This window comes from Prosopis cineraria, unplaced genomic scaffold, assembly GCF_029017545.1.
Source record: "Prosopis cineraria cultivar Desert tree isolate PC_DT_omini unplaced genomic scaffold, ASM2901754v1 PC6, whole genome shotgun sequence".
Classification (NCBI taxonomy): Eukaryota; Viridiplantae; Streptophyta; class Magnoliopsida; order Fabales; family Fabaceae; genus Prosopis; species Prosopis cineraria.
In genome coordinates, this window is record NW_026555337.1 from 7,880,514 (window position 1) to 7,952,602 (window position 72,089).

Below are 72,089 nucleotides of genomic sequence, written 5' to 3' on the forward strand. Positions count from 1 at the left end.
TTTTTAAATAACTTTAATAAATAAATTACTTTATATTTATTTTTAAGCGAAAATTATATTGAATAATGGTAAATATAAAAAGATATTATTATTTTGAATATAGTTAACTAATTTATTAAAAAAATTTAATTAAAAATATCTTATATTTTTTAATAAAAAATATTTTATTAATTATTGATAAAAATATTGTGTTATTAAAACATAACATTTATTATTTAATAAGGATAAAATTATAAATGAATTAAATTTTAAAAATTTTCTTATGGGCAGGGCAAATTATCCCTGATTATTGCTTATTTAAGAAATACTTAAATAAATTAAGTGTATCATGTCATTTATAATTTTTTTAATTAAAATTACTTAAAATATTTTAATTGAATATTATATGATGCACATGATTTTTCTAACTATTTTTCTCACTATCTTACCGAAGCGAAGGAGCTTGACAGGGTTATCAGCGCAGGATGGCGCCACCTTTAGAATCAATGAATCTCATCAAAAAAGAATCAAGCCAAAAGAATTAGAACACGGCTGGATGGCTGAGGTATGTGGGTGTTTTATTTTTGATTTGATGACTTTGCCAGCGGAAACATCGTGCTCGTGAGGTGATGATAACGATATTAATTATTAGGCGACACTGGGTTTGGACATACAGGGGACTATTCCTTATTGTAAACTGACTCTAACTTGACGCAATGACGTTGTAGTCCGTTGGAGCAAGTTAACACTTAACAGTAGCGCCGCAGAAGACTCTCCGAAGCTTCCAGGTCTCCCCAGAGTCCAAGTTCTTGTGTTTGCTTCTCCGCGTTTTTTGATGGGCCTAGGCCCATACCCCAATATGGAAGCCCATTTCTCTGTACTGTTTCCCTATTGGTAATTACAATGAAGCTATGATATCTTTGAAACAAAGTTTCCATAAAATACAATTGACTTGAAATTTCAAAATGATTTTAATCTCATCTAAATATTAGAATGGGGTCTATTTAGTAGCTAAACGGCTTATCAGGTTCGTTTTCATCAAAACTCTACTATTTGAAATAAATCCTAATACATTAAAAAAATGTCTTTGAATCAATGGGCCATTCAGCCCAATACTGATACCATCTTGTTTTTTGATCTTTATCCGAAAAAATTAGTAGATAGATGGAGTGATCATATCGACAAATAGTATTAGTTCATTATAAAACTGAAAAAAAAAAACAACCAAAAATAGTAAATTCGTTTTCATCAAAACTCTACTACTTGAAATAAATCCTATTACATTAAAAAAAAAAGACGTGTTTAAATCAATGGGCCTTTCAGCCCAAGAGTGACACCATCTTTTTTGATCTTTATCCAAAAAAAAAACATAGATAGATGGATTGATCGATAATCGACAAATAGCATTAATTCATTACAAAAATGATAAAAAAACATACAAAAATAATAAATTCGGTGATCATTGGCGCCGAGTAATTAATCACAACATTGGCCCAAAAACTGAGAATGGGGCTGAGTCGTTTTCGAGCCAACCGATCGCGCATGGGCCATAGGAGTTATTGGCACAGATAGATTTGAAGGGAATAAATTAATTTAAATTAAATCTTAATTAATTTTAAAATGTTAAATTTCAAAAACTTTGCAATTCAACTTTTAATAATGAATTTTTAATTCTTTTTGTTAAAATTTAAAAATAAATTACAAATTTATTACTCCCTCTGTCCTAATTAATAGGACACTTTTAAAAAAAATTTTTGTCTCAAAATATAAACACTTTAAATATATTAAGGTTTCATTAAATATATTAATTTTAATATTATCTTTTTTCTTTCTATAATTAATTTATATTCTTTTTCTTTTTAATATATTAAATTATGAATATTTTTAAAAATTTATATTTTTATTTTAAAAAATAAAATTATTAAATATATTTAATAAGACTTATTGATTAATAAAATTTTAACTAAAAATATTTTATAATTTAAAATGGGGGAGTATAATAAAAATATAAATTGAAAGTCAAAATTCTTAAAGTTTACCTCTTCCGATTCTATTTATAAGTCATTTTTACTAATCTCATCAATACCAATATAATAAAAATATAAAGAATAAAAATAAGTAAAATTTTAAACATATTACTTTATAATAAATCTAACAAGTAATGTTTTATTATCTTTTCTCTTTCATAAAGAATAATTTTAAAAATATTTTTTAAATATTATTTAAAATAATATATCATGATTTATAAATAAAATTAAATAAATTTTTTAAAATGTTACTTATAAACCGAAAGGAGTACACTTCTAAATGATCGAGAACTAATCTAAATCAATCAGTTTATCAGCCATTCTCCCGAACGCCGTTGCTATTACTGTCAGGGTATCGGAAGCACAAAAATCTGAACCTGACGATCCTCGTGGGTATCGGTGGCTCTTGGATGTCTCCGCCATGATGAGAGACTGCTAGCGGCGGTGAGGACTACCTTGCGGTGGCCGCCGGAGAAGATGATATTCCGGGCACCCGTTTCTTAGTAAAATGCCGGCTATTGTTCCCTGCCACCTTTGCAGTTTCGAACTCACTGTGTCAAGATCCACACGGCCATGTCTAGGTTATTCCCTTCAATAATCTTCTGTTTGGAAGCTGTAGTTTTCAACTTTTGCTTGAATCTATTAATTTTCAGCGAATAGACCCGTCTGTATCTTATCTGGACCTTTTATAAATGACATTTATGTCAAATAAGCATTGCCAGTGTTTGTTCTTGTTTCTTATCATCTTAATACCCATATGTTCATTGGAGGGGACTTACTTTTGAACTGAAGAAGTGTTTTTGTTATCTCCATGAGGCAGTAGATTATGGGCAGGGTGGCATGCTATTTTTTGCCCTGTGTAGAAGTGTACTTATTAATTTTCCCTCTTGTTTTTATCTGATTTAGTTTGCTTGTGAATTTTTTTCCTTCTTTCTTCTTGCGTGTCAAAGAAAGTTTGGGATTTCTGTTCTATTTCTCTCTCTCGCGATTTTGTTTGGGAGGAAATTTTTGTTTAGAATGCATTTCGTTCTTGGCCGTAACTACTTTCTTGTGTTTGTTCCCTATTCTCACTCCTGCGTTCGCTTGCATTAGTGCTTCGTATACTGATTTCAAGTTTAAGAAAAGAAATGGACTACACCAAAGATGCACTTTACGGGCAAAGGGATTTGTACAGGACAGATATTGGTAGTATATGAATCAGTAAACCTCTGTTTATGAGCTATAGTTTCCAGTTCTTGTCGAATTTATTAATTTTCAGCAAATAGCAACCCATCTAGCATATGGGGACCATTAATAAATGACTTTCTGTCAAATAGGCATGTCTGTGTTGGTTCTTGTTTCCTGATGAGTTTTCTTTTCCCCTGTTTTTCCTCTGTTTTCTTATCATCCCAACTCATAACTTCATTTGACTGGACATATTTTTGAATTTGAGATATGTTTTTGTAATCGCTATGAGGCAGTAGAGTATACACAGTGTGTCATGCTGTTTCTGGCCCATTGTTGGTAGAATTGTAATTTTTGTGGTCCTGATTTCTTCTTACATGCCAAAGAAAGTTTAGGATTTCTGGTTTATTTTTCTCACAATTTTATTTGAAGGGAAAGCTTTGCTTAGAATCCATTTCATTTGTAGCTGTAGCTGCTTTCTTGTGGTTGTTCCCTATTATTACTCTGCATGCATTGGTTTCATTGTATACTGATTATGATTTCTTTTGAAAAAGAAGAAATGGACTACATCAAAGATGTTCCTCTACAGGAAAAGGGTTTGTGTGGATATTGTTAGCATTTGAAAGGTTACATATGAATCAAGACTAGTCCAATTGTTAGCTTGAGTTTCATTAATTATGCATGCATGTACGTGTGCACTATTATGCATACAAGCTCAATGGCTATGCAATGGAACCCTTTACCTGTAAAGTCCTTGGTAGCTCATGGACAGTGCTAAAGCGTTCAGTAATTGACATTTTTTTTTTATATTGGCCACAATTTTCATTCCAGATTGAATGAATGAAGCTCTTGTATTTGATACCTCTTGCGTTCAGAGTGGATGAGTTTATGCTACTTTGCATGAGGATGGTGCTGATGGTTGGACTTTGGAGTCTTAGAGTGAAGAATAGCTAGGTTCTCCTGTTTCAGAAGTTAAACTGGACCAGTTTTGTTCTTGTATTATAGTGCTCGCCACTTAAAAATTTGCAGAAGGACTAGATAAAAAGGTTCTACAGCAACAAATGAACTTTGCAACTGAGAACTCTCATTTTGGTGAATGAAAGCTGACGTCATTATTATAAGTTTAGAACTCCTGGCTTAGTTCTTTTTACTAGTTTCAAATCTAAATTTTTGGCATTCTGAATGTCCTTCTTAATGCAGCTGTCTGTTTGAATTCATCTGTTTGCTGCTTGTTTCTGTTGTATTTTACTTTCAATTTTTCTGCATTCTTTTTCTGATTGATCACATGAAAGAAGCTTTACACAATTTAATGTGCAGATTTCTTGGTTGTGGAAATGTTAAAAGGTTTGCACATTCTCTTATCCAAAAACAGAAGACTAGTTGCTGGGAAGTGTTTAATATTGGGCCACATTGTACAGGGGGATCCCCATTCTCAGCGTACAGATCTTCTTTATACTATAGACTTATATTAAAAAAAAACTTTTTGACAAGTGGCAAAGCAAGGAACTTCTGCGCCTTTAAGGAAAATAATGTAAATAATCAGTGTGCTCAAGTTGTTTGGAGCAGGATTTCTCAAATATATTTCCATACTGTGCCAGCTCTACCACCAATAGGTCAAATTGCCCGTGCAGTAAGTCTGGCTTTGTTCCGATCAAATGTTATTGTGCCTGGTGTTGTTTTTTTCATAGCAGGAGAGCTTTCATGGACACATCAGACGTGGGCAGAAGCAGAATCCTTCCCATCAAGGGAAATTCTGTACATGCACGCACAAGATGGACAGTTATACTTGGCCACTGCTTTGTTCAATGTCCTTGAGATTTTTATCTTGTTTTTCAGGGCTATCTATTTGTTAATTTTGTTCTTACCTTGCATAGCTATATCTCCGTTTGTGGACTTTGGTGGTGTCAATTTTAGGAAAACATGGATTCATTTTGTCCGCCTTACACTGGAAAAAGCTGGCTCAGCATTCATTAAATGGGGTCAGTGGGCTGCTACAAGACCAGATCTCTTTCCTAAGGATCTTTGTTCTGAGCTGGCAAAACTTCACACGAAAGCACCATCACATGAATTTTCATATAGCAGAAAAAGCATTGAGAATGCATTTGGTCGCAAATTGCATGAAATTTTTGAGAACTTTGATGAGGACCCTGTAGCATCAGGTAGCATTGCTCAAGTTCATCGAGCTACACTTAAATACAGATACCCTGGTCAGCAAATCAAACCTGTTGTTGTTGCAGTTAAAGTCCGGCATCCAGGTGTTAGTGAAGCAATTAGAAGGGACTTTATCATCATCAATCTTCTTGCCAAGATTTCTAGGTTCCTTCCTAATTTGAAGTGGTTGAAATTAGATGAAAGCTTACAGCAGTTTGCTATTTTTATGATGTCTCAAGTTGATCTTTCAAGAGAAGCAGCTCATTTAAGTCGATTTATCTATAATTTCCGGAAATGGAAGGATGTTTCATTCCCAAAGCCGTTGTACCCTCTAGTACACCCATCTGTTTTAGTGGAAACCTATGAACATGGTGAAAATGTATCGTACTATGTTGATGAGCTTGAGGGACATGAAAAATTCAAAACTACCCTTGCTCATATTGGAACTCATGCTCTTTTAAAGATGCTTCTGGTAAAATATTTAGAATCCTGTCTTGTTTTTTTTTATTAGATTGTTCTTAACTAAAGTATTATTAAGTGATCGCTTGTCACAGAATGATAATGCGTCCTTAATCTATTTTACTTAGATTGCATGTACAGTGTGTGTATGTGTGTCATATATGTGTAAATTTCTTTGGACACGAGAAGTTGTACCAGTAGAAAATAGTCTACCCTTCACGTCATTTGTGAGGGAAGAATCATGATTTGATATTGACGATTTTCAAACTTCTGTTAATTTTCTAATTTCTTTATGAATGACATAAGGCATCATGAAGTTCCAGCATTTCCTTTCCCTCTATGGTTAGAAGTTGCAATACCTGATTATTTCTTTTTTAATGATTTATAATTAAACATTTGAGTGAAATAATTGATGGTACAGGCTTATATATTTGTCTTCCTCCAGGTGGATAACTTTATCCATGCAGATATGCATCCTGGAAATATCCTTGTCCGCAGAACACAGAGCAGATCATCACAGATGCAGCTCTTTAAATCAAGGCCTCATGTTGTTTTCCTTGACGTTGGCATGACTACTGAACTCTCCAAGAGGGAGCAACAACACTTACTGGAATTCTTTAAGGCTGTTTCAGTTTTAGATGGTCACCTTGCTGCACAGTGTACTCTTAAATTATCTAAACAACAAAGTTGTCCTGATCCAAAATCTTTCATTGAGGTATTATCATTTGAATACTGTTTCAAATTTTGCATTCCTTTTTCATTAGCAACTTACCTTCTTACTAGTTTAAGTCAGATATGGTATTGCATTTACATTCATGACATGATGTCATATTATATAATATAATCCAATGCTTGAAGCACTGCCATTTATGCAACCTACGAGTTCTGATTGGTGATTTGAACATTAGTTATCTATCGATACTTTGACCTTTTTAATATATACACTTGCATTGGTCTCAAACTAATAGTTAGGCCCAAGTTTTAGATTTATCAACGGTCAACTCTAATTTCTTGTAGAGCTTAGGTACGAATGTGACTTCAACATCAAAAAATATATGTCAATTGGATGCTCACAGTCATTGTTAGAGTGTAGTGAGTCTGTGCATCAGCAAACAGATTATACATGATCTTTGAGACAATACGGCAAGTGAAATTAGATGTTTTTTGAAAAAATATTTTGATTTTGATAAATATAATACTTGTGCTCTGATGGAAACTCAAGGGTTCCATCTTAAATGACAAGAAAAAATGGAAGATAACATATAAATCTTATCACTTTTGAGGGTTGGAGACTTCGAGTCCCTCCACAATATTCCCACCTCTCTTCTTAATTTTAATTTTCTGTTAGCTCCTGGAATTTCTCCTTAGATAGCCTTCAGGGTCCCTCTATCTCCTAGATATTTCCCAATCTGTTCCACTCATTTCTCATTTGGGAATCCCATCACGCTGTCTCTGCCTGTTATAGGGTCCATAGCTGTGTAGTTACTTTTATTGGTGTAGACCATAATTACATATACTTTATGTCATCTCCCAAGAAATTGAATTGTAAAGAACTTTTGCCTTTGACAGGATGTTGAGAAATCATTTAACCTCTGGAAGGTAGAAACCTATCACCCAGCTGACTGTATGCAGCAATTGCTTGAGCATGTTAGGCAGCATAAAGTCAATTTAGATGGCAATATATGCTCTGTGGTGGTGACCATGTTGGTTTTGGAGGTACGTTCTGCCTCTGATTATGTCAATACGACCCTCTCACCCTTTAAAGTGATGAATGCATGACGACATGTGACGTGTTCACCCACCCTAAGCAACCAGCAACTGTTATATGGTTGAAAGTTCACGCCAAGTTACTTTTGTTGTCACAACAATATTATATGGCAAATCTGAATGAACTCTTAAAATTTTAAATGACAGATAGTGAAGACCATTATAGTGCCCCATGTTAATGTTCATTGTGTGATGACTTATGAAAAATGCTGTTGCTATTAAAGATCATAAAAATCCACTTGAAGATGGAGAAACTCTTTCTCAGTTCTCATCATCTGACTTTGCCACTTTTAGATTGCCTTCTGGTTTCTGAAAATTATATCCGTGAAGATTACCCTGAAACCAAAAACTTTTATGTTCATTGATGTTTGAGCAAAAGCAGTCTGTTCATTAATTCTAGACATACGAGGTAAGGGGGAAGATGATGATTTTCTCACCTTTTTTATGGATAAAAGAAGTATCAATAGCACAATAAAAGCAGTGTGTTCATTAATTCTAGATATGTAATATGTATTGTGTTGCATTCCCGAAGGGTAACGAATTCCTCTTTGTCAAATGAAACATCCTAATCATCATCATTAAGCAATTCTTCAGTTTCATCCTCATCTTGTGAGGTTTCCATTTGGTCATCAACCTTGTCAAGAGCACTAAAGAATTGCCCTCTTATTGTGCTAGGGATACGATTTATGAAATCAAATACTAAATCATTCAATACTGATTGTGCAAAGATAAGCCGAAGGACTCTTGAACAATAGCCTTTGACAATCTCTTAGAGCTCTCGTTGCTTTCAGTTGCAAAAGGTCCTTGATATTTTTCAAGGGTCCTTATTTTCTCCCTATTTACATTTAGCATTAGTTACAGCCACACAGAGACAGCTTCTGTGGTGTGGTGCCAAAAGCCATTGTGTTTAGCTGCAAGCTACTTTGCATTATTAATAATTATGCTTTAGAGCTTTGGCCTGTTTTTCATTCTGAGCCTTTCATGAACTAATTTTGTTGCATTTTGTTCCTCTTTCCTTTGTAGGGGTGGCAGCGCAGACTTGATCCAGAATATGATGTGATGCGCACTTTGCAGACACTGCTTTTTAGATCTGATTTGGCAAAGTCACTGTCTTACACCATCGAAGGACTGATGGCTCCGTGAATGATGGTCACTTGATGGTCACTTGATGCCGCACACTCCCCCACCCCCCCCCCCATTTTTTTTTTTTTTTGAGGATGCTAGTTGAAGTAGAGTGTAAATGAAGTGTACTTAGGTTAGGAACATTGTCTACAATTTTTAAGGTTGTTAATTTGTTTCTGATAGTATGTTGAGAGCTTGGCCCCAAGCTGTTCCTAACCATTTCTTAGTCACCCCGTTAACTCATGATGTCAAGAAAAACAGCCAACCAGAATAATCCAAGAAAAGGGATGTACATCCCATGGAATGATTCTTTTTCCACTGCTTACTTTGTGTTAACGAGTGTAAGAGAGCTTGTTGAGCAACAAGTTTCACATTATGATGCGTTCCAGTCCATTTCCTCATATGAATTCATCTTGTAGTGTATGGTTAACACGTTTTGAAACTTTAATTGCCTCAATTAGAGGAACATCCTTATGAATAGTAAATAACATCTTATGCTTCTTTCCTTGATTTGAGAGATTTATTCATAGATTTGCATGGCATTGCTTGCTGACGAGTGGCTGAAGGAAAGGACAGACACTAAGATGTGAAACTGAATTAATGCAAGTTTTAAATAAAATCGAGCAAAATATTTGTATGAACGTTTACATAATTCTAATAAAATTCAGACAGGATTTATGTAAGGTAGTTCTAACATTCAGAAATGAGAGAAAATGGACTTGTTTGGAAGAAATAATTATGTGTAAGAACGAAGAGCAACTGTTTTGCAAGAAATATATAGACACTTACTTTGACCATGCATAAGACCAAAAAACAAAATGATTCTTTTCAACAAGATGTAGATTGAATAAGATTTAATCAAGCCCACCAGGGAGCATCTCCAGTTCTGAAATCAGTTTCAACCCATGGAACAAACACCACTTTGCCATCATCAACATCTGCATGTGCCAATGCCAGAGACTGTTGCCAAAAAAAAAAAAAACATACAAACAGACAAATATGTTAGTCCATCATTAAAAAACAAGCACACATATCGATTGAGATGTGTGTTTTGGGATTAAAATTAAGAATCATGAAGAGGGGATTAAGGTTGTTACCAGAGGAGCAGGGCCTCGGACAACCCTGCCTTGGTTGTTGTACTGAGAACCATGGCAGGGACAGATGAACTTGTTCTCTGCTGCGTTCCATGGCACCACACATCCTAAATGCGTACACACTGCGTTGATCCCATAAGTTGCCAGTGTTCTGTCATTCTCCACCACCAGGTACGTTGGATCTCCCTGCATTTATTTATTTATATTTCTATTACTTGAGCTTTTTGGAATTCAAATTCTCTCAAGCCTGTCAAGTTATCATACACAGAATACTATAGAACTTCACAAACTTGATAGGCTCCAGGATTATAGTTTAGTTAATATCTGTCTCCTTTACTGACAAAAAAATTGCCGTCTAATTTGATTCCTCACTTGTCATCGTATTTTGTCATCTAATTCGAGTTTTGAAATGATGTAGTTTCACTTGATTATTAATATACCTGTTTATCTCCAAGTCCCCAGGTCTTGTTCCTAACCATTCAGCATAACAAACGTTCCCCCCATTCTTATTTATAAAGTGTTCAAAACATTTTTCATGTGTTTTAGGAAAAGTTATTATGGTGTTTTTTTTTTTTAAAGAAAATCTCAGCCTCTCAATGATGCCCTTGTTAGTTAAAGAAAGACAATAAATTATCTTGTTATTTGTGCAAATGTTTTTTCAAATTAAAAGAGTGAAGTTTGAAAATCATTTCACCTTTTTATTTGACATTTTATAATTAGATAATATATTTTTTTTTCTATAAAATATTCTCTTCATCTTAAATTATAAAATACTTTAGGGAGATATTTGGCATTCCCAAATATAAAATACTTTAAGAATATTAAAATTTTATTAAATAGATTTACTTTAATATTTTCATTTATTTTGATTTAATTTCTGTCTCTTTTTCTTTTCAATATATTAAATAAAATGTATTTTTAAAATTTTATATTTTTATTTTTAAAAAATTATTAAGTATATTTAATTATGTTTATTAGTATTTAAAATTTTATTTAAAAGTATTTTATAATTTGGGAAATAGGAGTAATTCATACACAGGACCAAAGCAGCAATTACTAATTTGAAATAAGATTAGAGTGAAAAGTGCGATATTAAAATGGGATTACCTTTAAGCCTTGAGTTAAGGTTCGGTCACCAGGACCGTGGGCTTTGAGCCATTCAGCAGCAATGACATCATTTCCGAGGGCGTCCTTCGCTACGGTACCCCCACTTCCACCTCCTGACCTGCTCCACCATTACTGTCATATATTCAGACTCATACAATTTCTGAATCAAAAGAACAATTAATATCAAATGAAAAGGCAGACCCAGGTGGAGCAAAGAAGGTGGCATAAGGGATGAGCATGCCGGCGGTGGGAAGAGAAAGGGCTCCGAGCAGAAGCAGATTCATGAGCTGTCTCTTTCCCATGTCCGGCACTCTGTCGTCTGCCGGTATGCTCGTCGCCTGACACCTCACTCTCCCTCCCCTCTTCTCCTTCATTCCCACATTATTGCTTCTCCTCGCCTTCGCCATTAACGCTTGTGATGATGAACTGCACATCCCATTTTCCCTTGAACTCAGCTGAATCCAATCGTGAGAACCAAAAGAGTTTATATATATATATATATATATATAGGCATGTTAGTCGCTGTATATATGTATGCTTGCGTACCTTACAGGGGGAAGCAGAAGAGACAGTGAAGGCAGCCATGGGAATGGTTGAGAACTGAGAGATGGGAGAGAGAGTGGATTGTACTTTAAGCAAGTTTAAAAGCACGACGAAGAAGATAAGGAGAGGGCGTGCGCTTGATGACTGGAGTGCGGTGAAAGTAGAGAGCCACACGTTGGCTATCAACAAAGAGTAAGCCAATTTGAGGATACTAGTCTACATGAAATATCATATAGGGAAAATTTCATTTATAAGTCCTTAACCATACTTAATGAAAAATGAGGCTTAAAAATTCTGAAATTTCATTTTAATTCAAGGATATTATAGTTAATTAAAATGCCAAGGAAAATCACCTCATTATCTCTCATACTTGTTATAAGTCAATGGACATCTTGATGCAGGGCAATAAACAATGAAAAAATAACAATAAAATTCTTTTGAAATGTATAAATGATAATTTAATCTCTCAAAATATTATAATTTTTTTAAAATTTTTTAAAATTTTTTTATTATTAATAAATTTATATAAATTATCAAATTACTCTTTTTAAAAATAAATTATTCATAAATTTTATTTAAATAATCACAGCTTTTATTTTTATATTCGCAATAATATAATAGAAAATCACAACTTAGTATATTAAATTTTTATTTACTATTGTATTGTTGTGAATATAAGAAAAAAATTATGAATATTTAAACAAAATTTATAAATCATTTATTTTTAACAAAGATAATTTAATAATTTATATAAATTTATTAATAATAAAAAAGTTCTTAAGAACTTTAGGAGAATTATGTCATTTTGAGGATTAAATTATCATTTATATATTTTAGAAAATTTTATTATCATTTTTTCATAAACAATTCATTTTACCGTTATTACAATACAAAATAAAATCAAGATTTAGTAATGTCACAAATAACTCCTATAGATTGATGAACAATTTCATATAGAAAAATGAATAACTTATTTGTTATTACAACAAGTATGAGAGATAATTAGGGAGTTTTCTTTAACATTTTAATTTCACTTCAGCACTCTTAAATTAAAGTGAAATTTTAGAGTTTCTCGGCTCTCTTTTTAATTAAGTGTAGTCATGAACTGATAAATGAAACTTTCCCAATATCATATATCTTTGCTTAAATCACAATAAATGTGCGACACTGCCATTAAATAATTGGGTTACACACAAAAAAAACTTAATTTTAATATTGACTAAACATACATTTAATCTTTTTACTTTATACGATATTTTATTTTAATTTTTTAATTTTATAAAGTATTATTTTAGTCTTTTAATTTTAACAATGTTAGTTTTATCATAAAAAAATTTACACATTAAACTTTCAAATATCAGTTAAAAAAATTGAATGTTGACATGTGAAATTTAATTTTTTTAAATAAAAATGATTGGTACAAGGAATAATAATTTAAAATTAACATAATTGGAATTAGAAGATTTAAAATAGATTTTTTAAAATTAAAAATTAAATTGAAGCTTATAGAAAATTAGAAAACTAAAAATACACTTTAACCTAAATTTTATTATAAGGCTAAAAATGAGATTATTACGTTTTCCAGCCGCACATCTTTCAAATAAATTGAAAATTTAGAATGTTTACATTAGATTAATGGAAAAGAACTTTGTCTGATCCTGAAACTACCTCGCATCCTTCATGTTATGACACTATAAAAATCTTCAAGACGCATCGCCTGACCTAAATTCCACAACCTAAGGGATGAATCTTTTTGCACTTCTAGTTTTCTTTCTTCTTCCCAAAAACTTTTTCCTTTTAATTAATTTGTTCATTAAGCTTGAGAAAGGGACAATTTGAAATACAAATATTATTTTTTAGAAAATGCAGAAGTCACAGGATATGAAATCCACTTGACAAAATGCGAATAGGCAACTTAAAAAATAATTAAAAGAACATCAAAATCCATCAAAATAATTTGTAGGGGATGGCTCATCTTATCTATCCACAGCCCATAGTCGTTGAAGTCAAATCAGCCTGCTTCATAGGTGCGAAAATATATATTTGGAAGAAGATAATGAAGATAGAGACATTTCTTTCACCAGCATTTAGGATATTTTCAAAGATCAACACCTCTAAAAAAAAATTAATTTCTTATTTTAGAAAGATAATAGAGCTACAGCTAGATGGACTACCCTTGATAAAGGATGAGTAAGGTTGGATACTGATAGCCTAATCAACATTTACAGTGCAGCTAAATGTGGTGGTCTTCTTTAGAACAATCAAGGCAATTGGATCAAAAGTTATTCCAAATACTTTAGTTATTATCCTAGTACAGCTGTGGAGCTTATGGACATTTTGAAAGGTCTTTATATTTGTTGGGCTAATAAGTTTAATAAAGTCAATGTCTATAATGGCTCTATAGAAGTTCTTGCTAATCCACAATGAGTTCTACTACCCACCCACTTTTTGAGATTATCCATAAAATCAGAAATCTCACTATGCGAGAATGGACAATCATGTTTTCAGGAGGCTAACAAATGTGCAAACTGATTATTTCATCTAGCTTATCCTAATAATTTTTATGTTCGTATTTTTGATAGTCCGTTGCTTGATTGTTGCAATCGTTAACATGACTCATATTATTAATTAGTGCGGTATATCTGTGGCTTTGTATTATAAAAAAAAAAGTCAACCTGCTTCTCTCTCGTCTTCCCTTGACTTTCGACTCAGGGGTTTGTCGTTTACAACTATTCATGAAACTACTTGCTTTTGCTTTTACGTGTTCTTCCTTTGGATTTGCTAACACAGCATACAGTGATACTGGCTCCTTCTGGTTTTGATTCTGATTTTGCCGGGAGCCGACGTTTAAACCTCTTGTTTGACTTTATCCTCGTCTAACGACGCACTGGGGTTGCCGGCGTGGGCTGTTGCGTCGTACTGCATTCTTCTTGCCGGTGTCCATATTTCGGTAGGAGTCCCTAACCTTCTCTTCTTAAAAAGCCATTCATTAACAAGGTCTTCGAAACTGGGATAGTAGGGCTTCCTACAACACTGGGTTGATCAACTTCCATTTGTTTTGAGACATTCGCAGTACCTGTCGCCGTGTTTCCACCAAACCCGCTTGCAACGCTCATCGCAGTGTTACGCTGTTACTGCTGAGTAGAAAGTGCTTCCGGGGTCGTTCACGGACCTGACTTCAATGCTTAATAGTGTGATGAAACATGGATCATTCAAATTAAATTTAAAATATTATTTTATTTTATATTTATAAAAATAAAAATTTATAAAAAACATGAAATAATTTTAATAAGTTTTTTTATTTTTAATCTGGTTTAAATTTTATTTAGAGTCTCTAATTTAATGTTAAAATTTTTATAATTATTATATATTAACTATTCAAATATATTATGTACACTCTAGATTAATAAATATAAAATTAAAATACATGATAATATTTTAAATGTCCAGATTCGATCACCGTTGTTTACATGTTTTTAAGGGGGGAAATATAATGAAAATTTATTTAATTATATTAATTTAAAAATAATTTTTTAATTGAAAAATTAAATTGATAGTGATGATTGCAAGTAGTTAATGTGAGTGATTTATGAGAGTAATTTTCACTAATATATGTAGTGTATTTTGAAAAAAATAAAATCAAATTAATTTTAATATTTTTATTTTTTGTTTAGGAAAGTAAAAAATAAAAATAATTTTAAAAATAATTAATACTAGAACGCTTGTCCAAATGAATTTTTAAACCAAATGTAGTGTATTTAAAAAAAACTTGAATTACTTCTATTTTTTGTCTTTAGAAATAAAAAATGAAAATAATTTTTTAAACAATTAATACTAAAACACTTGTCTGAATGAATTTTAAAACTTTTTGTTTTTAAAAACATTACAATCATAACTACCCCTTCTCCATAGGAAAGTGGGCAAACACGTGCAAATATATCTATACCGCACATCTAATATTTTTTTTTGTTTTAAATTATATGATATTTTAAATAAAATTTTATATATTAATAAATCTCATTAAATATACTTAATAATTTTATTTTTTTAAATATAAATATAAATTTTTAAAAATATACATCATTTAATATATTGAAAAGAGAAAAGACAAAAATTGATTATAAAATGAGAAAGGATAATATTATAATTAATGCATTTAATGAAACTTTAATTTATCTAAAGTGTTTTTATATTTTAGAACAAAAAAACTCTTTTAAAAATGTTTTATAATTTAGAATGGAAAGAGTAATATTTTTTTAGGTTATATGGAGTAGAACCCACAAACTCTTATTTTTTAAAAGAAGGAGAAGAAGAAGAAGTGTGGGATGCCATTGATGATTGAATCAAGTATGTCTTCTGTTTGAAAATGCAAGTTGTTTTTAATCAAATTTTACATTTCAATAAAATAATTATCTACTTTTAGACTAACTCTATTTTTTTATATTTATTCTTATAAAATACTCTATAATAAATATAAAGTCATTCATCAATTGGGACACTTTTGAAAAAAAAAGCCTTAAAAGACTAATTTTTTTTATATTTTTAAATATTTAACTTCTAAAAAAATGCCTCACATTTTTAAGCGGATGGAGTAGTTCTTAACTATTTAATAGTTTTATATGTTAGCAAATGAAATCGTTTTCTTTGGTTGTTTAATTTTAGTGCTTATTATCGTCACATAATGAGCAATCTATTTAATCTGGATGGTTTAGATTTATCAATTTTATTTTATATTTATTGAAGTACAAAATATAAAATTTTAATTAATCTACCTTATTATTAATCTGAACAATGTAAATTTAATTTAAATGGTTGAATATAATATTAAATTTTTAAATTTTTTTATAAATTGACATGAAATATACACGTGGATTAAATAAAATTTATGAGCTAAATTGTCAAGTGCTAATTTATTATTATTTATTTTATTATTTTATTATGTTGTCATCATTATTGTGGATTTTTGATAAGTAATTAAAATTTGGCATATTTAACTAATGTGTTTTATTTAATCTACACGTATATTCTATGTCGACAATCTAAGCTCCACATCAGCTTGTTTGAGGGCTATTTTTTCTTGCAAATGTAAAGGAGTGGCTTGATAATTGGAGTAAATGTTAAGGATTCAAATGATAGAAATTAAAAATGAGGGACCAAACGTAACGCTTATTTTATCCCTTTAATATTTTAATGAGTGAATCATTTTATGGCGTGTTTTTTTTTTTTTTAAAGAACATGCTTCCCCACTTGTAGAAAGTGAAAAGTTGTTTGGGTGTAAAATTTTATGCAAACCAACTTGTCCAAGGCACATTTTTTAAGTAGATAAAAGTAAAATTGGTGGAAATAAAATATTGATAAAACCCACTGCAAATAGAATATATAGTTATTAGAATCCTTTTATGTGACTCAACAGTAATTTTACAAAAAAAAACAAAGACATATACATAAATATAATTAAATAGAAAAAAATTTATATACTTAATTTTATATATTTAAAGTATTTATTTGTCTTTAATTAATTAAATCAAAAAATGTGAATCTTTTGTTGGTTATTATTCTATAACAAACTTTTATTATTAATAAAAGTACTTCATTTGTAAAAAAAAATTAAGAAATTTTTTAGGGATAGGATGTTAAAAAATATAAAACATTTTTAGTATTTTAAAGTTTTTTTAAAAGTACTTCTAATAAATAAATTACTTGTTTAAAGTAAATCTGAAATGATGATATTAGTTTGAAGATAATTAATTATTTTATTAAGAGTTGAGATTTTATTAAAAATGCTTTATTTTTTTTAACGGAGGAAGTATATTAAGTAAATAAGTACGCCCTCTGTTATATATATATAAGCTATATCACACAGTTTACGAAAATTAATTAATTATAATAATTATATTTAAAAATAAAAAATTAAACTAAAATACCTTGTATTACTCAATATAAGTATACATTAATTGTTTATTGTTAATGTAAATTATGATAAACAATTTAAAAAATTTATAATAAATATTTATTGAAATATGTAATTTTACTTATAAAAAATACATAAAAAATGATAATTTTTCTGACAAATATAAAATAGAAGGAGTACATAACTCTCGTCCTTTATAAGATATGCTTAATATTTTTAACTGTTTATATTAATCTCACTTTAATGCTGTAATTTTTAATTGGGACTGAAAATAGTCAAATATGAGTACATCCGAATTCGAACCACACTCAAATCGACACCAATACCAGTTCGATTTCCACATTCATTGGAGCATGATCAAGTCCACGACGGGTTTAATTCTTGGGCTCTGGAAGTCAATATTCCTGAAATCTTAGATCTTGTTTCTTGTTATTGAAGTACTCCCTTCTGTTTTTTTAAAGACATGCATTTTCAACTATTTTATAAGTATTAAAAATAATTAATTTATTAAATTTTGTGACAAAAGAATTTTAACTTTACTCATATTAAAATAAAAATTAAAATAGAATTATATAATATATCATGAGTCACAAAATTAAATTCACAATTTATTATAGGAGTAAATTTAAAAAATAATAATAAATGCCCTATCATGCAAGAGTGGACCTAGCATAGTTTAAGTGGGCCATTCCCCTAACTTGTCCAATTTTGATGTAATTAAAGGGCTGAATTGTCATCGTCAATGAGATTTTGGTCCCCCTCCCACTTGAAAAAAGTACTCCATACCCCACCCACGTACACGTACACGTACATGCATAAATAAATATATAGACATATAATATATTATTTTGTTAATACATTGAGTAGAAAATTTTCTATTCATAATATAGGATATTTTTTAAAAACTTTATTTAATCAAAAATATTAGACATTATGTAGTCTTAATAATTTTTTTCCAACAACTCTTACTCCATTTATTATTTCTTTTGAAAATTGGTCCAGAATTTCAATAGTCATTATTAAAATACTTATAATACAAGACATTTAAAAAGGGTAAACTTAGAAAGATGTATATAAAATACGAAGGTTTTAACTAAATTTTTTAAACCACCATGTAGCTATCAATGTATATATTATGGAGAGGGTATAAAATAAGTTTATTAAAAAAACTTGAATAACTTTATTTCTTATTTTTTAAATTGCATATACTCCCTATTTTAAAAAATATAATATAATGTGTTTTTTGAATGATTAGATGTTAAGAACGTGTAAGATATTTTTAATATTTCAAAATGTAGAGTGAAGTACTTTATTAAATAAATTTAAATATAAAAAATTAATATTAGTTAAAAGATAAATAATTATTTTATTGATGTAAGATTTTGTTAAAAATACTATATATTTTTTAATGAAGGGATTAGTATTTATCAATCTTAAGTATATCAAAAGTTAAAGATTTTTCTTAATTTTTATTTAAAATTTAAATTATCAATTAATAGCGAAATATGAAAGTATAATATAAATGTAAGCTTTTATATATTTTTATATTTTTTTTAAAATTAATATATTAAATATGTACTTTTAATTAATTATTTTTATAATCATAGATAATTATTATCTTATGATATTTTAAATGGTAAGATTATTTTTAAAAAAATATAAACTGGCAAATATTATTTCTATTAATTTGGCACCCTCTATATGAATGTTGGTTCCTCCGCTACCATATACCTAGTGTTGTCAATTAGGGTCAACCCTTCAAGGATTAGGGCCTAAATGAGTTGGCCCTTTTAACCTTGATTATGTCTTAAAGTTTTATTTTTAGCAGCTTGGCCTTAATCCTCAAGGTCTCGACCTTAATTATTTTTTAATCTTTCAATTTAAAAATTTAAAAAAATATATTTAAAATCCTAACAAAGTTATTACACATCACATTAAGTCTAAGAAAATAAAATAAAATAAATTCATACAATAAAATTTTTAATTCTAATAAAAAATAACATCCCAAAATCAACTCCAACATCAGTTTCACGTTGGTAACATCATCAGCTAAATTTTGATGATTTTTATCATCATCAACATTAATATGATTTGATCCTTCTCCTTGTGGATCCTCATCTATGGCAAATATGTTAAATTTTTCATATCTTTCTTCTTCAACCTCATTATTTGTAATAAATAATAAACCAAAATTATAATTTTAAGGTATTTAAAGAATGCAAAAATATTCAAAGTAAGCAAATAATAATGTGCGTGTCTACTGTTTGGATTAGAGAATGAGTGCTAAGCTTGAGTGATGTGGTGTCTTCTTTTTATTTATTTTTTTATGTTACTTTTTTCAAAAAAAATATATTAGAACTTAAAAGAGCTGACCCTTTTATTTTCAAGTTTAAAAGGATTAGCCCTTTTAAACTCAATTTACTTTTTTGAAGACCAACATAGCGGTTCGACTCTTAATTTTTTCGAACTTAAAAAGGCTGGGTTTACAAGCTCGATTCTAATTGACGGTTTTATATATGCTTTATATTAAGCGTTATATTAAGGATTAAAAAATTATTCTAGGAAGTTTCCTAAATAAGAATCTCCAGAGTCACTTTCTACTATCATCAGCAAAAGTAAATGAATGCATTCATGTATTTGGTGCAGGTATTTTCCTTTTCACAAATCAAAATTGGTAAATTTTAAATTGTAAATTAGTCAAGGAATCCAAAGCATATGGAGCCGTACATAGTTATCAATATCAATATATCAATATTATTATCAACACCAATCAGCGAAAAGCAGCACAATATGCAATCAGACGTAGCCTTGGATCTAGCTGTTGGATAAAGAACAAACAGAAAGGGGAAAAGGCAAAACAAAGAAGGGTTATGCCCCTTGATTAATAGCACATTGGATCAAACCTGAACGGTTTATTTACATGAACAAAGGAAAATACTCAATATTTGGTAAAATCATTGGGTCCAGATTCCAGACTACGAAAGGCAAATACAAGTTGTACAGAGAAAACATAAAATATATAAAAATTCATCAGTTTTTTGTACCTGACTAGTTATGCTTCGAGAATATAAATGTCCATCCATTTATGGAATTCTGTGTTTGGATGGCGGGCTGGAATTGGGAAGCAATTCTAGGTTGTGACAACCTCGGATTTCCAAATAAGTGAGGCAATGACAAATAATCAATCCTTTGTAAACGCAATGAAGTCTTGGTAGGTTGAATAACTTGATAGATCGCAATGGGGGAGTGCGAGAGTGTACACCAAATGATTGGTCGGATGAGGAATTGAAAATATTTCCTTTATCGAGAAACAATCTTCAACAGTCATCTCTTCCAAGTTTTGGAGCTGTGATGACAACTCTGGTGTCAGCAGTTTCTTCATGGTGTGGTATCTCTTCACAACGAGAGCTTTGAGATGGAAAAATGGAGTACTAGGAGGCATCAAGGTTGGTGATATTGTCACTGACTCTGCACTGTCCCTAACATGGAGATGCAAGTCTTTCAAATCACAGAGGAATAGAGAGCCAGTGAGTTGAAGAGAGCGGCAAAAGCAGCAACCATTTGACATGCAAAACAAGAAATTTAGGTTATTACACTCGCTAATGTGACACGATTCTATTTTACATGTTTCAATATCACCATGAAAATATAAAAATTCACATAAGCAACTGGTCCACCCATAGCGAGTTATCCTCAGCTTTTTCATGTCTTTCAACAGCATGATTTCCGGACACTCTTGTTCTGAACCAACAAACTCTATCACTTTTTCACCAATTCCCTCGAATGGTTCATATTCGTCAAAAATCGGCTGCGTCTCGATGCCCAGGCCAAAATAATAGCTGAAGAGGTGGTGACCTCTTCTCCAAAGGCTTGCCATGAAGTTATTGAACTCTAAAACGTCATAAAAATGTGCTGAAATACTCTCTAGTTTTTCCAAATATAGTAGATCTTGGGCTTTGACATCCATTAATCCAGGTGTGCAGTTAAGATGGAAGGATTGAAGCTTGGTCAATTTGGCAAAATCAAAACTCACTTGTGTCCATTGCGGATTGAGTCTTGTAGTTCTTCGTACATCGAACCATATAAGATTTAGCAGCATTCCTAAACCTTGAGGAACTCCAATAATTCCTGTGCGGAAAAGGCTCAATCACATCAGCTTTTGCAGCTTTGATAATGAAGGTAAATATTTCAGTGATTCACATCTATGAAGCCACAAAGCAACAAGATACTCCAGCTCTGAAACAGATTTTGGCAAACATTCAATAGCAGTATCAGATAAATTAAGCACTTTAAGAGCTTTCATGCTCAAGAAAAAATCATCTGGGATCCATCTGAGGTGGTAATTCTGATGCAACAGAAAGATTGAAAGATTAGGACACAGGAGAAATGCCTTCTGGAATGATTACTATATCCTGGTTCATCAAATAGACCTTTTGTAGATCTTCTTCCCATTGATCCTTGTTTGGTATTTCCATCAACCGTTCATCAATATTCACCATCACTATGAAAGTCCTTTTTAGAATACCAACTGCCATATCCCAAATTATCTCATGTAATCTAACATCCTTCCCTTTTTTACCCATGAGTATGAGACTGATGTTTTTTAACTTGTTTAGGATGCTGAGAAATTCATAATGATTTGCCTCCAACCTCTGTGTTCCATCTATCAATCCCTCAAAGGCAAGATTCGTGAACTCATATTGTAAACTCAAGGCACAATGCAAGAAACATTCTTGCAACTTTCTACTATCCAAGTTATCATAGCTTGATCTTAGAATAGGAACCACCCATTTGCTCATATCATATTGTCCGCTCAGAGAACTTCTTAAGCTTTCTAGCAAATGATTCCATTCCACAATGTCTTCTTTTCCTTCCATTCTTCTTGCCATTGTAACAGCCGCAAGAGGCAAACCAAAACATTCTTTCACCACAAGCCTAGCTGTTTACTTCATCTCATCAGACAACCTTCCGTTTTCTTTGATAGTCTTTTCAAACAAATCCCAAGCTCCTTCTGCATCGAAAGTCTCCATCCGTAAAATATTCTCTCGGCAATTCATACTGTAGCACATATCCAATGAACGAGTTGTCAAAATCAATTTGTTTCCATTTCTCCCTACGGTGAACCCCGCCTTATCCAAACAAAGATACTCCCAGACATCATCTAAAATAAGTAAACATTTGTTTATGTGTTGAAATGCATGTAACAATCTTCCTGCTATTTTATTTCCCTCGCACTCATATGATATACCTAAATTGATTGATTTAGCAATGGTCTTCTGTAGTTGGTTCACACTATAATGTCGGGACACAGTGAACCAAATAATATAATCAAAACCAATATCATCTCTTTCAAAAAGTTGATTATGTATGTGATTGAGCAGAGCTGTTTTCCCCACTCCAATTCCCCATACTCTAATTGCAGACACCACATTTTTCGTCAGCCACTCCCATATCTTTTTAGCATAATTCTGGAATTGCTTGCCGATTAAATCTTTCGTTGCCCATGGATATCCTTTAATATCTCCTGGAACCAAAAAAGGGGACGGCCAGGAATTAATATTGGAGCAAGGAAAGATATGTCTCACATATGTGATAAAAATTAGGGTTAAATATTGTTCCCCCCTTAAAGTTCTTTTCTCTTTAGAAACACTGAATACCCTATATTGAATGATAGAATAATATTCCATCTAAACAATTTTTTTCAGAGCAAAATTACTTTTCCACCAAAGACATGTCATATTCTCCATCGTCATGGAAACAGTAAGGCATTCAGACTTATTTTACCATTGTTTCACATATTAGATGAGGCTAAGTATCTGTCACTACTATTGCACTTTCAATCTTAGTTTCTGCCACTATTATTACACTTCCAGTCCCTTTAGCCCACATCAAATGGTTGAAATGGGTCATAATGCCTTTCTATCTACCATCATTTTACATATTAGATCAGGTTTAGTTTTTGCATTGCTATTGCACTTCCAACTCTTTTAGCCTACATCAAATAATCAAAATGAGTCATAATGCCTTACTATCATGGTTGTGGGCCTCACAACTATTCTATATCAACAAGTAGTGAAGAATTTTTATGGTAGGGTGATTTTGCTTTTAAAAAAATTGTTTAGTGGGGTATTGCCCCTATTTTTTAATATTGAGTGTCTAGTACTCCTCAGAAGAAGTTTAGAGAGAAAATGGCTCTAAAAATTATAATCATAAATAAATAAACTTTTTTGTGCTATTTAATTTTTGTAAGAAATCGTTGTTTTATTCAAGTTTATTATACATATGAAGAAAATTAGATAGGAAGGGAGAGTTTTAGTTTGGGGCTATTTATACCTTTTTCCAAACCACATGGAGAGTTACTGGAGCTGCCAAACTTTTGTTTAACATCTTCAGTCTGTTTTATCCTAAATTTAGAAAAATGGCCATAGTCTTCTTGTGCATGGTTTTGCTGGGCAACTCTTTTGCCTAACTCCATTCTTTGGTAATTTAAGTCATTCTTGAACAATGCCGGAGCCAAACTCAACCTTTTTTCATCGCTATCAAGCTGCATTGTTATATATCTATCTATATTAATTTATTTAATGAATATAAAAAATAGATATATATAGTTGAATAATAAGTGAGCATACCTTTAAAGAAGAAGAATTTACGCTTGCATTTTTAGCTGATTGTTGCATAAAGTTGATAACAAATATACCACAATCAGACCTGCCATCAAAAGAATCATTATAATGAAGGCCAAGATTATATTGCTACCTCGTATATTACACCTGAAGACCGAAGAGTTTGAGATAGTAAAACAAACTCATTGAGATGCTTTGGAGTTTTCTTTGCCATTGCCACATGAAACTCCTCAAATGGGAGAGTACCCATTTGGAGTTCATCTGAGAATAAAAAATCGAACACAGACAGCTGCCGATGCAGGATTTGCCAAAAACAAAAAACAAATATATAAGTTTTAACAATTAGTCCGTTTTTCTTTTAAAGATATATATATGTTTTAACAATTATCGTCTAACTCTCACCAGCCGATATGTTGTGTCTTTGCGTTCTTCTATGGAAAACGGAGGTAAGGAATCCCAAATTTCAACCCTTTGACTCCTCAAATGCATCACGTATATCTAGAAATGTCCTGTGGAGTTTTTGTTGATATGGACAGGAATAAACATCTGTGACAATGATAGCAACACAAGTTAAATGAAAAACAATTATATATATGTTAACAGTAGAAGTTGAAAAGTGTCCAAGCATAATGAACAAATGCTTACCTTCTCACAATTCACCAATTTGGACATATAATTTTCTTTTATTTCTTTCCCTTTAACAAAATTCAGGAAGGATTGTGTATCTCCAAATGCTGCAGAAGACTAAGTTTTTTTTTTTTTTGGAAACACCAATAAGTAAAACTTATATTTATATGTAGAAAACAAAACAGTTTAAAATGATAAAAGAATGATTTAAAAGTTATCGAGAACATTAGTGGCAAATACCAATTTAACTGCGTACTTTTTTCCTTGCGCTCATTCTCAGTAAGGTACTCACAGAAAATATTTATCACCTAACATAGTAAAATTTAGTAATAACACAGTGAAGAATTTTACGTGTTAACACAACAAAACTATAAAGAAATACAAATTCATATTGATAAGCATCACAAGAGTTTGGGAGAATGAAGAAGGTTTGGGGAAGAGAGAGATATATATATATATAACTGAATCAGGAAGGCAATACTGCTTCTGGTTTGAAAGATGGTCCACCATAAATGGATCACTACCAATAAATTTGTGCGAAACTATGCACTGATAGTAATTTCTCCATGAAAAAATTAGTTGTGAACTTTGGGTCTTTGACATGATATGAGAGATTGATTTTTCTTTAGTTGAAAAATTGGTTTAAAACTTTAAGTATTCTGTCTTTTCTTGAATGGAAGTGTCATAGTTTTATTCAAAAAAAAAAAGAGATATTATTTATAAAAAATATGTCATAAGATTGGTGTATTTATAAAAAAAAATTAGAAGCAATTCGTATTCCCCACCTTTAAGCAAATTCTCTTCTTCTCTCTTTGGCCTCTCCGCTTTTCCTCCTCTGTTTTTCTCTATCGACAATCCACCACCTTTCTCTTCCTTTTTTTTTTCTCAATAAAATTAAAGTTGATAATTAAATCCCATTAAATTAAAATTAAATTTTATTTAACTTTTACCATGTAAGACTCGAAAAGAACAATTGTGGGTATTTGAAAATCATAAAAAAGGAAAGAACTTTTTTTTTTTTCAATGCATGAAGATATTATTTTGTTTTTTTTTATATTTTATTATAAAAGGAGAAAATTGGTCCACCAATGTCCAAAAAATATAAACCAAATTTTTAAAAATTTAAAAATATGATTGATTTATATGCTTCCATATATATAATTGATATACATCCGTATATAATTGATAAATTTTAGCAAAATTTGTAAAATTATTTATACAATTATATATCAATAATAAATATTAAACTAGTCACTTTTTTTTTAAAATATAAAAAATATTGGATTATTATTTTAATTTGGCGACTATATATGTAAAAGTCTATTATAAAAACCAATTTTTTCTTTTTTTAGTTCCTTAAATTTAATATGTTTTTTATTTATTTTTAATTTAACAGAGGGCGTTCACACTTCTCTTCCTTCTAGTCCGTGGGTCTGTCATCCTCTTCCATCGTGCCGTTCGACTGTTCCCTCGTCCGTGGTCTCACTTCAGTATCTGGTTTGCTCCCTCTCTCCCACACACTCTCTTCGTCTTCCCTCTCCATTACACTTTGATCCTGTTGTATGGTTGAATTAATTTTTTTATGGCTTATACTTATTTGTGCTGAATTATTTATGTATTTATTGGGATTGTGCCGAGTTTGCTTTGGAGGCTTCCCGAAGTAATGGTTATTCTGATCTGGGAAGAATGCTCCGAAAGCTGCAAAATGTAAATTTTCAATTTCTGATGTAATGCTTTCCTTGAATATAAGATGATTCGTGAAGGACACAGCATAATTAGTGATATAGTTATTCTTGAATATTGTTTATTTGGATCTTGCTTAATGAATTACAATATTGAATTTTGAAGATTGGTCAGCAATTTGTCCTTTCATAATGCACTTGGCACTTCCATGACAAATTGTTGGAACTTGTGGTGGGTCATCGTTACGCTTTGCTTAAGTTTTTTTTTTTTTTTGGGAAAGACAATGAAATGATATTTTAATTATGAACAATTGGCCTTCCTAAGTAAGAAGCTTCTTTTCAAAGGTTTCAATATATTTTATAAAATCAAAATTAATCTTCTTTTGCTCCACCTCTGTTCAGTTGTATTATTTGTGCTGTATTGTGCCGAACTATTCTCGGGAGTTTGCTGAATTTTTGTTGAAATGCTGTTAAGCTATTCGTTTTAGATTGTTTGTTTATTTGTGTTGGAAAGTTTGATGATTGAAGGATTGTAGGGATGAATATTTTGAATTTTGTTATCTTTTATTATTGTTACAATTATTTGTATGATGTATGAGATATTAAGTCTTGGACATGGATGATTGTTTTGAGGATTAATGCCTTCCTAATTAAATTATATTATTTTTAATTATGATTGGTTTGACTCCGGTTAGATCACTAACCTTTGAACTAGTATCTCGATTCAATGATTGATCCAGTTTTTAGTAACTTGATTTCTTTTATTTCCAACAATTTCCTTCACCTTCTCTGGATAAACTAGCGGTGGAACTCCTCGCACCATCTGAAAAAATCAATTCACCTCACTGTTTTCATTTTCACTCCTGCTCATACCTGTCTTTCATTTTTGTGCAGATCAATCCCACTCTCTCACTCTCTACCTTTTCACTTGCTTGATGGTTTCTCTTGCTCCCCACTTTTGTTCAATCACATAGAGGTTTCAGGTTTGGCTCTCTCGGCTCCCCTCTTGCACTTTTTATTATGTTAAGAGCTCATTTATGCTCTTGTGCATACGTTTGCATAAGGCATAAGATTTCCTATGGCTACATGGAAGCCTAGAAGGGACCTCAATGAGGTAGTTATCTTGTCTGGAAAGGAAATTGAACTAGGGCACAAGATTTTTAAGTAAAATTATTTAATTTAAGAGACTAATTTTCTGTCCATTGAATTTGTGGCAATTCAAATCTATGTGTTCTCAAACACTCAATCAACAAGGAAATGTCAACAAGGAGGTTCATTTAGTCTATATGTCTATCATTTGCTCAGAAGTTTTGTGAGCAGAGGGAACCTAATTGAAATCTTATCTTGTTTACTTTTTTTTAACCAAACTAGATCTTGAAATTTTTCACAAGCATGAGTACTTACTATAATTTGAACTAACAGATCCCAAGTCAGATTATAGTTGTTAGTTATCTTTCAATCACTATTTGATTTTCCTAAATTTCTTCCTTACAAGAATATTAATGTATGCCAAGCCTTTTTTGTTTTTGTTTTTTGTTTTGGGTGCAAATTACCATAGCTCCTATCATCATCAAAAGGTCTTCCAAAAAGGAGTTAGTGCATATTAAAAATTCAATTTCGTTATATTCAGGTTGCAGGAGCTGCTTTCATCTTTGAGGTGCAAAGTAGTTCTAGATCAGAAGCAAGGAAGGAAGAAATACGTAGACTGGAAATACAAGTTGTCTTTGAGGCTTCCTCCTTGTTTTGTATGTTATCTGATATGACTATAGTTTATAGAGGGATTTTCCTGCTGCACATTTGTCTTCTTGTAGTCCTTAGACATGGTATCGTTTGCATCCATTTTTACCGATTGTCAAAATTTATGGAGGTTTTAAATTGAAAATGGGATGCGTTATTGATCTCTTGGTTATCTTCCATAGGAAGAGTTTGTAAGCTGTTGTTCAGGACCACACTATTTTAATCTATGGAAAATGTGGCCAATGTATTTTACTGATCTACCAACTTTCTTATATATAGAGAATATACAAGATAAAGCAATAAATACTTACACCTAACAACTACTCTAGTTAACCCTAATATACAATAAATACAAAGAATAGAACAAAGAATAAATTGTAATTCTCAACACTCCCCCTCAAGCTGGTGTGTACAAATCATATGCACCAAGCTTGTTACAAATGTACTTTATTTGAGGTCCCTGAAGAACTTTGGTTAATATGTTTGCTAGTTGATCATTGGAGCTGACATACTTCGTAGCAAGACATCCTAATTGAATCTTTTTGTTCACAAAATGACAATCTATCTTAATGTGTTTAGTCCTCTCATAAACATTAGATTTGAGGCTATATTCATTGTAGCCTGATTGTCACAAATCAAGTCCATTCTAGTAATATTCTCGGATTTTAATTCTTGAAGAGGTTGTTTTAACCAGATAAATTCACATGGAGCTATGGCCATGGCACGATATTCAGCTTCAGCGCTAGACCTAATGAAAACATTTGTTTTTTTACTCTTCTAGGAAATTAGATTTCCACCAATAAACACACAATACCCTGAAGTAGAGTGTCGATCAATCGGGTATTCAGCCTAGTCCGTATCACTATACCCAATAATCTAAGTATCATCCTGGGAATCGTCCTGATCACTAACCATAGCCAATTATTTGAGAATTCCCCTTGTCTTCATATAAGGGTCCTTGACTTGAGGTTCCCTTGATGCATCTAAGAATTTGAATTGCAGCTTCCTAGTGGCTATCTGATGGAGACTTGATAGTATGAGATACTAAGTCCCACATTAAGTAGTATGGAATATTCAATGGGATATATAAGTAGGTTGGTTTTCCCACATCAATAGCTAGTTTTTGAGATAGGGTTCCCTATCCTACTTGGGTATCTATCAATTGGTATCTAATAAGATTGCTTTTGCTACCCAAACCTATAAAAGGAAAATTAAGAAGCATGAAAATGGAAAGATGCTTTTAGGCCCAACTATTAAGGAGCAAGAAAGTAAAAATTAAGGCTACTTTAGAGTTGCTTTTGACCTGGCTTAGGAGAGGGCATGTTTGGAGCCCGTAAGGGCTGTCTTTTGGGTTTATAGTGGTGCTCTAGGCCCGCAAGCAGATTATGTCATTTGTCTTTTTATTGTTGTGAAGAGGGGACTGGCCTCTCAAAAGCCAGTGAGCGTTCTGTACTGAGAGTGATTATGTTTGTCTTAGTTGCTGTGATTTTTCCGTTGTAACAAGGAGTCCTTCTTGTAACTTTGATTCAGTAACTTATCTGATTAATCTTAAAACCTCAGGATTTCCCTTATATTGTGTTCTGCTGTTGCATATTTGCTTTTTTTTGGCTCACTTAATCCACAGGGTCTCATCATTTGGTATTAGAGCTGTGAGATCTTAAGGGTTACATAGTCAGCATTCTGACCACCTAAAAGCATCTTTCCTTTTTCATGCTTCTTAGTTTTCCTTTTGTAGATTTGGGCAGCAAAAGCAACCCTATCAGTATCAAGCCTTGTTGTCGGAAGTTTCGGAGAGAGCTGCCTATGGAGGGTTTTGACTAGAGACTTGGCAGTATGGGATACTAAGTCCCATATTGAGTAGTATGAGATGCTCAATGGGATATATAAGTGGGATGATTCAATGATTTTCTTACTGCACAGTTGAAAATGTCTGTGAGGCTTATGATCTCATTGTTAGTACAATACCATGTTCTATCTGACTTCAAATTTTATGGAGCTCAGATGTTTGTATATGGCTTCAAGTAGCTTGATTAACTAACTTATCTTGTATATCATTTCAGGTGAAACTCTATCAGTGAATTTGTAGACAGCAAGAGGGTGGATCAAGAGTTGCAACAGTTGAGATACTCAACCACATTCAGGTTGGCTTGACTGTTCTCTCTTTTGCTTATGATACATCACCTTGCATTCTCAAAATTAAGTGGATTTCTTTTGCCTATTCATTGCATTACAATGTTGATATTGGCTAATATATCTATAAATCAGCAGCATGTGATATTTAGTAACCTTACTAAGTTATCGAGAAAATACCTGAGAATTAATTATGATAGCTGAATAATGTATATTAAATATTTATACACATCCTTCTACTAATTGGGTATGGGTGGCTCCAAAGAACAACAGATTCTGGCTCCAAAGAATGTCATTATGGCTGTGCTATAGTACTGGCAATGGTACCTTTTGCCTACATTTGATTGCATAGGAAACCATGAAGTCCATAACAGTGTTCCTAAAATCAAAGCTATTTACCCTAGTCCATCTCCCAGTATTGAAGAAGATTAAATTGTTTCTTGGCCAGTTTGACATTGATGATGATTCTGTGGCGTTAAAGCATTTCTTTTATGAATTTGATTTAATTTGTTTATAGGCTATGGCTTGTATTGTTAGTTTAGTTGCCTCTCTCAATTCTGTAACATTGTGTTCTAACTTTTAATTAAGTTTTTACCTTTAGGGAGTCAAACTTTCGCATTACTTGGAGTATGAACCTCATCTTCAATCTCGACTAAAAAATCAGTGATAATTTATTCAGTATGGTCCGCTCGAAGTGTCATGACCAAAGAGATGTTCACTTCTTTTATATCAAAATCATGAAGCTGCATTAGATGGAATTAATGATTTTTTTTTCCTAATCATATATGTAGCTTGCTTTGCGCAAAAAACTGAGAGATAGATAATGTTTATTATGCTTGTTCTTGCTTAATAGTATATCTGTCACTTTTTCTTTCTTTCTTTCTTTCTTTCTTTCTGTTTTTTTTTTTATATACTGGGCGTACATGTGTTACTTTTCTTACATTTTTTTCTTTCTTTTCTCTCTTCATATCTGATATCTTGAATACCAAACAACCTGTTAGCTATTTTGTTTTTAGTTTACAACCACTTTTTGTACTTAAATAGATTCTATCATTTGTTGTCTATAAAACTAGCTAACAGATGATTTCTTTTGTGTCAGCTTTTCTCGAAATATGGATGGATAGAAGAGTAGTGATCGTGGCCAGAAATGCACATCGAGGCTTTGAAAGTTTATATATATATATATATATATATATTGATGTCACTAGTTATAATGTATTTTAAGAGTCTAATCTTTTACTGGTACTTAAACATTGTGTTTAAGGCCGATATAAGGACATGATCTTATTGTATGTTGATATTGTCAACATTAATATTATTGGAACTTTGGGGATCAAATTTTTGTTTGTGCAATATATATATATATATATATATAAAACTTTCCCTATAGGCAATCACTTTAAATACTGTAAAACACCATTTCCCTATAGGCAACGCTTTTTACCCTTACTAACACCTTCAGATGTTTGCGAGATGAAGCAGGCCTGCTACCTCAAACAACACACACACACATATTGACTTCACATTTGACAAAAAACTAGTGACTGGGAATGAAAATCATGTTTGCCAAGTTCATGATACAAGAGCCGTGATTAGGGTCGACAATCTTCAAGCCAGGAAAGCCAAATTTCATGGTATCACAGCCGAGCCACAAAGCTCAGTTGGCGATGTGTCTTTATCGGGGACCAACGAGCTGTCATTATAGATAATCAAAGGACACAAGCTTGATCCTGACTATTATCTCCAGTAGTCACTTAGCTAATTTATTGTTACATCAATGGCTACTGATGTCATTGACTCAAAGTTTGCAATCAAAAACAATCATGTCATATCATGGTTTGTGAGTTCCATAACCCTAGAAAGAGATGGTACAAAGCAAAGAAGAAATGCACCCAATGCTCTGAATCTTGATGTTGAGTCCATGACCTTCATTCATTTTTCATATCTACTGTAGGCCGCAGTCATTTCTGCTATATATGGCCTTCATTCATTGTGACTTACCACAGTATTAACTAGTGTAATGTAATTTAATTTTTCAAGCTTGACATGGAGGAATTCATTCACTTAAGGTGGTGTTAGAAGTGTAAATAATTTTTGTGTTGCCGTTCGTCTTTTAGGTCCTTCTTTGTCATTTTGTTTCCTAGCTTAGCTTTCTCATCTATAAACATCCACGTATACTGTATCCTCACACACACACACACACAGATATATATATCTACTATCTAATTCTTGCAGGAAGCCTACAATGTTCCTTATGAGTTGGTACTGGAGCTACAGAATATTAAAATTGCTAAAAGCATGCTTAGCCATATTTTAGGCTGGAATATGAATTACAGCAAGGAAAATGAATTCATAGACAGTTTTGTGCTTGAGCTCGCCAGTTTCTTAGTAATTTTCTCTCGTTCTGCCTCCGCAAATTCAACAGAAGAATCCCAGTTTATAACTTGTTCCTTTTTTGAAGTCGATCACGCATAAATAGTAATGTCCAATACCCTTTTTTACATGTATCGGCATAAACATATGTTCCAACCATGAAAACACAAGTCAAATAAACAAAATTTTAAATGTAAATAGAAAATTTTGAAAATGCATTGTTACTTAAAATAAGTGTATATACCTTTTCATACCGTCCCAAGTCGGGCATGTAGTTCTTTTATATGATTGCAATCAACAAAATTTATGAAAGTTATCAACTGGACCTCCAAGTGCAAATTCCTAATATTGAAAAGGAATTATGGTAGATAAAAGCGATGTTGATATTTTAAAAAATGAACCAAGTAAAAATAATTAAAAGTAATTTAATAATTACCTAGATTAAGAGGGGAAAATAACAGTTTAACTGTGCACTTCTCTCCTTACGCTGTTTGCAGTTAAGGCAATCAGCAAACATGTCCATCGCCTGACGTGGAGGATTTAATGAAATCACAAATTAGATTGTTTACATATTAGCATGAAATGAATCATAGGTACAATGAAAACTTACTTCTGAATTTAGACATTCTTTGGGTCACAGTGAAATAAAACTGTTTGTATATACTAGCAGATGTGCAGATGTAACAATCATCTCATCACCACTAGTAAAGATATGTATATATATTATGTTAGTAAAATAACAGATAGCTACTTCAAAAAATTGAGTAACTTTTAAGGATCAAAAGTAGCATCAATTTTATTCTTACCTTCTATTCCTTGACTCATCAAACACATTCAATTAATTGGACGTCTGTGTCCTCAATATTCTCTATATTCGAGATAGAGAAAGGACCAATTTGTCTCCTTCCCTTCACTTCTGGGGTTGCCTGATCCAATTGTGCTTCTTTAAACTCATGGGTGTCTGAAATATATGAAATATTTGTGTTGGTTATAACAAAAGTACTAAAAAAAAAAAATTAGCTTGTCAGACCAAAAATCCTAAAACAAAGGGAATAATTCCCCAAGAAAAAATTGGACAAGAGATAAGTTCATAAATTATTATTTTTTAGTTTCAATCACAAAATTCATTAAAAGACTCCGAATCAGTAAAATAAATAGTTCAACCGTCAAAAAATTATTTTTTTCTAAAAAACCTAACCATATTTCTAAAGAATGATTAATTCTCTCTAAGGGAATGGAAGACTACTGAACAAATGGGATACAAATATGGATATAAATTACAATTCCGAATATATTTATAATAAAAATGTTACAATTAAAGTTAAGCCGGGAGGTAGTATAAATTAAAGCAAGTCATATATCATAGATATCTTAACTTTGATGATAACTAGTATGTGGTCCGTGGTTTAAAATGATAAGTAATTATTTAAATAAATAATAAAATATAAGTTAAATTATAAACTTACATTATTATTAAATAAAAAACTTTTAAATTAAAGTAATTGATGTTTTCAATAGTAATAATGCGTTAAATATAACAATGATTTAAAAATTCCCTTATAACTTCCCCACATAATGAATTCAAAAGCAAAATCAATTTTATAAAATATATTTAAATTAAAATTTTATTATTAAATTTAAAATTGTAAATAAGAAGTTGAAAAATTATGATAACGTATAGGATTGTGATAGAGAAGATTTAAGAAGAAAAGTAGCTACAAATAGTTTAGAGATAATTTTTTATTATTTTTAGGGATAAGAAGAATGTGGTGATGATATAGAGAAGATTGTTGAATTATAATTTTTTTATAATTGTTGAATTATGAAATTTGGAGAGAATATTATTTATCATGATTTTCTGTTTGTATATTGCTGGTTAAATTAACATTTAAGAAAAGGCTATATGATTAAATATAGATATAAAATTATGTTTAGTGAAAATGGTATCACACAAAAATAATTATATTGAAAACAAATAATTACTATTACTAATAAATGTAAAAAAAATGCATACTTAGGTAGAAAAATTATAAGTTTATAACACTTTCATGTTACATCACGTTCATAAATTAAACTACATATACTTGAAAAATTCTAAAAAAGTTTTAAATTTATGTCAAAATCCACAAGGTTAAGGCAATTATTCAAGTGGGGTTACCAAAACATGGGCATGTTAATTCATTACTTAGTATCCTTCCTAAAATTTTTAGAATTAATTTTGAAAAATAGATTTCCACTTTTCTGTTGTGATTTGTGAAAACAAAGCATTAGCTATGCTTGCTGCATCATCACATGCACACGCGTACATATTATAGAATAAATATGAGATTTTCTTCTTTATATACAGGCTACTTAATAATCAAACATAAGATAATCTCATAGTCAATAATACGTTATAATGCATATATGAGTTTCCAAAGTTTGATATCTATACAAATAGATATCAACATTGTTCTAGGTTGAAACCAATCTCCCCCCCCCCCCTTTTTTACCTTTATTCATATCTCCTTGGGCTATTGTTGGCAAACACATGGGGAGATAATACCTAGCAATCCAAAAGTAACTCTAAAACCTTCTCAGCATGCATATTCAACATCAACAAATCTAGTACAATTATTTTATACATTAAGGATTCGCAACAAAAAATAGTGGCTTTTAAGATAATTAAGATAACTAATAACAACATGCTTTTAAGATAGATTTTGAGTAAAAGACAAAGAAGCATGAGATAATTAAGAAATTATAAATTTATTAAAATGTATATATAGAAATCCAAACATGGAGGGAGAAAACCACAAGCACGTTTGATTCATTGTAATTTATAATGAGACAAGGTGATAAAAAATTAGGATAACAAAGATCATGAGAGAGGAAGTTAAGACCATGGAAGTTCAATTATGGGAATAGACAAATAAGGAAGATAATGAGAGTAATTTGGATAGTTTTTGTTTTAAAAGAAATAATGGGAGGTGATTTTTAACAGTTCCAAAAATAAGGGATTAGTCTTTTTTTTTAACTCAATATCAATTTTTGAAATTAACAATAGCATGGATAGCTTAGAATTGCATAATTTCAAAATTTGCAAATCCATTGGTAGAAATGCTGCATGCAATTATATATATATATATATATATATATATCATGGAAGAAGAAGTTAAGATCATGGAAGTTACAATAATGAGAATATAGATAAATAAGGAAGATAATGGAAGTGACTTGGGTAGTTCTTTTTTAAAGCAAATAATGGGAGGTGGCTTTTGATTCAAGAAGAGACCAAGTGGTAGTCAAAACAGTTACTGGGGAATCAAATGATTTAATTTTAAAAATGTTTTGGCTCTATGCTTCTAAAATCCCACCTTGACAATATTGCCAAGAACAAAGAGAAGATGAGCAACTTTCCCCTTGCAATGACTTGTGATTTCTATAGTTGCTTTATCTCTTTGAACTTCACAAAGTGGTTGATATTTTTTAACTTGATCCCCTTGCCAAAATGACATGATCAATTATTGAGATGAATTGCTTAAAAAAGTGGTAACCTCGAATGAAACATGGAGCCAAACTTTTTTGTTGACAAATATTTTAACTTATTGAAATACTTATTGAAAGTTACATTCCACCTCCAAACATATGTTGTAAGTATTAAAAAATGGAAAGAAGTAAATTGTTGAAAAAGCATAGAACCAAGGATAGAAGTTAGGATAGAATATTGCATATTTGTAAAAGAAAGAAAGAAAGAAAGAAAGAAAGAAAGAAAGAAAGAAAAAAGCAAGGAAATAAGGAAACCAACCAATCACTCACCTCTTGCACAAACCATTTGAGAAGTTCACATTCTGCAATACCTTTATCGATTTGTGCCAACAGCACGTCAACTATCTCACTCGCAGGAAGGTCTGCCTTGGCTTCAGTGGAGAGCAATGTGTCTTCGTTGTATGAAACAGTGAACTACAAAGTGCAAAGATTTAGTTGTGAGGTTTTTTTTTTGACAATTTTTCCAAAAAAAAAAGGAAGAGGAAGGAAGGAATATTTCACACCAATCATAACAATTAAAAAAAAAAAGGCAAGCAACATAAACACAATTTGAGATAGTGACTTCAAGGAAGAACAGCTTTGAATTAAATATAAGAAAATGGGGAGTAGTTTTTGATATGGGAGGTGGTTTTTGACATTAAATTAAATATAAGAAAATGAGGAGTAGTTTTTGACAGTTTAAGAAGATAATGGGAGGTGGTTTTTGATAGTTTTAAAAATAATTATTGTTAAATTCAAAATTTGAAATTAGGAATAAGTTAATGGGATGTTTGGATAATAGATAGATGTGGAGTGATGCAGTTTTTTTATAAAACTACATGGCATCATTAGATTTAAGCTTACAATATTTTTTAATTATAAATTTGAATTGTAAATAAGTTAATAGGATTTTTTAATTATAAATATGAATTATAAATAAGTTAATAAGAAGTTGGAAGATAATGGAAAGATGTGGAACTAAGGTAGTTTTATTTATATTTTAAATAATGAATAATAAACATTTAAATATCAATGACATGTGGCATCATTAGATTCAAGCTTGTGCTATTCGTTTAATTATAAATTTGAACTGTAAATAATTAACAAGAAGTTGGTAAATAATAGAGAAATGTGGGACTGAGATAGTTTTGTTTATATTTTAAATAATAAATAATAAAATCTAAAAAAAGGTCAATGACACATGGCATTACCAGACTTAGGCTCACGGTTCTACTTATAGATATATATATATATATATATATATTAATTTTTTTAAATTACAAAGACAGTTATTGAAACTTTTAGGTCTTCGCTAACTTTTTTAAATTTTTTGTTTTTAATTTAAAACTAATTATTATATAGTATTATTGTTATTTAAATTAATTAAAAATATATTAATTAATTATAACATGATTGATCAATGATCAGTAACTCATGAGCAAATGCATGGATTAATTTAATGATTAGTTAGTTTCTTACCTTTTACTGGAGCATCTTGAGAATGCGTATTGTACCATACATTTTCTGTATCTTGGCATACATTTTTAGGAACCTTGTCGCATATTTGACATCTTTATTTGTGGTTCTTGATAAATGGGCTTCAATTCTAGCTGATCGTCTTGCAAATCAGTATTTGCAGTATCAATATTCCATATTCTTGAGATCTACCATGATAACATGGCTCCAAAGAGGATTATATTTTTTTCTCATGGTAAATAAATTTTTATGTTAGTACTTTCTCATTAACCAAGTAAAGATTGAGTAAATGTCAAAAAGCAAAGTAAAATGGAGAAGTTATATGTCAGATCCTACATCGAAGGAATTTAGGAAGGGTCCTAGTTATATAAGTGAGTGGGCTGCATGCCTTAATGGGCTAACCTTTTAGGGAGAGAGTAATAGTCCCGTGATAAAATGATATCAGAACTAGACTCGAGTTTGCTCAGTCAGTGGGCCCCTCTGGTGGGCCACCCATGATGGGGGCATCGCGAATTAGCTGAGGGAGCTATTAGATCCAACATTAGAGGGACTTGGGAAGGGTCTTGGCTATATAAGCGGGTGCACTGCACACCTTAATGGGTTAACCTTTTGGAGAGAGAGTAATGGCCTTGTGATAAAGATTTATCAGGTCCCATATCGGAGACATTTAAGGAGGGTCTTGGTTATATAAGTAGGTGAGCTGCATACCTTAATAGGTTAACTTTTTGGAGAAAGAGTAATGGCCCCATGACAAAGTAATATCGGAGCCAGACTCATGTTTGCCCAGTCGGTGGGTGTAACAACCCTAGCTCATTAAGGGCCTCTCCCCCTAGACTTTCCCCATATTGGACACACCTCCCTCTAGGCCCCACATAGGACGGCCCCTCTTAAGAGAGTGTTAGGAGACAAGGCTTCCTCCCAGTAGTATGTTGGATTATTCTCTGCGATTAACACCGTAAGGAGAGCCTCCCCAGGTTCAATCCTCTAACCTCTCCTACTTAACAAGTTGACTCAATGGTATCAAGTTTAGCCTCAACTTTGTCAAGTATAAGAGGTTGGAGGATCGAACCAGGAAGGCTCTCCTTGCAATATTTATCACAAGAGAATAATCCAACATATTACTGTGGGAAAGCCTTATCTCCTGATGCTCTTTTAAGAAAGGTCGTCCCGTTGGGACTTAGGGGGAGGTGTGTCCAACACGGCAAACGTCTAAGGGAAAAGGCCCTTGGTGAGTTAGGGCTATTACATATTACACGAGACAATTCTGATTATTGGTGTTGCTCACTTTGCCCTCATTGGCCAAATCACCCTTCTCATGAACAAGAAAAGCAACTTATGCTGTTAACACTTGCAGCACAACAAAGAAGAGAACTTCTTAAGTTCTTCTATAGTGTGAAAATGGTCCTCTAATTGTCATGTCATTATTAGAAAACACAATTTTTGAGAGAGAATTTTTATTGCATTTTCTACCTTTTTAGGAGTTCAAAACATCACTTATTAACATTTTTTTAAATTTAAAACAACATTTATTAACATTTTCTATTAAACCCTTATTAGTATATGAGAACTGTGAAAATAATTTCATGACTAAAATTAAGGGCCATCTTAGATAATGAATTTAAGACTGGCTTCATGCCTCTATATGAGGTATAGATAATGGAATAGAAAACAAGTATAAGCTATCAAGAAAAAAAATTGTCACTAAAATAAATTTGCAAACTATACCATTATGGAGAATTCAATTAATACAAGATTAGTCCAAACTCCAACCTTCATATCAGATCAGTCAAAGACTACTCACCAATGTTAAATAAGCCAGGCACACATGGACTAGATTACCGTATAGATTTGCAGTGTCACTGAAATTGTACTTCCAAGTGCCACCTCCTACATATCCAAAAGTAAATAGATAGTTTTAGTGTTCATCTATAGTCTACAAGTAGAGAAGACTGCTAGAATCATGTCCTCAAACAAGTTAATGGTATTAAATTAACGTGTATCGGGTAAGAATTAATAACTTTCAGTCACACATTAAGCATTCAAATTGATCCTCACTAATCTTTAAACTCCTATCTAAAAGTTGATAAATAAATTAAATACAACAGATGTGCCTGAATTAAACAGAGCCGTGAATCTTATATTGATGCATGGACGACCTATATTACACTCCTTGGAGGTATCTGCCGCCAATGAAATCACTGAGATATGCATAGTTGATATAATACCCATTTAATTTTTGTTCCAGATGCTTTAACACAACTCAAGCCAAGTCATTTACAAAGACCATACATCATTGAGAATTTTCTAAATTGATGACAATATAAAGAGATTAATAAACAGAATGCCAATACACAAAAAATCTAACATTGCAAAACAACAAAGTACAAAGCATATGAGTCGCTAGTAATCAAATGAAGAGGGTATTAATACAATAGCCAATTACACATGATTCAAACAAAAACTTATAAAAAAACCTAAATTGGTAAATATTCCCAACTTCAAGCATGTCAATATTTAAATGATTACATAACCAAATTCAAAGCCAAATTAAAATGAAAAATTTTAAAAAAAGCAAGAACAGCCACGCAAGGAATAGATGGTACAGGGAACAAATTCAAATCCAGATTCAAAGCCAAATTAAACAAATCAATCTCAAAAGATTTTAAGAAAGACTTGGAGTTCAAGGCTTCTTCACTACTTGCATGAGAACAATCACGGAGGGTTGACAATGGCTGACAACATTCGACGAAGTATGTAATGCTTGTGGTCAATGGATTAAAAATGGATTCGCTTCTTATTTTTCTATGTGCGAGATAGGAATAGGTTTGGAATAAAATATTAGTTATATGTCTAAAATTAGTTACTCATATAACAAAATTATTGATTAAATTAAATAGTAAAATTCACTTTATTAATTTATGAGTGAAAGAGAAAAAATACTCATGAATTTTTCCTCCCTCTCAATACTTGGCATCCTCAAGTGTCTGTTTGTTTTAAGAAGAGGAAAGGGAGGGGAAAGAATTTAACAAAGGAAGGGGGAGGAGGGGTTTTAATGGAGGAAAAGAATAATGTCTTATTTGTTCAGTAGGGGAGAGGAGGAAAATATACACAGACACACAAAATTTTATCCTTATCTCATTAAAATGGTCTTAAAAAAATATTACTTTTAATCCCTGCACTTGGCTTGAGTTTTGGTATAAGTCTTTGTACTTTGTTTTCAGTGTTTCAAGTCCCTGCATTATCGTCCATCTTCAATAGTGGTCCTTACATTTTCAAAGAGATGTTGACATGGCACAAACTATGTTAATGATGCTAACATATCAATTAACACTTTTAATTTTGTATTCACATTTCCATCTGACGTTAACATGAAATTTTTTAATAAGCAAAAATTTTTTTAAAAAAACTTATATCAAATGAAATAAAAAGACTAACCTAAATTTTTTAAATGATAAGCAAAATGCACAAATTCAGTGGTGAAGAAACGGTGATGTGAGGGAATCAAATGTACCTCCTCACATGGAGAAAATTACATATATAACATGAGAAATTTACAATATTGTGCCCCATATTTTTAGTATTTTGAACTCTCTAAATTCAATAAAAAATATTTGGGATTTAAATTTAAATTTATGTCAACCTTCTCAACATATTTTGTCCAAATAAAAATATGTATAATTTCACTTATGTTATTATATTTTTTTTCCTAATGTAATTAATTTTAAAAAATTAGAAGATTATTTTTAATTTATTAATTTTTAAATTACATTGTCCTGCATCCTAGATTCGCCACCTCACAAATTCCATGTAGGTTTTTTTTTCAATTTTACTTATTAAAAATTCTATGTCAACATAAGTTTGACATATAACTACAAATTAATAATATTAATTGACATGTTAGCATTATTAATAATGTTTGTGATACTTCAACGTCCCTCTAAATATGTAGGGACTAACGTTACAAACAAAGAAAAGTGTAGGAACTTGAAACAAAGAAAAAATACAAAGACATATACCAAAAATCGAGCAAAGTGTAGGGATAAAAAGTAGTATTTTTTCAATTGTCTTTTTCTAATAAAATATAGTTATAAATTTTTATTATATAATTATAAGTATATAATTATCCATTGTTCATATATATATATATATATATATAATTGCTAGTAATATATTCAATAATAATTTATTCACAGTTTATGAAACAAAGGTATGGATATAATAGAATAATAGCAAAAATAAAATAAAGGAAGGGAACAAAAAAAATCTAATCTCTCCTAGTACAAGTCTTTGATTGTCAAATGATTCAATAATAGTAGCCTCATTTGTGCCAAGATAGAAAAAGCCTTGGTAGCTTCGAATAGTAGCCTGAAACACAAAAATTTGATATCTAACACTGACAATGGCTTGAATGGAGGGAGCAATAAATGGGGGTGCAAGTTGAGAGGAGGAACTTGAACAAAAGGGCATATGGCAGCACAGAGGGAGGGACATTTTTGGATTATCATATTATAGCATGGGTATATTAATCCTAATACAATAAAAGTATACCCCTTCTCTCATCATCCCCTCATTTTGTAAGGGAGGCCTTCATTTTTACAACCCAAATAAGGGGAAGAGAGCAAAATTCTAGTTGGCCTAAATACTCAAATTGTAAAAGGTGAGTGTATGAAGTTTTCGTAAATCTTATCAAAATGTTTTTCCAAAATTATTTCTCAAGATCTTGTCACAAACAAGAAAATCATTTCATGAATAAAAAAATACAAACTAACATTAAAAATTATTTTATTAAAAACAATAATAAACATTCTTTTTGAAAAAATCTCAACCAAAAACATGCATTTTTACCCTAAACTATGTGGGCTTTAATTCCTCAAAGGGTCTAAGTTCAAAAGGAGCGAGCCATTGTCATTTTTTATAAATAGACAACAAATGCGTAGCTCAAGGACTCTCAACACTTTGCCAAAATTATAAAAACTTGCCAAATGCAAACCACCAGTCTCAATTTTACATCGCCAAACTTCACCTAGTGCAAACTACTTTTTCTATGCAAACTCAACCTTCTATACTAGTTTCATGTATGTATTTCCTTCTTCGTCTTCATAGAGCACTCATTATACTCATTCTATCAGTAATATCATTGAATTTTAAGCTCAACACAGAGTACTACTTTATCATTCTCTCATGTAGATGACTCTCTAAAGAAATTATGGTAAAGGACCTTTGGAACCCCTTAATTGTCTAATCACAACCTACTCTATTGAGGACTCAATCATTTGGCATACCTGGAATACACCCTAAGGGTCATGACGCTCTCTTTCACTGAAAATCAAGCTAACAAACATAATCAAAGATAAAAAAATTTAATATTTTAGAATCTTTAACAAAATATTATCAATGGTATTGAAAATTGAACTCAAGTATAGATTTTAAAAACACAAGAGAGGTTTTTATGATTTTGGCAAAATAAAGGAGAAGTCATTGTATTTTATTCTATAATTTAGTCTCTTTGTGCTGATAGAGATGAGACCATTATAGTTAATCTTATCTTATATATTGTAATTTCTGAAAGTTCGCCTAATAAAAAGGGTGAATTGAACTTTATAAAAGTTTTGGCTAATAATAAAATTAAAGAAATGAGATTAGAATGATATCTTCAATCACAATAGAGAGTAAAGAAGAGAAGCTGACACAAATTGTTTATTATGGCTTAACTCTAGCTACTTGAGCCTACGTTAAGTCCTCAAATACCACTTGAGATTTTCTCCACTATCTCTACCAAGATTAATCTAGATTCTTGGTAGCCTCAATACATTTCCAGACTCACACTAAAGTCTGAATTACTCCTACTTATAAAGATAATGATTTATCTCTCTTAAAACTCCTCAAATTTAAGATCTTCTATTTTGTGAAAGAAAAAACATAGATAAATAGAGTGAGTTTAAAAATAAATTACTTTCTTAAATTACTTCTATCAAATACTCTTTCTAAGAGTTCACATATAACCAATGAAGTTCACTTGCAATGAATACAAGCTCATAAAAAGTTGGTAAAATAATAAATGAAATGGCTCGTGGTGTTTGTTCGTGTACATTTTTTTTTACCGTCTTTATAAATGCTTCAATTTGTAGTTGGTCTTTATAAATGATCCATTAGACTCAAGAATATAGCCGTTAGAGTTAATGTCACCTCTCTTTTGAACTTTCTCTGAAATGAAGCAATGGAACGGTTCTATACAATAGAGTTTTCTCTCTCACGGCAAGTAAGGAAAGTAACCTCTCTTTGCATTAAATGTTTTGACAAGGTAGGTGTGAGATTTTTTTGAAAGAACAAAGCTATTTGGAAATAAAGATTTTTGGAATAAGGTTAATAAGTTTTTAATCCAACCTAAAGTTGTGTTTAGAATAATTCTAGAAAGATTAAATAACTAAACCAACTTGCAGAAAATGAAAGGAATAAGAATAGAGAGTTTCAAATTTGCCCTATTACTAACATGAAAAACAAAGTAAGATACTTCAAGCTTGTTTCAAAATAAGGTGGCTAATTTCAAAATAATGAAGAACAACTCAATGAGAATGCAAAGATGGCTCTTTCGAAGTAAGGATCATATATCGAAAGATGTTTACGCACGGTTTGATCTGGAAGTCTTTATTTGAGAACAAGAGAAGCTATTCTCAAATAAGTTATTCCTGAATAAGATGTTACGAAAGAGATGTCGAGAACAGCTTGAAAGAAAGAGCCACTATTTCAAAATAAAGCATAGCTATTCTCAAATAAGCTACTTCTAAATAAGCTAACGAGAGAATATTTGAGAATAAGAAACACACACATGAATAAGCTATTCTAGAATAATTAAGCTATTTCAGAATAAAGACCACTTTACTGGAAAACCACAGAGGCTCTCATTTTGAATTTTTGATTCTAAGATCAATTAAGATCCCTTTCAAGCAAAACATAGTGTCCTTAAGAAGTTAAGATCAAGTGAAAACTTATGCCCCGTTTGGTATGTTTGAAATGATTTTAATAAAAATGAAAATGGACATAGAAATAGAGATGAATATGAGGTTTAAAAATATGGTTAGTATGTATACAGAATTGAAAAATTATTTTTATTTAATATTAATATTTCAAATATGAATAGACTAAAATGCCCCTATCCTTTAAAAAAACTTTCTCTGTCCTAGATATGAAAATCACCATCACAACCTATATATCAAAATTACCATCCAATGAAATAAAAATATAAATAGAAAATCAAAATCTTGGCCTTCATATTTGTTCTTTGCTCCTCCATCATTGGATCCTTTCAAGCAACAATGTTATGAGGGCAATAAGAGGGAGATGTAGTAGGGAAGAAAAGATGAAGGAGGTGGGTCATTATTGTCATTAGTTCTAGTTCATCTTCATCATTGTTAGATCTAGAAGAAGGGAGGTCACCGGAGTAAGGGAGTTGCAAAGGAGGAGGTGGGCCACTGTCGCTATTAAATCTAGTTCATCTTTATCTCTATTGGTGTTGTTTCTTGGAGATTGCCGTCACTATGGAGGTCTCTGTGGTTGTCGTTAAGTTGGTTCTCTTATTGTTGCCACTATTGGGGTAGTGCTCATTATTGAGTCTATTGAGGTTGAGGAAGGGTATAATGGAGAATATGAGGTGAGAAGGCTTATAGAATTTGAGCTCCCATGGGCATGAGATAGAAATCAATTCCATCAGTTTTAATGAAAATGGCTTCCATATAGAAGCTCAATTCCACTCATTTTTACCTAACCAAACTTGCAAAATTATAATTTTATTTTCATATCTATTTCCATCATCTCAATTCTATCATACCAAAGGAGACCTTAATTTTAGAGGAAACCACTTTAGGAAAGAATACGAAAGGTGTTTAAGTGTTTATTGACTATTTAAGAATAAGGCACTTATTTGAAATAAGACAAGAGAGTTAAAATATAATAGAAAGAGATCCCAATTCTCATACAAACCATTAATTTTTAATTTTTGAGCATATAAAATACAAATTTATCTTATTTTGTTATCATGAAAACCATGTTTCAATAATTTTTCACTCATTTCTTGGATTTTTTATTCCTTGCATTGAAATTTTTTCATGGTAAATTTCTTGTGTCTTCATTTATTATCTTCTCTGTAATTTTAAATTTTTCAGCTTTAGTTATCTTTTGCACATTTGTCAATGCCTCTCTAATATTATTGAAATGAACTCGTCTATGAAATTTTGGCAATTGGGTAACTGAGCTATGTAGTTACTTTTGGCAACAAACTATCTTCCTCTTTCATGGAAGCAACCTCTCCAAATATATGCTTTGGGAAGTACACACAGCTGTACATTATGATGTCAAGACGGCATATTCTTTCAATGAGAATTTTTTCACTTGGAATTTTTTCCCAAGTCTTGAAATTGGTTTATGCATCAAAATTTGTTATAAAAGTTGAGTTGTGAATCCAATGAGAATGAGCAAGCAACAGAATTAAACAGATCCATCCACTACGCATAGTTTCAATGATAAATCAATATGAAGAAAATGGTAAAAAGAAAAAAAAAAAAAACAAAACACATCCTATACATGCATTATAGCCTAAACAACATAGCCAAAAAATGATCATATTACAAAGCATAACGTATGATAAAAGCAAAATGGCCCAAATATCTAAAAAATTATCAGCTAAAAACATTCAATAACCTAAAGTAAAAAAAAATGCACGAGTGGCCAAAAGATTAATTTTTTAATGTATTTATGTTCAAACCGTTAAATTTCTAATTCCCAAGGACAGTTAACACCATTGACTTTTAACGGTTTGGACACAGATATATAAAAAAAATTATATATATTAGAACACTTTTCTTCACTTTATGTTACTAAATACTTTTGGCTGGTGACTTCTTCAATATTTTTGCCCTTGTCTTAGAATCAATTCCCTAACATGAAGTCAATCATATGCCCTCTGGGAGCTTGAAACTCTGTGACCCAAAAATTTGATGAGAGTTGTTCTGAACAAAGAGTGCTACTCCACATTTCGCGGCATTGAATCCTTCCCACAAGGCAAAGTTAAGGGTTCCTGAGACTGTCTTCTTGGGACTCATGTCTTTGACGTTGCAGAGCTTTTCCAGCCTTCGAACGACATAGTCGTTTGATAGAACACGACCGTTGTTTTCCCCTTTCTCGCAGCTGTTGAGCAGACCACTCTCATATAATGCGACCATGACGTTTACGCCATTACCGTCCACCTTCATTCTCAATGCTCCTGCGAGAGAGACTTGCAAGGAATCTGGTGACGGCTTTTGGAAAGTTGCCTGCCAAGAAAATTTAAACTATATTAGTCACATTCTTCAAATTTTATTGAGATTGCATAAAAAAAAAAAATCTGTCTAAACACATTTTTTTCAAAATGTGCGTGTGCGTGTATCAACACCGGAGGTTTAGATATTTGGGAAATTAATGAATATGTTGTACATAAGATAGAAGCTGGACAATTAAATTGAAAAAAAGTTAAACAAGTTATTTGCAATAGAAAGATATTTAATAAACTTAAAAGAAAATTTTATCAAACTACTATTTAGCCAACCATGTTATATAATAGTGAATGTTAAATTTTAACAGGATAACAAAATTATAAAATTGGAGTAATATAGATGAAAATGTTGAAATGAATATGTGGGCATACACATAAACATAAAACCTGAAATGAACAAATATGAAAAAAAGTGAACTTAGCATCTATTGAGAGAAAAATAGTAAAAAATTATTTAAAAAAATTTGAATATATACTGAAAAGATCACGAGAGGCATCAATGAGGAGAGTTGAACAAATAATTTTAAGTCTTATTAGGAGAGGTAGAGGAAGCCAAAAAAAATACTTATAAAAATTGTTAACCGAAATATATCAATTAACAACATTCCTAAAAGCTTGATAAATGATAAAGCACATTAGTGTCATACAATCCATATAGTTAGCCCCTACTTATTGGGATATGCAACTTCCTCCAAATTTATCTCAATTATCAATTTGATCCCTCAAATTTAATTCATATTAATTTAGCCCATTAAATCTACTTCGATCATCAATTTGATCCTTATTGTTTTTTTTCCCCAAAAAGTTACACTATTAAAATCTACTAACTTGAATAATAGAATATTAACAATAGCCATTAAGGGTGATCAAAAGTATGGTTTGGTTCAATTTTGATCAAAATATAAACCAAACTAATTGTTTTGCACAAAAAATAACACTTAATCAATTTATTTTAAGGTTAGTTTGGATCAGTTTTTAGGTGATTTGATTTAGTTTGATTCATATATGGATTAAGTTTTAATATTTTTTAACACTTAAAAATATTTCAAAATTAAGTCACATTCTCAACTTTATTATTTATGAACGAAAATAAAAATATTCAAATTTTGTTATTAATAAATATCAGAGTATATGCATTGTAAATAACATTAACATGGGTTAAATTTTATTACAAATTATCTTAATGTATATAATAAAAAGAAACTTGTTTTAAATCAATAAAAGAAAAACATGTTTCAGTAACAAGTCGTGAAGTATTTGACTTTTTTCAATCAACAACGGCAATATACCTCTCCTTAGTTTGGACTATCTTTTACTCTAAAAGCAATTAAAAAAATTAATAAAAGTAAGATAGAAATTTTATTAAAGTATTTTGGGCTTAGGTTGAACTTTGATTGAGATTAAAATTAAAAAATATTAAACACTAATTAATAGTCTAATATCAGTTATAAAAAATACACTTAAAAATGTAAAAGGTATAGCTCAGGTTTAGTTAAGGTTTCAAAAAAAAAAAAAACAAAACTTGAACTAAACCATCCAGTTTTTTAATTTATAAAATCAAACTAAACCTAATGATCGATTTTTTTCAATTTTGATTGGATTGATTTAGACTGATTTGGTTCGATCGGTTTTATTCGATTTTGCTCACCCTTAATAGTCATATAGATTAGTAAAAATGAGTATAATTATTTAGGTGAGAAAAATACAGACTATGAAATTTAAAAAAAAAAATAGAACAAAACATATTATAAGGGATTATATTAACAAAATTAAACTTATTTTAGGATTAATTTATTCTCATTTAGCTATATATACATGTCAAATTATCAATATACTTTATACATTATATTATTTTGAAAACTAATTTGTATTTTAAAATTTAAAGGACTCACATTATAATTTTAAAAACATAAGGGATGAAAGATAAAATTTAAACTCATGGGATTAAATCGATAATTGAGACAAACTTAAGAGATTAAAAGTTTCATTATCCCTATTTTAAACATAGAAGAAAAATAATAACCAAAAACAGGTAAAATTCGTATGATTCCAATGAAATTCAGATAGACCTGTGTAATTTATCCCGTATGTAAAGAAAAATTGTTATTTACTTTTAAAATAAAATATTAGTAAATATCATTTAATATTTAATATAAGGTATAAAATTTGTTCCCCTCTACATAAATTCTATTCAGCTACCAAGTTTATGCTATACCTGTTCATAATCCTGAGATCTCTTAGGAGGAGGAGTACGAAACTTGAATATTCTCTAAAAAGGTGTTCAGACCATGGTTACCTAGATCTATGTTTAGTAGTGGTCAGATAGAAAGAAATGACAGTCAAGGAAAAGCTGGAAATATAAAGGCAAGGAATGCTGATGCCTCACGTTTATCTGTCCTAGCTGAGTTGGGGGAAGAGCATGAAGATGATGGGAGTCACATCAAGCCTAGTGGTAAAAGCAGTCTGGAGAGTTAAAGAGGACAAACGAAAGTTAGCAAGGAAAAGGAAGTGGTTGGGTCAGAGGATACTACAAGAAGGGGAAGCTCTATCCCTTTTGTGTTTGGAAGTGAAGTGATAGTCAACACACACAAGAGAGGTGAATGCAGTGAGCAAAAGAAAAGGAAGGGAGGGAAAAAAGTGAAAATGCCTATGGGCTGAAATGTTAGTGAAAGCAAAAACTTCATTAAGTGATGGACTCAAGAATTGTAATTACAAGGCAGGCTCAAGTGCTGAACGAAAGAAGAATATGAGCAATAAAAAAAATAAAGCCCTTTTGACTTGTGGTAAGAGGAGTCCATTGTCCAGGCCTAAGATGCTATTTCCTTTACATAAAAGACTGCAAGCATTAAGAGCTCATAAAGTCATCATTGGATCCCTATCGGCCCAGTGCCCTAATGCCCTGTTTGATACAGAGAATTATTTTTAAAAGAAGTGAAAATGAAAATAAAAGAAAAACTAGAAAAGGATATGAAAGTGGAACTGGAAGTGAAAGTGAAGTTTACAAGGGTATTTGGTATGGAGATAGAAGTGGGATAAAAATTTTATTTAATAAATATATTTATATTTAAAAGACCAAAATACTCATGATTTTTTTAAAAATCCACCATTATCTTCTCACAAGTCGCACTCGTCAGCTTCTTGGCTTAAACCACACAGTTGCAGAGAAATCTTGCACATCCAAGAGCACAACTCATTCCAACTCCTTGCGTGCTCATGGGTCATAGCATCACCATTAATTGTGAATTAATATAACATTTAAGTGACCCAATCTTAAAACAAACGAATTATGAATGCAAAAACCCAAGACACCGATGGAGATCTGAGAAACATAATGGATGGGTTTTGAAGAAGGGGTGGCGATGGTGGAGATCTGACGGAGACATTGTCGCTAATTTGCTATGGAATCCTGAAGCTCAAGCCTTCAAATCAGAAACCCATAGTCATCGCAGCATTGCACCCCAAAAAATTAGGAAGCAGTAGATCTGGTTTCGCACCATTCTCAGGTCGTCGTCATCGTTGTCCTCTTCATCATCCTTGGCATCAGTGGAAGTTGAAAGAGGAAAGTGAAGGAGACGAAAGAGAGAGAAGAAGGGAAAGAAGATGAAGCAGGGGAGGTTGGCCATTGACTCGTTGGCAGAAGTGGGAGGAGGTCAGAGGTGACGTCAGTCAGGAAGAAGGAAAAGGAAGATCGATGGATGAATCTTGATGAGTGGAACGAATGAAGGGACAAAAATGTCATCTTCAGGGCAGTTCCATGAGAGTTGGCCTAGTTCCATGCACCCCTTGATGGAATCCAGTTCCATCGTTTTTGGTGGAAGTCACTTCCACAGGGAAGCTTGTTCTATGCTACCAAACATGCACAAATTTCCATTCCACTTCCACTTCCACTTCCACTTCTCCTTCTCTCCCTCCAATTCTATTGTACCAAACAGGCCATAAGATTATTGAAGAAGAAAGTGCTTGTGTGTACAAGAGGGGAGAGTTAACCCAGAAGACGGTAACACTATCCAGGGAAATACAACGATGAGTCTTGATGCCATTAAAAATAAGACGCTGGTTGAACCTTTACCACCTCATGCAAGACCACCAGAGACGAATACGCAAGTGCAGGAATCTGGTACAGTGCAGGTTAAGCGGAATCTCAACGCATAACTGCCATTGGCTCTTGAGGATATGGCTACAGCAGACTATTATGCGGATTGTGATGAGGACGGTAAGAAGGCAGGGCTACATTGATCAGGTTTTTCTCTCTCTCTCTCTCTCTCTCTCTCTTTTTCTGTTTTATGGATATAATATCTTGGTATTGTAGGGAGCCAACTGCAAAACGTTCCCCATAAGAGTTAGGGATATATTGAGACAAAACCCTGTAAAAATCTTAATTTTGTTCGAAACTAGAACTAGCGGATCAAAAACTGATAAAATTTATAGGAAATTGGGATTCACAAATTGGATTAGATTGGAATTGACAGGGTACACTGGTGGTATTTGGATTCTTTGGAGGGAGGATGCTGCTAAAGTTACTTATATTTCTTCCTCAACCCAGTTTGTTCACTATGATATGGAATAACTTGATGAGGGCTCGAAGATTTTGCTTACAGATGTTTACAGGGAGCCAAATCAAGTTCATAGGAGAGTTTTTTGGGATGATTTAATTAATTTTAGCCATTCTATCAATGAAATTGGATTGATTGTCTTGGGTGATTTTAATGCTTATCTTGAGCCGAGTGGCAAGTCAGGGTGCAGTGGCAAATTCTTCTACAATGAGAAGCTTTAGGAATTGTTTGAAAAGACTGAACTTATCCCCTTTGAATTCGTAGGAGATCGGTTTATATGGGAAAAAACCAGTATTAAAGAGAGAATTGATTGGGCACTTTGTACTCTCTTGTGGATCAGTTCTTTTCCTGAAGCTAAAGTGTATCATCTCAGTCGATTTGGTTTAGACCATAGACAAATTCTTGTCAAATTTTAGAGCCATAAGGAGTCCAAAGGAAAAAAATAATATGTTCAAGTGTCAGGCTGCGTGGTTACTTAAAACTGAATTCGCGGATTTGGCTCGAAGAGCTTGGGAAGCAGGGAATTGGAATGACTGTATTGAGGAGTTTACCCAGAAAGTAATTAGCTGGAATAAAAATAGAGTGGGTAATATAATTTACAAGAAGCAAAAATTCTTAAAAGATTGGAGGGACTCGATAAGGCTAGATCAAAGCAGGACAATCAATACCTCCAATAAGTTGAAAGAGAGCTTTGGGCGAACTATAATAAGTATTTTGCTCAAGAAGAATTAATATGGTTTCAGAAGTCAAGACGCAATTGGTTAAAATGGGGAGACAGAAATAGAAGTTTTTCCATCGATCCACGGTCATGAGAAGAATGAGAAATCGTGTGGATGCTCTAAAAGATCAAAGCAATCAGTGGGTGTTTGATATAGAGGCTTTTAAGTAGATAGCTTTTAATTACTATAATGATCTGTTTAGAAGGGAATTTGAAGATCATAGGTAGCTTGTAACCAAAAGAGGATTCCCAACTTTGACTGAAAATGAGTTGAAAGACTTGCATGAGGAAGTTAGTGATGCAAAGATAAAAGGGGCTATGTTTCAAATAAGGGCATTCAAATCACTAGGTTCGGACGGAATTCAAGCATTCTTCTTCCAAGAACACTGGCCAATTGTGGGTCAACCCATTTATCAATTAGTCAAAGAGATATTTGAGTTGAATGAGGTGAGAAATATCAATAGCACTCTCTTGGCACTTATACCGAAAGTGGATAACCCAGAAACAATCAAAGAGTTCAGACCTATATCACTTTGAAATGTAAGCTACAAGATTGTGTCTAAGGTGATCACAAATAGACTCAAACCAATTATGGACAAGGTGATTGGTCCATATTAAAGTAGCTTTATACCTGAAAGGCAAAGTAGTGATAATATTATTGTGGCATAAGAAGTAATCCATTTAATGAAGGGATTGAGAAGAAAAGGGGGGTATATGGCTATCAAAGTTGATCTTGAGAACACCTATGATAGAGTGGATTAGCGGTTTCTTCAACAAACTCTTTATGAGTTGGGTATAAAAGATGATGTCGCTAAAGTGATCCTAGCCTGCATTAATTCTGCAAATTTTAGAGTGGTTTAGAATGGGGTTCCTTTGGACGCTTTTTATCCTACTAGAGGTCTTTGACAAGGGAACCCAATATTCCCACATCTCTTCACTCTCTGTACGGAACAACTTAACCGCATCCTCATGGATGAAATTGATAAGAAGAGATGGAAACTGATTCGTTTGTCTAAAAAAGGTCTTAATATTACACATCTTTTCTTTGTGGATGATCTTGTGTTATTTGCTGGGGCTTCTACTGAGCAGGTGGAAATCATTGAAGAATGTATGCAGAAATTCTATTTTTACTCAGGACAAAAGGTGAACAAGGAAAAAACAATAATGTGCTATTCAAGAAATGTTAACTTTAATAGAGCTATTGATCTCAGTAGGAGATTAAATGTTAAGATTATGGGGGATCTTGGGAAATACCTTGGGATATCGCTTATTCATCAAAGGGCTTCTTACAACTTATTTGCTCCCATTCTAAACGAGGTCAAAGGAAGATTGGTAGGTTAGAGAAAGAATTTCCTTATAACAGCTAGACGGTCCATTTTGATTGAATTTGTTGTTTCAGCAATGCCATTATATGCAAATGATGCTACTCTCCTAAAGAAACTACTGTCTGAGGTTGAAAAAGATTGTCAAAATTTCCTTTGGGGTGACTCCAATGATAGTAAAAGGTACTTCTCCTAACTTGAAAGGAAATTATCATTGACATGAAAAAAGGTGGATTGGGAATTAGGAATCTAAACTAACAAAATAGAGCTTTTATCTTCAAACTTTATCGGAAAATACTTCAAAATGATAAAGCTTTATGGATTCAAGTTTTGAAGGCTAAATACAAATGCGAAAGTGGTGTCTTCCCAGAGGTGGGAATGAAAAAACATGCCTATTTAACATGGAGAAGCATCATTAGATGTTGGGATAGCTTCCTTGCTGGGGTTGGTGAAAGGGTTGGCAATGGGTGCAACGCTTTGTTCTGGATTGATTCCTAAGCTTATTTTAGCAAACCACTCACTCATATGGCTATGGAACATGGTTATGATGCTAAGAACCTTATGATTGATTTTTTTTTTTTCTTTACAACGGATGGATTGTGGGACCTTCAAAAGATGGGAGTCTGGCTGCCTAGTACCATTATTAGCCATATTGCTCATACTGCTATACCAAGAGTTGAGAGGGGTGAAGATTCCTTTATTTGGAAACCATCTTCGGATGGTAATTTTATTATTTCTTCAGCATACAAATTTCTTATTACAAGTATATCATCAATAGCTGAGGAATTATGGAGCAAAATTTGGAGCTGGTCAGGACCTGAGAAAATGAAAATTCACCTTTCACTGGCAGCTAAGGGTAAAGTACACATGGCAGAACTGAGAGCATGCAGAGGGTTACAGGAATCTGATCTCTATCCGTTAGCTTCAAGACTGTCCACATGCAGATGTTTAATGGAAGGACCTAGTAAGAGAAAGTGAATGGGACAAATTTAAGAGGTTAAGTGCCACTGATTGGGTATCTTGGAATCTGAAACATGAGATAGGGAGTAGAGAAACAAAAGGTGTGCTATGGGATGCTATTGAAGAAGGGATTTATGATCCAACAACTGTTTTTCGTGCTAGGAATGATTTTCGAACGCTTAACATATCACATAGCTTGTGGCATCAATCCAGAAGATCTCCAGCAAGATGGGTGAAACCTGAGGCGCCACTAGTAAGATTAGACATGGATGGGTCATTCAAGGAGGGTGTGACACGATGTAGCAAAGTCATCAGGGATTGCTCAGCGAATTGGGTGGTGGGGTTCAACTCAGTTCTTGGTAGCTTCCCTCCTGCAATCACTAAAGTCTTGGGTATCATACTAGGTTTGGAAATTCGTGCAAGTTATGGTTTTCAGCAGGTGAAAGTCTATACTAACTATGCCGAGGCAATTAATATCATCACTCACCTAGATTCGTCTAAGCACCCTTATAGAGACATTATTGATTATGCTAGATTTTTACTGTTTAGGAGTAGTCATATTTCTTTAGATTTCGTTTTTAGAAAAGTCAATGTTTATGCTCATAATTTAGCTAGTCTTGCTACTAGTCTAATAGGTTCTTTTTGCTATTATGATCAACCCCCACTTTACTGTAGGGAGGTGATAGATGATGATAAGAAATGAGCTAGTGTAGGAACTACTATGTAATCTCTTTTGGGCAATGTTATCCATTTTTATTCAAAAAAAAAAAATTCTAAACACTATTTGAGATATTAATACAAAAATTACGACCCAAAACCACTTAGTTAAATAGGAAAATCTTTGACAAAGTGTCATGAACCACCGGAGATAGCTAGACTTGTATTTTGTCTTTAATTCTTTATCCACCCTTCAATCTAAATATATACATATATACACTTCCTCTGGTCCTATTTATAGGGTAGAGAAAAGTTTTTTTTTTGTCCTATTTATAAGTTACCTCATTAAATTTTCATTATAAATTTTTTCATTTGACCTCCATTGAATGCTAGAGAGAGAAAATGTGTTGTTAAATATGTATATTTAATAGGGGTAAAGTTGAATAATTATTAAATTTCTAGATAAAGTTAATGAGTTTTAAGTTTTTTTTTTTTTACTATGGTGAAACATGTTGGAAGTGCCTTATAAATAAAACCAGATAAGTATATCAAAGGTCATATTCAAACAAGGAAATCTATGGTTGATGAGATTTCAATTTTGTTATTAAATTAGTAAAGTGATTTTATGCGGTATATGAAATAAAGTATATTATAGTAATCACATGGGTTTAAAACTTAAATAGATATCTTTGGCCTAACGTTGATTTCAAAATGAGAAGTAGAATGGAATTTCTTGAAATTTCATAAAGAATTTTGATGTTAGGTAAGAAATTGGCCTCCTACTTGGTGTTAGGCGGGACATTGGCATTGAGATTGAAAATCACATGCATGAAATATGTCAAGGTCTCTTTCAGATCTACCAGATGACAGAAACATGTGGTTGACAGATAACCTAAAAATATTCTGTTTTTTCCCCCCCATTTTTTTAACCTCCAATTATATGTTCATTATAATTAACTTGTTTAATAGTAGGTCTTTGGAAATGTGCGAACTTCACAAAAACAAGGCCAAGCACTAGATAGATAATGTCTGAAAATAAAGCTTCTTAACATTTTTTGGACTTCTTAGCTTTTTCATGGCCAAAACATTTTTGTATCTTGCAGGTTATTGCATCACAAGGGATGGCTTATTCTTGGCTTTGTTTTTCTTAAAGTTTGGAATCTCCAAATCAAATAAAGTAACCAAATCACTGAAATGTCCCCCAAAGAATAAATGCCTAATAGTCTTAACTCTTTAACCAATTATGGTAAACAGAATTTCACCCCTCATAAATCACAATTATCAAACAAAATTTAATCAAACTTGGATTCAGCCTTTTAATATCGAGGATGTGTGTGTGCGTGTGTGCGCATGATAACTTAGAAGTGAAAATTTTGAAGTTCAAATCGTTTGGAAACTTTTTTTTTAAAAAAAAAAAAAGGTTATGATTAAAATAATTCATAAAGATCCATTGTCATTTCTACACCACCCAATATCGTTAACAAAAAATCTTTACTTGAAGACAAAAACACCTTCAACCTGGTGCAATTTGACATGACAAACATAAAATTTTTGCATACACACGTATGAATTTTCTTTACATCATTGTTATTAAGTTATTTTAATTAAAAATATCTATAAAAAAATTTAAAGATCTATTCAGTGTTGGTAAATTATCATATACATAGTTTTCGTTAAGAATTCATGCATCCAGTGTGTTATACTATAATTATAATAATAAAATTATAACAAATATCCAAACAATTAGTATTTTAGAGCATATACGAACCTGGAAGGAAGGCACAGGGTATCTCGGTGCCTCAGATATGGCGGTGATGAGGGCATTCTCGTCATTTCCGACACAATGGGCCTTGCCTTGGACCACAATCTGGGGCGTGAACAAAGTGTCAAGCCCAAGACTCTCAACGTAGGCCTTCTGTCTTACGGTCCATTGACTCGAACCATATGGATCCTTCCAGCCCATGTAATCCCAGTAGTCCACGTGGAAGGCCAGCACCACCACCGGCATCTCCAGCCGGAAATCTCCCCGACCCAGCCTCGACACCAACAGCTCCGCTGCCGGTGACGTCGTGCATCCCTGCGACGAGAACAGCTCCACCAACACCGGTCCCCCGCGCTTCATCTCCTCCGCCGTCAAATCCGCCGTCGCGCTGCTCTCGCGGACGGACTCGCCTAGACTACCATGCGCGACGCCGCCGCCGCGGCGTTTGCGGAAGCAGGACAATAGACGGGGCGCCATCGATGTCGAACGGGTCGGTGGCGATGGCGGGGCAGCGGAGGAATCAGACGGTCGAAGAATATGAAGAGATCAGAGAGAATGAGAATAAAAGAAAAGGAGAGAGAAACAGGGAGAAAGAGAATTTGTTGAAATGTATGTATTGAGGAAGGGAAGAGATACGGAAGGCTGAGAAAGAAAGATGGCAAAGAATATGGGAAGAGTTTCGATCCCTGATAGCGCTAGATGTTTCTGATAGTGCTAGATATATTTTTCTCATTTTGTATTTTTTTTAATTTCTATTTATTACTTATTTATGGCGGGAGACAGGGGAGATTGTTGTTGGGTCTTGGGTTGCTTTACTGACACGGTTGTACTTGTGTCGGTGTCGAATTGGTAATTGGGACGTGCGTGAATAATATTTTGGTAAGTAAATAAATAAATTTTTAGCAAAAAAAAGAAAGAAAGGGTTAATGATGAGGGTCGGGTACTTTGAGACGGCTTGAAGTCGGTGAGATGCAAATGTGGGAGAATTTAAAAAAAGGCTCCCTCATTAAAGACATTAAAAAAAACTTTAAAATTTTTCAAATTTTATTGCAGTTGGATTGAAATTAAATTTTTAAAGAAAATAATAAAATTATCTTCATTTGAACATATAGCAAATGTGATAATTTATTTATTCTTATATTATATATTATTCATTTATTATAAAATATTGTTAATTACTTTATTTCACTTATTTATATTTATATTTTTACTTAATTTTATTTTAAAAATTATAAACAAGTAAAGTAAAAGAATAAAAATTTTATAAATAAATAAATAATGTTTAATATGGGAGTGAAGAAATGGTCTTATATATTGTATGTTGTGTATTTAAATGAAGGATAATTTTATCATTTTTATCAAGAATTTAATTTCAAATCAATATGTAATAACTGTAATAAAATTTTAAAAATTATAAAATTTTATTATATTTTTGGACAAGGAGTTTTTTTTATTATATTCTCCCATATTTTTATTGCAGCAAATCAGCAACAGATCCACGAAGCTACGATAATATTTTGACGCCAAGACAATATCAAAAGTGGATGAAAGTTATCAATGAAGTTGAATTTTGAGAAAAAATTAATTCCCTGTGATAAATTAATATTTAAATTTTTATTTAAAAATTTTTTTACATTTAACACTTTATTATATTTTAAATAAATTTATCTTTAATATAAAAAATATTGTGTATAATAAAAAATTGACGGGAGTTGTTATTCAAGGGAAAATGAAAAGGAGTGGTGGTGGGAAGGGGCTTTCTGCCAGCAACTAACTCACCGAGAGCGAGCGAGCGAGAGCGAGAGAGAGAGAGAGAGAGAGAGAGAGAGAGGTTGACATTTTTGCTGACTCACGCATCATCTACCAATCACGTGTCCACATTATTCATGCTCGCCAAAGTGTTTTTATTTTTCCACAGATCACAGCCACGTCAACGGCAAGTTTGCCACGCCTATGCAATAATAACAATAATACTTTTTTTTTGCCAGAATAATAATACACAACTACTCTGGAATTCCGAATTCACTGTAGGTTCATCAATTCTAGTTGGTTGGGACCATATAAATGATTTAATTATGTAGCCTGATCAATTAAAATCAAAGTATCAAACAGTGCGTCTACAATAATGTTACACATTAATTCATCAAAAAATATATTTTTAATTGTGTAATTTGTGACTCCATAAAATCTTCAACACGCATCACCTTGCCTAAAATCCACAACCTAAGATCTGAATCTCTTTGCTCTTATAGTTTTCTTTCATTTTCTCAAAAAACTTCTTGGTTTTAATTAATTAGTTCATCGTGCTTGAGAAAGCGATATTTTCCAATACAAAAACTATTTCAAAAATACAAATGTCACAGGATATCAAATTCCATTTATAGAATCATACACAGAATATGCGAATGACTAACTAAACAAAATAAAAGAACGTTAAAGTCCATTTGCGGATTATTGTGATATATGACATCCTCCAGAGCAACCCTGAGCTGAAAAGATTAGTTCATCATACCAATTTTGATTTGAGCATTCATCAACTTCATCTATTGCATCATCAAATTTATGCTTTGGATATCTGAAGGGGAGAAATCTGCAAGAAATGCCTCACAAGAAACAACCTTATGTGTTGTCTAATTGATCAATCCTCAATTGTAGTTAATACTGAATTGGCCTTAGCATTCAATCAATTTTTCCAGGACATGAGAACACAAATTCTTTATGCAACCCTTATACTTGAACTATTATAAAGATATACTCACTCCGTTAAAAAATATAAGACATTTTTAATTAAATCTCACCTTTTAATAAAGTAGTTATCTACTTTCAAACTAACCCTATATTTTCATACTTATAACTGTTAAACACCTTATAATAAATATAAATTCATTATCAATATGGGTACTTTTAATAAAAAGACAATGATTATACCTCGAAAGACTGAAAATGTCTTATATTTTTAAACATTTAACTCTTCAAAAAATATCTTATATTTTTTAACGGATGGAGTATATAAGGAAAAATTTGAGTGAGGACCCCTAAACCAAATATAATAATAAAGAGGGCCTCTGAATTTTTAAAATTTTATTATAAAGATGGGGTATTGAAATAAAATTAAAATTTAATAATAAATGATAAGATTGTCCCTATTTAATCACTCTTTCTCTTTCTTTCCCTTACTTTCATGCTCCCCACTCACTCTCACTTGGTTTCTCTCTAGCTGCTTTTAGCCGAAACAAATTAACCCATTATTTGCCTTTCTCATGATTACTTAGCTTGAATGAAACCAACAAAGCACTCATTCTCACCTTCTGTGCTTCTACACAGAGGTTTAGATGCTTGGTTCTGAAGTTTGGCCTCGGTATCTATAGCCTTGTTCTTCTCCTTCATCAACCTCTTCCATCAGTATAAACAATTTCTGGGAAATTTTGTAAGCCTTTTCCTTTATGAAGTTTCAGTTGACTTATATTCAAATCAGCCGTCTTGAGTTTTATGTTATGAGTTGTTCTCTATTCCTATGTCTATGACGATTGGAGACTACTTGCAACAGATCCAAATCTTCAAGAAATTTGGATATTTTGCATCCTAGAATTTGTAATTATGATGAATAATCCTCACTTGTAATTAATTATCTATAAAAGTTGATCCTTTAATTATTTATTTTGGACTAATGTTGTTTATCATTTTTGTGAGGATATCATCTTTAGAACTTAAATTGCGTTTCAATGCAAAGGGACAATAAACAACTACAGTAGGAAAATGAACAACTTTGATATGGGAAATTCACAACTTTATTTACCATGATAATAATACTAAGAATAAAATTAATTAAAACTATGCTCACAAACAACTCCGGTAGGCAAATTAATCATTTCAATATGGAAAATGAAAGCCTTCATTACAAGGAATTTGTAACCTTTTTTACCATGATAACAACATTAAGAATAAAATCAATTGAAATCATGCACACAAACAAGTCTGGTAGGCAAAATAACCATTTCAATATAGGAAATGAATAACTTCAGTATGAAGAATTTGCAGCTTCATCTACCATAATAACAACACTAATAATAAAATCAATTGAAGCTATTCACGCAAACAACTTTGATAGGTAAAATAACCACTTCAATATGGGAAATGAATAACTTTAGTATGAAAAATTTGCAACTTCATTTGCCATGTTAATAACATTAAGAGTGAAATTAATTGAAACTATGCACACAAATAACTTTAATAGTCAAATTAACCACTTCAATATGAGAAATGAGCAACTTCAATATGAGAAATTTTCAACTTCATTTAATATGATAACAACACTAAAAATAAAATCAATTAAAATTAGGTGCATAAACAACTTTGATAGGCAAATTAACCACCTCAATATGGGAAATGAATAACTTAAGTATGAAGAACTTGCAACTTCATTTATCATGATAATAACATTAAAAATAAAATTAATTAAAGCTATGTATATAACTATTTTGGTAGGTAGATGTTGCTCACCACAAGTGCACGGGTCATAGCAAGTAATATAATGAAAGTAAAATATTATTTCTTTAGAGATTTGTTTAAAAATAGTAATCAAACAAAAGACTAAGCAAATTGAATTAAGTTGAGCAAAACACAATTATAGGAAAAATTTAATTTTTTTAAACACTAGAAAATGAGGAAAAGAGAATGATTCATAAACTTCAAGCACAAATTAGAATCTAAGATTATTTATTCCCCTTGTATTTCATAACACTAAAATTACCTTCTCTTATAAATACTTTTAATGAAGATAATTAAGTGCTAACTTAGGGTTTAAAAATACTTGGACAAGTTCTTTCAAATCATGAACAAGTATTTAGTTAAATTAATTACCCAATCTCTTATTATAATTAATAAAACTCAATTTTAAACACCAACCCTAACATGGCTATACAAGGCTAACAAGTATATCTCTATTTTACTAGCAAAACTATCCATTTAACATGCAAATATCAAATTTTTACATTTTTTATCTAAGTTCTACACTCAATCTAGCTCTCTCAAGTATCAATCAAGTAAATCCAACATCTAAATAGTGGCCAATCATTTAGAAGTATTAAGGAAAGAGTAAAATAAACACATATATATCATTAATCACAAAAAAAGAGAGGAGAAACTTAGTATTAATCCATATAAGAGTTTTAAATAATTCTAGAATAAAAAGTCTAGCTACTCATAAGCTTTCACAAATACACAAATTAGTTGGATCTATTTCATATTACAAAAGAAGAAAGGGAAGAGGAATAAAAAAAATAAAGAAAATGAGCTCTAAATGTCTTGAAAACTTCAATCTCTTAATCCCAATTCTTTCAATGCCAAAACCCTAGCACAGTCAAACCCCAAATGTGTCTAAAAGTGTGTAAAATGCGTTATGAGTTGAGCTCTCAGCATATATATGTCCTACCTAACTAATTTTAGATAAATAAAACGTAGCGTTTTTTTTATAGCGGCAAAAGTTGCGAACATAAGTCGCAACTTTCTGACGACTTTGGCACTTTTACACTATTTTTACAGCTAACAAAAATTATTCACTTTGTACTTAATTTCTTTATCTAAAAGCTTTCCAAAAACATCAACAAAGCTCCATAAATGTTTCTAATCAATATTTAAACTAAAATAAGATAAAATTAGCCTAAAAGTATTAAATTAAAGCCAATAATGCAAACTCAAAGTAAAATGCACATTTTTTTAATTTGGACGATAAAAATATATACAATTGACCTAAAATGGATTAGAATCTAAAAAAAATGTAATGAAATGACATGAAATTCTAGAAGTTAATAGTAAAATAACCACTTCAATATAAAAAAATAAACAACTTCAGTATGAGAAATTTGCAACTTCATTTACCATAATAACAACAATAAGAATAAAATTGATTAAAATTATGTGCACAAATAACTGTGATAGTCAAATTAACTATTTCAATAAGAAAAATGAACAACTTTAATGTGAAAAATTTGCAAGTGTGTTTTAAATCTATTGTTATCATGGTAAATAGTTGTAAATTTTTGATATTGAAATTATTCATTTTCTTACGTGAAGTTGCTTATTCTCTCATAGAAGTTGTTTGTGTCATCACTGAATCTTGATTTTATTCAAAGTATTGTAATCATAACAAAATGAGTTATTCATTATCTACATAGATATTGTTCATTTCCCTACATATTGTTGTCCATTTTCCTATTAAATGTTCTTCACTTGCCTACTAGACTTGTTCGTAACACTACTTTTACTTGATTATATTTCAAATGTTGCTTTCATTTTCAAATGAGTTGTTCATTTGACTACATATTGTTGTTCATTTTCTAACTAAATGTTGTCTGTTTACCTATTGGACTCAGTAGTAACACTACTTCTACGTAATTTTATTTCAAGTATTGCTTTCATATTTAGATGAGCTGATTATTTGCCTTTAGATTGTTGTTTATTTTCCCACCAAATTTTGTTCATTTGCCTACTAGACTCGTTTATAGCCCAACCTACACCCATCAATATTTATGGTTCATTTTTCTTATCACATGCAGTTGCAAATGAGCATGAACAAGTAATTCATTCCCCTCCAATGATTTGTTCATACATACATAGAAAAATAACATTATAAACATTGAACAACTTGGAATAACATTGTAAATATTTAGAGTTACGACAACATTGACATTGTTAATATTGCATTTGCATTCCTTTAACATCTATGAATAAATATTGGCAAAAAAAAAAAACATCTATGAATAAATGTTATGATACTGATTGTACAACACATTAATTTACATTAAACTCATGTCAAATATTTATTTCAGCCAACTTGAATAATTAGGATCTGCCTTAAATTACTCCCTTTCTCATGTTGATGATCATATATGTTAGTCCTTGAGTTCATCTTGATCTACTTAGGTTGCATTCCTTCGCCTGCTGCAGTGCATGTGTAGTGGGTGTGCTAAGGTTTTGAGGTTTCAAACAAACAGGTGCCCAATTTGCAGACAACCAGTTGAGAGGCTTTTAGAGTCCCTTGTGATAGCCAGTTTCTATAGCTAAACAAAAAGTTAGATTTCAATTGATTGTAGCCAGAGTCCAAACACCAAAACCCACCAGAATATATTGATTGTGGCAGCAGTTTCAATCACTCCGAACTAAAGCTGGTACATGAACAACCAGCTCACGAACACATGCACGAGCAGAGCCACCAGAGAAACTCAAGCAATCGCCCCAGTCTTCTTTCTTCTTTCTCTCTTCTGCAAAACTTCTCTCTTTCAATGAGGGACAATCTTGTCATTTTCCACTGAAATTTAATATCAATTCAGTACTCCAGCCTTGCGGTGAGGTTTCAGAAATTTAGGAGTTTTCTTTTTTATTATGTCTGGTCTAGGAGTTTTCAGTGAAATTTTCCCTACATATAATTTGGAGGTTGCGGTTAAGGATCTCTGGCACAAGAGCGTCATCATCAAGGCCTTCAAGAAATTTGAAATCCTTCTCCAAACACCGCGGTTAGCATGCTGCAAATTATCACTTTCACAAGCTCTCCTCCTAAATTCCTTCTCCAAACATCAGTTTTCATCGGAGAACTTGTGCCTTCACCCTGTGAAAGCCCAATTATGGTGCAAGCAAGAAGAATAAGGAGCTGATCAAATATTACAACTCCCTGATTTGCTTTTATATCATCTCTTCAATTCAGACAACATTTGACAAACTTCTTTCCAGATTCAGGTGATTCCGCATACAAGTTCAAAGAAATATAGAGCTTTTGACTGAGAGTCTCAGACTCCCAGTTATCATAATTAGTCTCTCACTGGTCCTTCTCTCAAGGTCAATGCTCCTTTCGACGTAAATATAACATCAGGAGGTAGAAAATTAGTGAGTTGGAATGCTGAAAAGGCTATGACAATAAAAGCATATCCTCAAGTTAGAACTTGTGTGAGCTGCAATCTTGCAAGCTTACCAATAATCACCACAGGAGCAGAAACCATCCTTGAAGTGGTGAAACCTTGTAGTATCCCTAACAATGATTTCTCTTCCTTCAATAGCCGAGATGTACTTGATTGCAGAGTGGCAATCTCCACAGACTCTCAAGTTTTTAAATACCCGAATTGGTAAACCCAGTGGAACCTTTACAAGTCCAAAGGCAATTGCGAGTTTCTCACTGTGAAAGAAAAGAAGCTGTTCTTTTTGTTCCTCTCCCACATCATGTAATGCAAATTCAAGATCTGGCACATACCCAGCAAACTTCATTTTTCTTTCCAATTCTTTAAGCTTTTTGTGTATAGAAGCCAGCTCAGGGTGCAACCTATCGCTTGATCTGAATTCATGTACCATATTGTCTACTTCAAGCCAACTATACCCAGGTGTCTTAACTACGTTATTTTCTTTCATGGATCTTCGGACTCTAGCTACATGGTCCCATCTATTTTGTGCAGCATAAATATTAGCCAATTGAACATAGCCCGCTGCATTAGTTGGATCAAGCGCAAGCAAATTTTTGGCAGCAAAATCAGCTATATGTAAGTTTTTATGGATCCGACAAGCACCCAAAAGTGTTCCAAAGATAGAAGAATGCGGTTTAAAAGGCATATTCTTTATCAAGCACACAGCCTCGGATAACCTTCCAGCTCGGCCTAGAAGATCAACCATGCAAGTGTAATGATCAAGCTTAGCTTCAACTCCAAAATCCCTTGCCATTGATTCAAAGTAATGGATCCCAAGATCTACCAAACCTGCATGGTTACAAGCCAATAATACTGCAATGAAAGTAATCCAATCTGGATTTATGCCACCTCTTTTCATCTCATCAAACAAATGGAGAGCTTTTTCACCAGCTCCATGTTGCGCATAACCAGAAATCATTGCATTCCAGGTTACAATATCCTTTGGTGAAATCTGAACAAACAACTTCCAAGCATCATTTAAATCCCCACACTTGGAATACATGCTAATAAGTGAAGTCCCTACTGTAGTATCACTAACCAATGGAGATTTGCAAATTAATTGATGAACTTGTTTACCCAGCTGCAATGATGATAAAGTACTACATCCCAATAAAACACTGCTCAAGCTTGATGCATTAGCTTTAAACCCAATTTCTAACAATTTTTTGAAAAGCTTCAACCCGTTCTCTGCTTGGTTATTTTCAATACATCCTGCAATCATAGCATTCCAAGTCACTAAGTTCTTCAAAGGCATTTCTCGAAACAATCTTTCTGCTGATTGAACCCTCCCAAACTTCATGTACCCAGTTATCATAGCAGTCCATGCAACTACACTCTTTATAGTAGCTGAATTGAAAATCTCCAATGCAGAATCTAAATCTCCACACAATACATATCCTGAGACCATTGCACTCCATGAGACACTGTTCTTCTCTGGCATCACTGAAAACAACTCCCTTGCCTCACCCATCTTTCCCATCTGAGCATAGCCAGATATCATTGTATTCCATGAAGCAATATCCTTCACTGGCATGATGTCAAACAAAGCACAAGCATTATCAATGTCAAAATTGTTCCAATAACAGGCTAGCATTATGTTATACGAGATAGTATCTGGTTCAGGAATTTTTACAAACAGTTCGCATGCTTCTTTAATTTTTCCAGGTTTCTTAGCATACCCAGCTAAAATAGAATTCCATGTGATTGTGGTCTTGACTTTCATATTTTGGAACACATGAATTGCAGAATCCATGTCACCTGCTCTTACATAGCTACTGATGATCTTATTCAATTCAACAACATCATAAAGTTGATGTTGTCTTAAAAGTGAAGATTCTGGGGAAAAAGGGATAGACATTGTGGTTGTGGTGGTTCTCCGAACCATTTTAACAGAACTATCCCCCTTGGTTCCATGAGGAGGATGGTCCAAGATACCTGCAGAAGTAACTTCCCCATTCGGTTTAACATCTTTGATGGCCATGATTTGGTGTTTTCTTACCGATGAACTACGGTGGAATGTTAGATAGTTTTGGTTCCTTGAATGACGTGAAAATGAATAAAACATACTTCATGGAGATGCAAGAGACTGAGGCGAGCTCTTTTAATGGAGGAGTATCAGCAGTTCCATGGGATACGTTGTCAACAGCTTTCTATTCAAATCACATTTTCTTTGTCAAGTCATAAAAACCATCATCATCACAAAAATACAATTACCAAGAGGAGCAAATTAAGAGCAAGATCCTGATAGATATTTTCTTATCACAAAAAAAAACAAAAGATGTACCAGCTACTGAACAAACCAAAGCCGGTGCATCAATTTAAAATTGTGGCATGTAAATAAGCTAACCAGGCAATTATTTCTCTCTATCCTAAAGAATACCGCTTTTCAAAAGGATGACACTCTTGGAGTTCCTTGTAATTCATTGAAGCTGATCAAAATTTAAAGCCCCAAAAAAAAAAAAACAATGTAGCAGAGCCTCAATGGGCAGACAAGGATAATACAAAGCAAGTAAAAAAGCCTCAAGCAGTATGGATGAAATAATCTCATATTAATGTTTAAGCATGGCATTCTTTATTCAACAATAGCTGATGGGCAACGTTTATGTCACGCTCCAAGATTTTAAGGAGTGATCGACATAGAATATCCACATAAACTACATCTCTTAAATCTTAACTCGAGAAATGCCTACTGCAATCATGAATGTACCTATCATACAGAGGAAAGTTATTTAGCAAAATGCCTTTTATGATAACAAAACTCATAAATTTTTTGTAGAAATCCCACAGCACCTCCATTGAGAATAGAACTTTTCAAAAATATTATAAGAACATTTTTACACAATATAGCAATAGGAAACTCAACTCCTATCAACAGACTATCAATATAGGTAACCAAATAAGGATTCTAACCATAGTCTATGTGGAGGACCTAAAACATTATTTATAAAAATACGATATATAAATTATGATTTTACATCAAAATAAAGGTTAACTAAAATGGCGTCTCAACTTCAATTCAGCAACAAAATCTCTTCACTAATCTCACGGAGGTACAGGGTTAGCTATGCTATTTGAGACCAAAAGTAATTTCTAGTGAATAATGTCCCAATCGTGACATTTTGTAAAATCAAAATGAATAAAATACAATAATTACATAAATTAAAGAGAAAATAATTCAATGTAAACAAATTTGTAAACTTGAAATAAAGGTTCTATATAACTTCAATGATAAGAACATTTAAATCTATAATGACAAAGTATCTTAAACATTTGATTTTGACAAGTTAAAATGATTAAATAAACAATAAAATAATAGAACTTACTAAATTAAAAACTATTACGTATGAAATCACCAAAAAATTCACATATTTTTAGAGGATTTATCAGAACAATTTACAAACGTGGACACACAGTCCACCATATAAATAATCAAACGTGGCTTATGCAACAAAAATGAACATAGACACACAATCCACGAGGATAAATAACCAAACGCGACTTAAAGGCACGAAAACAAACACAGGTGCTAATAACAAATGTGAGATAAATACTCATGAAAATCAAACTAGCTAGTCATTAATCATAGCACGCCAAAAGCTAACGAAACTGCTGTTAACAGCTAGTGTTCTGTATAAAATCCCCTCCGAATCTATTCTCAAACATACAAGTAAATTATCACTATAAAAATATAGTTCCTATTATCAAAGTCAAACTCGTATGAATAGCTTTGAGTGTTAAAACATACCAAAATAAAATTTCATAATTAATGTCCATATTTGGCATTTATTGAGTAACCAAAAATAATTAGAGTTAATAGAAATAATCTCATCAATTTTGAAAGCATCCTTCATAAGAAAGAACACATAGATGTGCCATAATTCAAACATCCTTCAACATCTCTTTACAATTTCCCAAGATAAAATAAAAATAATTAAATTAAATTATTAAATATGTGTTATAATAGTTATTGAATTATCTATGTAAGAATATATCTTGAAAAAAGAATTTTATTGATAAATCAGTTAGAACGCTATCCACTTACTTGATAGATTCCCAAATATATAACTTACTTCCAAATTAGACCTTTTTGCAAAAACTCAAGGTCCTAAATTCCTATTATTCAAATAATACTATAGTCATTTCTATATGCCTTAAACAATCTAAAATTTGCAACCCAAATTTATTCAAAGAAAAAAAAAAGGATAGATAGTTTTTTTTTTTCAAATATTGCATTAATTATTCCTTAGAAATTCCAAAGACTAACATAACACTAACATATCAATAGCAATCTAGCTCTTGAATTACTAATCAAATTACCTATTCCACAAATCTCTAATCCGTGCCTCAATTTTCATTATGAAGTGTCTTCTATGATATTTTGACTCACAACAATACAAGCATCACAAGAATCCTGTCATAATATGCAGATTCTTCTAACAAGCATTAGTCCAAACACCCTGTAAGCACTATTATTTAAACCATGATATCAAATTCTCTTCTCTTCCAATCTCCTTAAAAAGTTTAATAGGATTTTATTGGACTTCCAACAATGTCAATTCAAAAGTTTCAAAAAAATTGCACGGACAAACCTTATCTTTCACTTTTCCAAAACATCTCTATTTCTAATTTCAACTTCCTTTCAAGCATTTTATCAAACATTCCATATGCATCAAAATTAAAACCTATACCATCCAATTTCCATTTTCTAAAGATCCTCTTAACATAATTATTTAATTTAATCGACTTCCGAAGTTCCAATCATCCAATAGGCAAATCAGTTTTAACTCTACTATCAATATTTGAACAAATCAAGCTTACCAAATTCCATTCCTTCAACAACAACAACAAAATCAGCCTTAATCCACAGAAAATCAAATCTATCAATTATCATCTAGCTCTCAGCACAAAAAATTTCAGCTTGAATCAATTTCTCATCCCTATCCAATGCTCAAAGCAGCAGGAAAAAAATCACCACCTAAATCACAAGACATCGCACGCGCATACAGAACGAGTGGGAAGAGAGCTTGAAGCTTCTATATCTCAAATCGCCAACCAACAACAGAGAAGTGAAGGGACAAATTACCTCACCTCAGATCATCCATAACACCGAAAGGAAGGAACAGAACAGGGGAGAAGAAGACAGCTTCAGCCCAACCTCCACAAATCTTCTAACAGCTCCTCGCGTGCCCACGATTCTCGAACGGAACGAGTGGAGGAGGAAGAAGAGGGTCCGATAGCACCCACCGTGAGAAAATGCGAAGAACAAAGATGGAATGCGGAACCAAGAACTCCTTTCCCAAACCACAGTGCTCGCACGCACAGCCGGCGATCTGAACAGCGGGGGAGAGGATGGAGAAACCGGACGAAGGCTCTCTCTCTCTTGGTCTGGAATTTTTGAACGAGGAAGAACAGGAATGAATAAATGAAGGCACCTCCTTTTCGGAGATCTGATTCTCTGTGTTCTGAAAAAAATCTGATAGGGGCAAAATGGTAATTTAATGAAACTAATATAAAAATAAAATCCCCTCCCCGGGATGAGAAGGTTCGAACTTGGACGTGATAATTGTATAGCTGACATAAACTCCACCTATCTCCCTCGTTAAATCCAGTCCGAATTTAAAATATAATTAAAATAGTTAACCATAAACTATATTTTTAGCAAAAATTTTGGGTTATTACGGTTTAAGTAATATTCTTCTCCCCAGTATGTGTTGCTTGAACATTTACAATTCAAACACTGTCCCAAATTAACGAAATTTATTCGAGGAGAGAGAGAGAGAATCAGTTTGATCACCTACCCTATACTTTTAATAAAATTCATAATTAACTTTTCACTAATAACATCCAATAATATGAGCGTGAACACCATATTTTATTCATATATTTAATAAAAAATAAATAAATATATATATATTTATTTAATAGTCTTTACTTTTAAACATATTTATTTTTATAAAACTAAAAAATAAAAAAAAAAAAATAAAATTTAATTCTTTTTAAGAATTAATTTTCAAAAAAAAAGAAAAAGAAACATAAAAAACGAAATATTAATTCTTTTTAAGAGTTATATTCTGAAAAAATATAAAAAATGAAAGTTAATCTTTTTAAGGATTATTTTTTAAAAAAGATAATAAAGAAGATAAATAAATTTAATATGTCTTCTGAATCAATTTTGAATAGAGAGGAAAAAATCTTATTTAAATCTTTAAAAAAATTTTCTTTTAAATTATCTTAACAATCCAAAAATCATGAAAATTAGCTCTTAAAAATTAAATCCTTTTATGGGTTTTCCCTTAAAAAAATTCTCAAAATTCAAAACAAATTTTTGTCCAATTTAAACTCTAAAATTAACATTTGAAAAATAAAAAATAAGTCAGGTAGAAGTTTGCAACTTCACTTGCACTTCATTCTCTTCACACAAAAGTTTGCAACTTTCACCCGATAGCTCCTCACAAATGAAAAGTTGGGTTAGTCTGTATTATAGATATAGTCACTTAATAGCTATCGGTTTCATGTTTAAGGTAACAGGAGAATATAATGTTGGTATTAATCATGCATTTAGATCTGGCCATATGATTGTTATTATTATAGTTTGGCATGTGTTGGTGGCGCATGGTTATTAATTTTACAACCCCATATTGTGCATAATTGGCAAATACATGATAATATGTGTTTAATACCTAGTTACATGGTTATTATTATTGTGACCGCAGTTATGTTTATTATATATGTGAAAAATATATGTGTGCTATTGCCAACTGCATCAGTTTTTTAATTAATATGTAACTGTATAGATTAAGTAAAACTTGATTATTGAGTGGTTGTATTTACCGTTCATTCTTCAATATTTTTAAGGCCTAGCTCATTAAATTCAGATTGGTGAAACATGCTAAGGCTTAGGATTGTAGAGTAAATCCTACTTATATGCCTTATTGTATTGTTTATCTGTATTAATGTTGTTAACGTGCCAACTAGGAGTCATATGATTGTTTTAGGCTACTTACATTATTATTGTGTATAATTTATGTATTTTTTGCTTTGGGTTAGTGAATTGTAGTTTTGAAACCTTATATAAGGTCAAAATACTTGTGCAAATAACATAAAGTGTATTTTGAATTGTTATTGATGAATATTGATTTGTGCAAGAATTTCCTCCCCCTTGTATTTTATGGAACTAGGGGTTGAACGTTGAAAATATATTGTACATGTTATTGGGGTGTTGTGATGTGTTGCACGGGTCTTATTAAGTCTATTAAGTATGGTTTAGAAGTGGTTATGAGCTTATTGCAATTGATTGTGATTTTGGACACTTTAGTTATATTTTGAAAGCATAAATAAGTAAGTTTATATTTGGGTGTCTAACTTTTGATTGAAAAATGCTTTGAATG

At 31.9% G+C, this 72,089-nt stretch overlaps 5 protein-coding genes and 1 long non-coding RNA gene across 10 annotated transcripts; 2 read left to right on the plus strand and 4 right to left on the minus strand.

Moving 5' to 3' along the window:
- The first annotated feature begins 2,308 nt into the window (after positions 1–2,308).
- LOC129313160 (uncharacterized) lies at positions 2,309–8,987 on the plus strand. 2 transcript variants are annotated; one of them, XM_054956105.1, is made up of 5 exons: positions 2,309–2,587; positions 4,488–5,793; positions 6,226–6,495; positions 7,350–7,496; positions 8,571–8,987. In XM_054956105.1, exons 1-5 carry the CDS (start codon positions 2,580–2,582, stop codon positions 8,688–8,690), a joined length of 1,851 nt encoding a protein of 616 aa, XP_054812080.1. In that variant the 5' UTR covers positions 2,309–2,579; the 3' UTR covers positions 8,691–8,987. The 2 variants fall into 2 exon arrangements, with proteins under 2 accessions (XP_054812080.1, XP_054812081.1); XM_054956106.1 differs by lacking the exon at positions 7,350–7,496.
- Positions 8,988–9,343: 356 nt separating this feature from the next.
- LOC129313161 (cytochrome b6-f complex iron-sulfur subunit 2, chloroplastic-like) lies at positions 9,344–11,577 on the minus strand. Its single transcript, XM_054956107.1, has 5 exons — positions 11,417–11,577; positions 11,072–11,325; positions 10,871–10,988; positions 9,767–9,949; positions 9,344–9,629 (listed from the first exon to the last, which is right to left on the minus strand). The coding sequence occupies exons 1-5, from the start codon at positions 11,453–11,455 to the stop codon at positions 9,528–9,530; spliced, it is 696 nt and encodes a 231-aa protein (XP_054812082.1). The 5' UTR covers positions 11,456–11,577; the 3' UTR covers positions 9,344–9,527.
- An 8,928-nt stretch (positions 11,578–20,505) lies between these two features.
- On the minus strand, positions 20,506–22,213 carry LOC129313289 (probable disease resistance protein At5g63020). The gene is made up of 4 exons (XM_054956249.1): positions 21,755–22,213; positions 21,554–21,669; positions 21,358–21,452; positions 20,506–21,215 (listed from the first exon to the last, which is right to left on the minus strand). The coding sequence occupies exons 1-4, from the start codon at positions 22,211–22,213 to the stop codon at positions 20,506–20,508; spliced, it is 1,380 nt and encodes a 459-aa protein (XP_054812224.1).
- Positions 22,214–25,976: 3,763 nt separating this feature from the next.
- LOC129312884 (uncharacterized) lies at positions 25,977–31,485 on the plus strand. 3 transcript variants are annotated; one of them, XR_008593753.1, is made up of 6 exons: positions 25,977–26,071; positions 27,151–27,239; positions 27,887–28,001; positions 29,729–29,945; positions 30,054–30,134; positions 31,223–31,485. It is a non-coding gene; the product is annotated as an uncharacterized LOC129312884 (long non-coding RNA). The 3 variants fall into 3 exon arrangements; XR_008593752.1 differs by having other exon boundaries at positions 29,729–30,134; XR_008593754.1 differs by lacking the exon at positions 27,887–28,001 and having other exon boundaries at positions 29,729–30,134.
- A 14,712-nt stretch (positions 31,486–46,197) lies between these two features.
- LOC129313454 (uncharacterized) lies at positions 46,198–57,610 on the minus strand. The gene is made up of 2 exons (XM_054956576.1): positions 56,762–57,610; positions 46,198–46,784 (listed from the first exon to the last, which is right to left on the minus strand). The coding sequence occupies exons 1-2, from the start codon at positions 57,230–57,232 to the stop codon at positions 46,425–46,427; spliced, it is 831 nt and encodes a 276-aa protein (XP_054812551.1). The 5' UTR covers positions 57,233–57,610; the 3' UTR covers positions 46,198–46,424.
- A 5,758-nt stretch (positions 57,611–63,368) lies between these two features.
- Positions 63,369–70,136, minus strand: LOC129313529 (pentatricopeptide repeat-containing protein At4g16835, mitochondrial-like). 2 transcript variants are annotated; one of them, XM_054956737.1, is made up of 2 exons: positions 69,790–70,136; positions 63,369–66,851 (listed from the first exon to the last, which is right to left on the minus strand). In XM_054956737.1, exon 2 carries the CDS (start codon positions 66,764–66,766, stop codon positions 64,715–64,717), a length of 2,052 nt encoding a protein of 683 aa, XP_054812712.1. In that variant the 5' UTR covers positions 66,767–66,851; positions 69,790–70,136; the 3' UTR covers positions 63,369–64,714. The 2 variants fall into 2 exon arrangements, with proteins under 2 accessions (XP_054812712.1, XP_054812713.1); XM_054956738.1 differs by having other exon boundaries at positions 69,785–70,136.
- Between the last annotated feature and the right edge of the window lie 1,953 nt (positions 70,137–72,089).

What these genes read in the sequence shown, in the direction of transcription:
- LOC129313160 (XM_054956105.1), top strand. An exon ending in CTCTTTTAAAGATGCTTCTG is followed by an intron (nt 5,794 to 6,225) that starts GTAAAATATTTA and finishes GTCTTCCTCCAG; the next exon opens with GTGGATAACTTTATCCATGC. An exon ending in ATCCAAAATCTTTCATTGAG is followed by an intron (nt 6,496 to 7,349) that starts GTATTATCATTT and finishes TGCCTTTGACAG; the next exon opens with GATGTTGAGAAATCATTTAA.
- LOC129313161 (XM_054956107.1), bottom strand. Translation starts at nt 11,455, where the DNA reads ATGGCTGCCTTCACTGTCTCTTCTGCTTCCCCCTGTAAG. An exon ending in CCTTAACTCAAGGCTTAAAG is followed by an intron (nt 9,950 to 10,870) that starts GTAATCCCATTT and finishes AAATAAATGCAG; the next exon opens with GGAGATCCAACGTACCTGGT. An exon ending in TCCGAGGCCCTGCTCCTCTG is followed by an intron (nt 9,630 to 9,766) that starts GTAACAACCTTA and finishes TTTTGGCAACAG; the next exon opens with TCTCTGGCATTGGCACATGC.
- LOC129313289 (XM_054956249.1), bottom strand. Translation starts at nt 22,213, where the DNA reads ATGGCAAGAAGAATGGAAGGAAAAGAAGACATTGTGGAATGGAATCAT. An exon ending in AAATCTGTTTCAGAGCTGGA is followed by an intron (nt 21,453 to 21,553) that starts GTATCTTGTTGC and finishes TTTTCCGCACAG; the next exon opens with GAATTATTGGAGTTCCTCAA. An exon ending in TCAATCCGCAATGGACACAA is followed by an intron (nt 21,216 to 21,357) that starts GTGAGTTTTGAT and finishes ATGACGTTTTAG; the next exon opens with AGTTCAATAACTTCATGGCA.
- LOC129313454 (XM_054956576.1), bottom strand. Translation starts at nt 57,232, where the DNA reads ATGGCGCCCCGTCTATTGTCCTGCTTCCGCAAACGCCGCGGCGGCGGC. An exon ending in ACCCTGTGCCTTCCTTCCAG is followed by an intron (nt 46,785 to 56,761) that starts GTTCGTATATGC and finishes TTTTCTTGGCAG; the next exon opens with GCAACTTTCCAAAAGCCGTC.
- LOC129313529 (XM_054956737.1), bottom strand. Translation starts at nt 66,766, where the DNA reads ATGTTTTATTCATTTTCACGTCATTCAAGGAACCAAAACTATCTAACA.